Source organism: Schistocerca piceifrons, chromosome X, assembly GCF_021461385.2.
Source record: "Schistocerca piceifrons isolate TAMUIC-IGC-003096 chromosome X, iqSchPice1.1, whole genome shotgun sequence".
Classification (NCBI taxonomy): Eukaryota; Metazoa; Arthropoda; class Insecta; order Orthoptera; family Acrididae; genus Schistocerca; species Schistocerca piceifrons.
In genome coordinates, this window is record NC_060149.1 from 29581992 (window position 1) to 29654080 (window position 72089).

Genomic DNA, 72089 nt, shown 5'->3' on the forward strand with positions numbered 1-72089 from the left:
TTACGTGCTGACCGCCATCGGCCACTGTTTCTCGTACTACCGCACATTACAACAATGATAAAGCTTAAACTGCAAGGGTGTGCTGAAACGTGATGCCTGCGAATTTTTTGTGTGAAAACTCTTAAAGCTTTTTAAGGGGGGTAGGACGTCAAACGGGCCGACTTCAAGAAGGAGAGGCACCACAGGACATTTTAATTTGCACTGTCTATACTTTCACAAATAAATTCATAAAACTTTGTCAGCATGACCAGGAAGGATTAAGGAATCACACTCATAGCAGTGGAAGTTCAAAAATATGAAAAAATAATATTTTTTAAATGTGAAATTTCATAATTTTTTTCACTTACTGTTGGCTGCATTTGTTGCTATAGGTACACTTTTCTTCATGTGTAAGAGAGATTCTTCCACGAATTTCTCACAGCTTACAAAGCATACTTACAGGTGCATCAAACTCTAGAATTTATATAATCTATGGAAAAATGAATGGGTTGTCACGTTTTAAGCTTCGTGTTTAGAGAACACTCGAATTTTATAGTTAATTATCTCAATTTTAACCACAGTTTTTAACAGATTTGGGAAATTCTAGAGTTTCATACACCTGTAAGTATGGTTTGTATGCTGTGCGAAATTCATCGAAGAATCTCTCTTACTTATGAAGAAAAGTGTACCTACAGCAACAAATGCAGCCAATACCAAGTGAAAAGATGATGAAATTTCACATGTAAAAAAAATTTGTTTTGCTATGTTTTTGAACTTCCTCTGCTATAAGGGTGAATCCTGAATCCTTCCTGGTCATGCTAACAATGTTTTATGAATTTATTTGTAAAAGTCTAGACAGTGTAAATTAAAATGTCCTGTGGTGCCTCTCCTGCTCCAAGTCGGCTCGTTTCACGTCCTACCCCCCTTAAATAAAGCAAACTTTACTCTGCATGTCTACATATTTGTATCTCAACATAGTAACCCAGGCAACTTCGTCATCACTACAGTGAAGTTTTCAAAGGAGATATTCTTTAAGTTCTGGAAACGTATGAAAATCGGATGGTGCCAAGTCGGGACTGTATGGAGAATGGTCGATGACAGTGACCTCGAGGCCTTGGATTGTTGTAGATGCCTGTAACGCTCGTGTGTGGTCTGTCAGTGTCATGCTGAAGGAAAGGATGCTCGATGTGTGGGCGAACTCGTCGAATTTGTGCTTTCAGTTTTCTGAGGGTCTCTCATACGTCAAACACCGCCAAGTTATACACTGCGATTTGGTGCCCTCTAGCGGCAGAGGGCTGTAACTTGCGCCTGCGGAGTGTGGAAGGCGACTGACTAATATGCATGACATGGAACACCTCAACCGAAACTGAGAGCAGGATAAAAAATTCGGAGGCATTACTTTTCAGCACGCCCTCTTATTAACACGTATTTCTGACTTTCGCAGTAGGCTACAAGAAACAGCTGTTTATTTGCGGGTAAGCCCAGCAGCTAAACTGCAAAATTAATAAAATAATTGGGCTCTGTCACATTGATTTCAATGTGACAGAGCCCAAGCATGCACACAAAATCTTGACGCATGGATTGCAGCCAACTTTCTGTACACACTGTATTTCGTTCCTAGGGCGTGCTTACTTTACACAAAGTGCATTAACACTAGATGGAATACGGATATGAGTTAACTAACGTGATAAATGCATGTTGGCCGATAGTACGTAAATCTTCACATACCGTTCTAAAGTGCTAGAAGGGAAATAGTTTCTTGTCATCCCACACGGCAGCTGCAGGGTTCTTCCCGCAAAGGCAACTTCTTCAGTCACGAGTGCGCTCGCTTCTTATTTTTGAGACAGACTATACCTTCCTAGCATTCCCTGTCCAGTTCTCTTATATGTGTGGGGAAAATAATTTTAAAAAATTGTTCAAATGGCTCTAAGCACTAGGACTTAACATCTGAGCTCATCAGTCCCCTAGACGTAGAACTACACTCCTGGAAATTGAAATAAGAACACCGTGACTTCATTGTCCCAGGAAGGGGAAACTTTATTGACACATTCCTGGGGTCAGATACATCACATGATCACACTGACAGAACCACAGGCACATAGACACAGGCAACAGAGCATGCACAATGTCGGCACTAGTACAGTGTATATCCACCATTCGCAGCAATGCAGGCTGCTATTCTCCCATGGAGACGATCGTAGAGATGCTGGATGTAGTCCTGTGGAACGGCTTGCCATGCCATTTCCACCTGGCGCCTCAGTTGGACCAGCGTTCGTGCTGGACGTGCAGACCGCGTGAGACGACGCTTCATCCAGTCCCAAACATGGGGGACAGATCCGGAGATCTTGCTGGCCAGGGTGGTTGACTTACACCTTCTAGAGCACGTTGGGTGGCACGGGATACATGCGGACGTGCATTGTCCTGTTGGAACCGCAAGTTCCCTTGCCGGTCTAGGAATGGTAGAACGATGGGTTCGATGACGGTTTGGATGTACCGTGCATTATTCAGTGTCCCCTCGACGATCACCAGTGGTGTACGGCCAGTGTAGGAGATCGCTCCCGACACCATGATGCCGGGTGTTGGCCCTGTGTGCCTCGGTCGTATGCAGTCCTGATTGTGGCGCTCACCTGCACGCCGCCAAACACGCATACGACCATCATTGGCACCAAGGCAGAAGCGACTCTCATCGCTGAAGACGACACGTCTCCATTCGTCCCTCCATTCACGCCTGTCGCGACACCACTGGAGGCGGGCTGCACGATGTTGGGGCGTGAGCGGAAGACGGCCTAACGGTGTGCGGGACCGTAGCCCAGCTTCATGGAGACGGTTGCGAATGGTCCTCGCCGATACCCCAGGAGCAACAGTGTCCCTAATTTGCTGGGAAGTGGCGGTGCGGTCCCCTACGGCACTGCGTAGGATCCTACGGTCTTGGCGTGCATCCGTGCGTCGCTGCGGTCCGGTCCCAGGTCGACGGGCACGTGGACCTTCCGCCGACCACTGGCGACAACATCGATGTACTGTGGAGACCTCACCCCCCACGTGTTGAGCAATTCGGCGGTACGTCCACCCGGCCTCCCGCATGCCCACTATACACCCTCGCTCCAAGTCCGTCAACTGCACATACGGTTCACGTCCACGCTGTCACGGCATGCTACCAGTGTTAAAGACTGCGATGGAGCTCCGTATGCCACGGCAAACTGGCTGACACTGACGGCGGCGGTGCACAAATGCTGCGCAGCTAGCGCCATTCGACGGCCAACACCGCGGTTCCTGGTGTGTCCGCTGTGCCGTGCGTGTGATCATTGCTTGTACAGCCCTCTCGCAGTGTCCGGAGCAAGTATGGTGCGTCTGACACACCGGTGTCAATGTGTTCTTTTTTCCATTTCCAGGAGTGTACTTAAACCTAACTAACCTAAGGACATCACACACAACCATGCCCGAGGCAGGATTCGAACCTGCGACCGTAGCAGCAGCGCGGTTGCGGACTGAAGCGCCTAGAACCGCTCGGCCAGGAAAATAATTTCACTGAGCTCGTGTTATACGGTGGAGGTCTCAAAAATGGGTCAAATGGTTCCGAGCACTATGGGACTTAACATCTGAGGTCATCAGTCCCCTACAATTTAGAATTACTTAAACCTAACTAACCTAAGGACATCACACACATCCATGCCGAGGTAGGATTCGAACCTGCGACCGTAGTGGTCGCGCGGTTCCAGACTGAAGCGCCTAGAACCACTAGGCCACATCGGCCGGCGGTGGAGGTCTTTTTAGTTTGTTAAATGAATACTTATTTGCAGTTGTTATGTGAACTTTTGTAAAAAATAAGTTCCTACAAACAAAGGCTGAGAAGCGTATAATTTTTGTAAGTGTGATGTTATCAGTGACTTGTGTAACGTGGGCGAGAAAAGGACTGGATTGGTAAATGTAGAACCTTGCAGCTGTCTATCGTTGACCGCCTATTGTAAAGTCATGTAACTGTGTTGCAGTCACTTGGTGGTGAATTAATGAATGACCAGAAAGTTACTGCACTACTCTCGGTACTGGTATACTTTATAAACCTCTTCCATTCATGAATTGCTGGTATTTGTAGAGTGGACTCCACTGTCATCGGCGGTGCTGAAATGGATACGCCGGTTCCCATTAGATCGCCGAAGTCAAACACTGTTGGACGTAGTCGGTACATGTATTGCTGACCTTCCGGGCACACCGTGTGGTGTTGACCAGTTTCCTTTGTCTCTGCAGCAGGAGGGGCAGGAGGAGCAGTGGCGGAAAGTCCCTGATCACCAGTCTTTGTGCCTGTGTCCTGGGTTCAGTTCCAAAACTTTATGCATTGTCTCATGAAGCGAGGGCGTGCAACACTGCTGGCTGACTGGTGGGAACGTTAAGCTCTGCGGCCCCTCTGGTGCACTTTAAGAGGAGTAGGCTATGTGTCAGCACTGGATTTCACCTTCTCCCTTCTCTCATCATCCCCATCATGAAAACGACATTATACTACACGCCAACCAATACAGTCATCTACACTTAACAGATACACTTGCACTCACAGCTCTCATACTTCGCCTAGGAAAGATGCCTGCACGCGCGGAGGACAGCGAAAACCGTTCCAATTAGGCAGCTGAACCTAAACTCCTAGGTGACCTAGGTCTGTTGCAGAGCAAGACGATTTAAGCCTCTAGGCCTCTTCACATGTGGGGAGAGCTGAGGCTAGGGTAATGCATTTGATACCCCTCGTGCTGTAAAAAGTATTCCAGCCAGACATGGTGGAGACAATAACATCACCATTGTGAAACATATGTTGGTGGCATGTTACACTTGGAACCGGCTCTTCAGTGTGATATATAGTTGACAGCCCCAGCTGTTGACTTTTTTATGTAACATCTCACATAACAACCGCAAAAAAGTACTCGTTTAATAAACTGAAAGCAACTGCACCCTATAAATACGAACTCAGTGAAGTAATTTTGTCTATTCGCATAAATGAACTATAAAGAAATTGGTGGGAAGGTATATTTTTTTGTAACCTGAAAAGCGAGCAGCGCTCGTGGTGATGAAGAACGCTACAGCTGCCAAACAGAATGGCTATGAGTCAATTTGCCAAGTGTAGAACAGTGTGCAGAGACTTACGAATATTCTGCCCACATCCATTTCTTGCCTTAGCGTTATTAGTAACTCGTACCTGTGTTCCATGTGGTGTTAATGCAGTTTGTGGAAAATACACACCCGGTGTAATATTACGAAACACCCTGTACTCGCTTCTTGTGACGTAATGGGGCACATGGAGTGGAGGATCACCTTCTGGCTCTTCAGTTTGCAGACTTATGAATGAGGGACGTGTATGACCACAATCCGTCGAGTTACCTTCCCTCACACATTTACTCTCCATCCTGTTGCACCCCAGAACACAATTTATCGCTTGATACTGCTCTTCTGCACTTAGACGTGGTACAAAAATTCAATATTTGTTCTTAACCCACTTCATCTAACAATAATCATTAATTTCGTACCATTAAGACACTATGTTTAACCATTTTCGATTATTCCGTCCGCTGCAACGCAGAAACTATTAGTCATAGGGAGAAAAGTGATTAGGAACTCTTCATTCAGTGTTGGAAATTGTTTCCGCTAGAAGCAGGAATTCTTGAGTTATTCAAGAAAGACCTAAAGAAGTAACATCCGAACGCCGCCCTCCACTTCCACAACTCTCACACTAGACAGATGGGGATTTTTAGGATGCATTTCATGACGCTCCCTTCTACCACAGCAGAAAAATTTGCGACTAGACGAATTTTTACCCTATTTACCCCTTTTGGTCTTTGTTAACTGGGATGTGGTCCATCTTCGACAACCAACGACGAAATGTAAACGGTGGTAAGCTCCTCTGGTAAGCTCCTCTGGTAAGCTCCTCTGGTAAGCTCCTCTGGTAAGCTCCTCCATGGACAAACCACTGACGACTGTGTATTTTCTTTTGCAAGGTAGAACGACATCGAGGAAACAGGCAGTTGTTGGTTATTGACATGAGCAGTTATAAAAGCACGCTTCACAAGAATATTCCATTTTCAGACTTCATACCGGTTGTAATATTCATTTCTCATCATGTGTTTCAAAATACGCAGCTTAGGGTCTTGTACTGTTCGTTTAATTTGATCCTACGAGTTTGGGACACACTGCATATCAATCGATCCTCAGTAGAATTGTGACCGTTTCGAATGCCTAATATCAGCCTTTATCGTATTAGGTGCGTGTTCATATTATTTTGCGCACTCACTGTGTGTGTGACATAAACGTAGAACTCCATTTCGGCCTCTATACGCGTTATGAAATGCTGTGGTCACTCGGCGAGCACTTGTAGTTAGCAGGCTTTTGCGGTATTTTCTTTTGCCAGCTTGCATCCAAGTTCTTGTCAGGGCGGGAGGTCCAGGGTTAACGAGATGCAGATACTGTTATCAGCATGGTATGCGCGGCCAACTCGTTAGCGTGTGTCATCGGGACAATGAAGCCTTGTGTTCATCCGCAGAAGCACTAGTCTTACTCATACCAGTGGAGCCAGTGGAGCCGACTGCAAAAAGTAGCACACTTCCTTCTTCAAACGTGTATCTACTTGACGAAAAGAGCTGCACTTTAAGCGTACAGTGGTCACGAATATTATGAACACTAACAGTTGTGAGGAACATAGTACATATGCAGGTACGCTCACCTGAAATCAAACACGATTCGTCAACGAAGGGAGGCAGCTTTTATGATGTCGGGTAACGTGTTGTGGTTCACGGCTGCCACAGTGGTGCCAGTGTTGCCAGGAAAATAAATAACTCTTTGTGCAGCCTCGACGCCAGGAATAAATTTGCGTTAGTCGGATGTCGTTGTTTGTTAGCAGCGCTGCCGACGCGACACAGCCGCCTCTCCTACCACACACACCACTGGGGGGTCGATAAACAGGGAGGATGGAGCACACGTGTGTTACTTCCTGGATGAGGGGAACCCACACTCCATTTCGGTTGTTTGTAACGTTATTGGTCTACAAACCGCTGGGTTGTTTTACGGTCTACATATTTGAAAATCGGTAGTTTTGTTGAAAATTTCTCGAATATTTGGTTGGATGGCAGAGTACGAAACCCTGGTGCCACCTGGCCGAATACTGGAGTAAAATTCAAATCGTCAAACACTGGGAAAGCCTAAAATCACGTAGCTGTTTTGTTGTTTAAACTGACCTTCCACCGAGTCACTAGAAAATTAATGCTTGTGTTCAAATTTCACTCAGTACATTTCAGAGATCGTATTTAAGCAACATTGATGATAATGCTGGGGTTGAAAAGACCATCAGAGTTCTTACTCCTAATGGGTTTTTATCTTATTGTTGAGCGGCAGATGAAACTCGTCGTTGTAATATAATACTGGCCTTTCTTATACAAAACGCAGAACTCAATTTGTCATGCAGATTTCCTATAGGATTTGGCAAGCACCGATCATTGTGATCTGGTGTTAATTAGGAATTTCAGACTTTCCTAAAAGGTCTTCCGCTGGATTCTGGTAGAGGGCTTCATTCTGAGGAAGAAATATTGTAAGATGGCTATAATTTTGCACCTTACAAGCACTCATATACATGCTTTGCCGTGATTTAAAACCGGAACTGGGTGTCATTTGATAGGTTGTACATTGTATATGTATCTAAAGGTGACTAACACTGTCGCGGCACCTTGTAAATGGTTGTTAACGCTTACTGCATGAAAGGTGATGGATTGTCCGTATTATCAAAATGGTGTAATGAATGACTGCCTATACTAGCAGAGGATGGAACACCAGTGAAAATGAAACGGCAGGCGTGACTCAGGCCCTGGATGGAAAAGCCCGGACAGGTGTGTTGGTCTGCTTAACACAGGAAGAAACCCAAGACGGACGGTCAGGGCACCTGAGTGCTGAAGCACAATACAGCGCAGCCGGCTGGTGTTGTAACGACGCCAGAAGGATAACCGGATAGTACTTCAGAAACTCAGAAAATCTTGGACACCACAGAGAGGAACGAGGAAGTGTTACCTCGGAAATCACGCAGGGTGGGTTATTTCCAAGGATTTTCACTCTGCCGGCCGGGGTGGCCGAGCGGTTCTAGGCGCTACAGCCTGGAACCGCGCGACCGCTACGGTCGCAGGTTCGAATCCTGCCTCGGGCATGGGTGTGTGTGATGTCCTTAGGTTAGTTAGGTTTAAGTAGTTCTAAGTTGTAGGGGACTGATGACCTCAGAAGTTAAGTCCCATAGTGCTCAGAGCCATTTGAGCCATTTGATTTTCACTCTGAGAAGCTTACCATTGTATGAATTCCTAATTAACGGGTATAGGTATTTCCTTGCAAACTTTACGCTCTGGACGACAAAAGACTAAAATATGGTTGGTCGGTGTTCGGAAGAATCTGTAGAGAGGGAGAATATTTCGTGGTTTCGAGATTATGATTCTCCTTCTGCAGTTACGAGGAAGGGGAGCCGAGCTTTGCTGGGAGGCCAGCAGTGGAGAGAAAGAGGTCTTCCGTTTTGAGCGTCCGTGTTTGACGGTCGCTCAGTAACAGCTTTTGTTGGTACAGACGGACTTGCTGTCTTTGCTCTCAGGAGATTTTATAGTTAGAACGGTTAGGCACTGTACTGTTGCGAACTTATACGATTCTGGACTCCGCATCTGGGTAGGGAGTCGTCGTTGAGATCGCAGCGTTCAGTGATTGAGAGCACTTCTTCTGTCTACACTCAGAGGGAGACGTTGTGTGAATTCCGTCCTTGTGGCTGGGAGTTCGCGTTTCTTGGTTGTAGAACACAGAGAGGAGGAGACAGTATTAGATTATACTAGTCAGAGGACCGGCTTCTGCCATCCTAGAGCTTTTATTTTGTGGCTGGAGTTATTCCATCGTCGCCGATGAGTACGAGAACCATAACTCTGACGCACCAGATGCAGTACATACGATGATATTGCTAATTACTTCGGCCTGTTAGGGCTACAAAACTAAAAAGCTGTGACCACGTAAGTTTTATTTCCACTGAGGTTGCCCACCATTGTAAATCATCTTCGAAAGTATTGTCTTCTAGTGTTTGGTACGTAGATGATGTCAGTCACCTCACGTTATTTATATTAGACCGCATAGCCATAAAAAGGGTAGATTTGGACAATTGAGCAATCATACTAGTTAGGAAATACATTTTCATCTCTTTATGTTCATTGGAACCAGGTTTTGAATTGTAAGACATTTCTAGGGGCAGATGTGGACTCTGACCACAATCAATTGGTTATGAACTGCAGATTAAAACTGAAGAAACTGCAAAAAGGTGGGAATTTAAGGAGATGGGACCTGGATAAACTGACTAAACCAGAGGTTGTACAGAGTTTCAGGGAGAGCATAAGGGAACAATTGACAGCAGTGGGGGAAAGAAGTACAGTAGAAGAAGAATGGGTAGCTCTGAGAGATGAAGTAGTGAAGGCAGCAGAGGATCAAGTAGGTAAAAAGATGAGGGCTAGTAGAAATCCTTGGGTAACAGAAGAAATACTGAATTTAAATGATGAAAGGAGAAAATACAAAAATGCAGTAACTGAAGCAGGCAAAAAGGAATACAAACGTCTCAAAAACAAGATCGACAGGAAGTGCAAAATGGCTAAGCAGGGATGGCTAGAGGACAAATGTAAGGATGTAGAGGGTTATCTCACCAGGGGTAAGATAGATACTGCCTACAGGAAAATTAAAGAGACCTTTGGAGAACAGAGAACCACTTGTATGAATATCAAGAGCTCAGATGGAAACCCAGTCCTAACCAAAGAAGGGAAAGCAGAAAGGTGAAAGGAGTATATAGAGGGTCTATACAAGGGCGATGTACTTGAGGACAATATTATAGAAATGGAAGAGAATGTAGATGAAGATGAAATGGGAGATACGATACTGCGTGAAGAGTTTGACAGAGCACTGAAAGACCTGAGCCGAAACAAGGCCCCGGGAGTAGACAACATTCCTTTAGAACTACTGACGGCCTTGGGAGAGCCAGTCCTGACAAAACTCTACCATCTGGTGAGCAAGATGTATGAGACAGGCGAAATTCCCTCAGACTTCAAGAAGAATATAATAATTCCAATCCCAAAGAAAGCAGGTGTTGACAGATGTGAAAATTACCAGTTTAATAAGTCACAGCTGCAAAATACTAACGCGAATTCTTTACAGACGAATGGAAAAGCTGGTAGATGCCGACCTCGGGGAAGATCAGTTTGGATTCCGTAGAAATATTGGAACACGTGAGGCAATACTGACCTTACGACTTATCTTAGAACAAAGATTAAGGAAAGGCAAACCTACGTTTTTAGCATTTTTAGACTTAGAGAAAGCTTTTGACAATGTTGACTGGAATACTCTCTTTCAAATTCTGAAGGTGGCAAGGGCAAAATACAGGGAGCGAAAGGCTATTTACAATTTATACAGAAACTAGATTCAGTTATAAGAGTCGACGGGCATGAAAGGGAAGCAGTGATTGGGAAGGAAGTGAGACAGGGTTGTAGCCTCTCCCCAATGTTATTCAATCTGTATATTGAGCAAGCAGTAAAGGAAACAAAAGAAAAATTCGGAGTAGGTATTAAAATCCATGGAGAAGAAATAAAAATTTTGAGGTTCGCCGATGACATTGTAATTCTGTCAGAGACAGCAAAGGACTTGGAAGAGCAGTTGAACGGAATGGACAGTGTCTTGAAAGGAGGATATAAGATGAACATCAACAAAAGCAAAACGAGGATAATGGAATGTAGTCGAATTAAGTCGGGTGATGCTGCGGGAATTAGATTAGGAAGTGAGACACTTAAAGTAGTAAAGGAGTTTTGCTATTTGGGGAGCAAAATAACTGATGATGGTCGAAGTAGAGAAGATATAAAATGTAGACTGGCAATGGCAAGGAAAGTGTTTCTGAAGAAGAGAAATTTGTTAACATCGAGTATAGATTTAAGTGTCAGGAAGTCGTTTCTGAAAGTAGCTTTCGAAATGTGGTGCTACAGAAGAATGCTGAAGATGAGATGGGTAGATCACATAACTAATGAGGAGGTATTGAATAGAATTGGGGAGAAGAGGAGTTTGTGGCACAACTTGACGAGAAGAAGGGACCAGTTGGTAGGACATGTTCTGAGGCATCAAGGGATCGCAAATTTAGCATTGGAGGGCAGCGTGGAGGGTAAAAATCGTAGAGGGAGACCAAGAGATGAATACACTAAGCAGATTCAGAAGGATGTAGATTGCAGTAGGGACTGGGAGATGAAGAAACTTGCACAGGATAGGGTAGCATGGAGAGCTGCATCAAACCAGTCTCAGGACTGAAGACCACAACAACAACAACATGTTCATTGGAAATTGATAAATAAACATTTGTAATATATAAAGGAGGTTTTAATCTACAATAAATGTATAAGCAGAAACAGCATTTATCATTTTGTAGTTACTAGTTCCCTTAACCATTCATTTATGTTTACGTTGTGATTTATATGTTAAAGAGCAAGAAGGAGGAGATAATAGCATTACTAGGAGATCCTAAGATCTGCTTCAGGGTGTAGTCAGACAGGGCCAAATTTTTGCGTTTAGTATTTTCCGTTGCACACATTCATTTTTACACCCGCCTGGAGTAGCAACTTGGAGTATTATCACGCTACAGTAAGCATCAAACTGACGTCAGTCGATGGCAGTATGAACTCAAACTGAACACCGTCACCGACACTACAAACTTAACACTTCGATATTTACATGTACATATAGTGAAAGAAGAGGCCATATTCGGTACGTTAGAAGGCTGAAATAATATTATGAAAGTTGCATATATGTTCTGCGTTTAGTTCGCTAACATACTCTTCGAGTAAATATCGTCAGGTAGCCAAAGTTAGTTAATAAGTTAGTTAATTACGTGTTCCATTGACCATACCCGGTTCCCGGATTCGATTCCCGGCGGGGTCAGGGATTTTCTCTGCCTCGTGAAGACTGGGCATTGTGTGATGTCCTTAGGTTAGTTAGGTTTAAGTAGTTCTAAGTTCTAGGGGACTGATGACCATAGATGTTAAGTCCCATAGTGCTCAGAGCCAGCCAGACCACACCCACGTTAAGTGTTGTGATGTGGAACGCGTTAACTGAACAAACATACAACATATACTAAAAGAGAATACGGGGACATATGTATCGTCAATGCAACTAAATGAAGGCAGTTTGTTTATTTCCATACGCGGTTCGCTTCATTTATTTGGGAAGCATCATCAGTGGCTTGAAATACATGTTTCTTTTTATACATACAATCAACGTATTATGTGATATATAATATGCTGAAATATTACATTTTGTCATGTTTTTCTCTTGCTTCTTAGGTTAGAAGCAACTTTTGTGGCACAAGTTTCGTATTGTGAATGTATAGTTCGGTGTTACTTAACATTCCAGCGTTGTTAACACATGTATGCGTTCCTGGAGAGTTCTGGCGTTGTTTATACACATTTGTCACATCGCATGTTTCATTTCCATTTGGTGATCAACATATGTGTGTTTTGCAGTGTGTAGTATTGCCAACTGTTGTTGTGTGTTTGTCTGCCTTTTTTTCTGTTGTGTTCGATGTTTTCTTTTGTGTGTGTGTGTGTGTGTGTGTGTGTGTGTGTGTGTGTGTGTGTGCAAGCGCGCGCGCGACTGTGTGTATTCTGCTGTTTTTTTTTTTTTTAATAAATATCAGTTTATGTGTGTATGTGTGTGTATTTTTTTTAAATTTTCAAATAAATTCGAGTTCATGTGTGTGTGTGTGTAAACTCCTGTGTGCAAATGTAGTTTTCTTTTTTTAATAATAAATATGAGTTTATGTGTATGTGTGTGAGTGTGTATGTATTTTGCTGTGTGCAAATGGTTTTTTATTAATAAATATAAATTCTTGGGTCTGTGTGTGTGTGTGGGGGGGGGGGGGGGGGAAGGGTGAAAGGGTGAGAGAGTGTAAGAATGTGAGAGAGAGACAGAGAGAGAGAGAGAGAGAGAAGACGGGAAGGAGATTCATTAAATATTTGCTGGTTACATTTCGGTTTGTATATGTTTTGGTGGCTAGCATGATCAGGGAGTTATTGTTTATATGGATTTATTCATTGAGTACCTTCGTTTCCGTTGCAGTGGCTCTTTGTATGTGAAAGTTTGCTTCCAATGTCGAGAGCGTTTTGTTGTGATTATTCACTCTAATAACTGACACGTCACATACTATGTTGGATGGTTCAAAAAATTGTTGAAGTGGCTCTGAGCACTATGGGACTTAACATCTGTGGTCGTCAGTTCCCTAGAACTTAGAACTACTTAAACCTAACTAACCTAAGGACATCACACACATCCATGCCCGAGGCAGTATTCGAACCTGCGACCGTAGCGGTCGCGCGGTTCCAGACTGTAGCGCCTAGAAACGCTCGGCCACTCCGGCCGGCCACACCGGCCGGATTTGGATGGTTCATGTCCATGTTTTATCAGGTGTTCGGCGAAGGTAGAGTGACTGTTTTCATATTTCCAACTTCTTGTATGTTCTTCATATGTAGTTTTAAAGTTCCTGCTTGTCATCCCCAGATATACTGATTTACATTCTTGGCACTCCTTGGTATTTATCAAATGCGATAGGAGTGTGTTTCTTGTTCTGTAAGCTATTTGTGATCGCTGTTTCTTTAGTATATTTGCTATCTTGTGTGTTGCTTTGTGTTTGTATGTAAGAGTGTACCATTTTGTCTGTTATTCATGTCATGAGTGTTATTGTTTTGTGTTTCCGTGTGTGCTGCAGCGTCTGTGAGGTTCTGTGTTCTCTTCTTGTTTTGATTTTTCTTTAGTTGTGTTTTAATTTTTTGGTTGAGTTTTTGTACTATATGGGTGCTGTAACCATTGTTAGTGGCTATGAGTTGTACTGTTTGTAACTCTTTTTCATAATTTTCTTTGCTGAGTGGGGTGTTATTTAGCCTGTATAACATGTGTCGTACGGCCGCTAATTTTTGAATTTTCAGGTGGTTGGATGAAGCATGCATGATTATGTCTGTGACTTTTGGCTTTCTGAGGGTGTCAAATGTCTGTTTATTGTTCTCTCACTTTATTGTTATATCCAAGAAATGTATTTGCTTTATTGTTCCTTTTTCCATGGTAAATTGAATACTGTTACATAGATGGAGCATACCTCAACGAATTTAGAACAGCTAAGGGAGGAACGCAAAACAGATAAAAATCACGATAAAGAAGAATTATTTATATGGCTGCATACGCTGAAGGAATTAGTTTAGGAAAAGAGACGCTAAAAACAGTAGATTAATTTGGCTATCTGGGCTGTAAAGTAACTGATGACGGCCGAAGTAGGGAACATGCAAAACGTAAACTGGGGATAGAAAGAGAAGTATTTCTGAAAAACCGCTATTTCTAGCATCTGACATAAAGTCAAGTCTATGAAATTTATTCGCAGTTGCAAATACGAATAACCGTCACTTGTAAACGGGATATGACACAGGAAGGACGACATATGAAAATCTGAGCCTGGCCTTGAGCCGTGCGCGGATAGCCAAAGCTCACGTAAAACGGGAACTCCGGGTTCGAGTCCCGGTTCGGTACAAAGTTTCATTGTTGTCATTCACTTCCACAGCCGATGGTTATCCGTATTCGCAACTATGAATACAGGGTTATTACAAATGATTGAAGCGATTTCACAGCTCTACAATAATTTTATTATTTGAGATATTTTCACAATGCTTTGCACACACATACAAAAACTCAAAAAGTTTTTTAGGCATTCACAAATGTTCGATATGTGCCCCTTTAGTAATTCGGCAGACATCAAGCCGATAATCAAGTTCCTCCCACACTCGGCGCAGCATGTCCCCATCAATGAGTTCGAAAGCATCGTTGATGCGAGCTCGCAGTTCTGGCACGTTTCTTGGTAGAGGAGGTTTAAACACTGAATCTTTCACATCACTATGCGTGAAACTTCCCCGGACGCGTTCAACCGTTTCTTCGCTCACTGCAGGCCGACCCGTTGATTTCCCCTTACAGAGGCATCCAGAAGCTTTAAACTGCGCATACCATCGCCGAATGGGGTTAGCTGTTGGTGGATCTTTGTTGAACTTCGTCCTGAAGTGTCGTTGCACTGTTACGACTGACTGATGTGAGTGCATTTCAAGCACGACATACGCTTTCTCGGCTCCTGTCGCCATTTTGTCTCACTGCGCTCTCGAGCGCTCTGGCGGTGGAAACCTGAAGTGCGGCTTCAGCCGAACAAAACTTTATGAGTTTTTCTACGTATCTGTAGTGTGTCGTGACCATATGTCAATGAATGGAGCTACAGTGAATTTATGAAATCGCTTCAATCATTTGTAATAGCCCTGTACATTTGATGTATTTGATACAGGCTGCAGTCGCCGCAGAGCCTGTTGCTTCGGACATCCATGCATGCCCGAAGGAGCACTGCAACAATACAGGCACAGCAATATTGCATAAATTTAAGTCTTAGCAAGTCTTTTATGAAGGTATTTGCCTTTGTATGGAAATGGAATGTGGGAAATAGTCACTTTTACAAAGACGAGAATCGAAGATTTTGAAACGTGGTGCTGTAGAAGAATGCCGAAAATTGGATGGGTAGGTCGAATAACAGAGGGTACTGAATCGAAAATTGTGAAAAAAATTTATAGCACAACTGATGAAAAGTAGTGTACAGGTTTTAGGATACATGCTAAGGCGTCAAGGGATTGTGAGCTCGGTAAAGAATGGAAGTGTAGGTGTGCGAAAATTGTAGGGAGAGACCGAGGCCTGAATACTAGAAGCGGATTGATGTGGATGTAGGTTGCGCAGGGATGAAGGCGGTTGCACAGGACAGACGAGCATGGAGAGGGGCATCAAACCACTGTTCGGACTGAAGATCAAAACCATAACAACTATGAGTCACAATGTTTTCTGCCACAGAGTGTTGCTTACTGAGTGAACGAATATCCACCTGATGACGCACAGAGATGTGAGTAACTTTAAAGTGCATGTCTTGTGCAACAGGATCTGTTTACAAACAAGAGTAACTGAATATAGAGTCGTGTGTGCATTATCAGTTTTTGTAGTTTCTTGAGTGCTGTTGGTGTGATTTATAGTTGCGATGCTACGTAAAAATTTTGTGGCAACAATCCTATTGCGCTACCGGGAAGGTGTACTAAGGGTGGAACACAGAACGCGAATGCATCTCTGCACCAAGTGGAATGGAGCAAACAGTAAACAGTTATTGTTTGAACTGGGTTTAGCGGTTACTAAAGCTGTAAATGAATTCAGCGTGGGAAATTTGAAATTACTTCCGGTACGTTAATGTTTGAAGGGAGAAACAATTGCAAAGAAGAATTTCAGTCTAACGGGATCACAGAGTCTTGTCAGGCAAAGCAAGAAACGTAGTTCTGCAGAAAAAAAGGGGAAGGTGGATAATATGAAAGAAAAGAGGGAAAAAAGAACATATGAAGGCCCAACATACGAACCAAGAGATTTTTAAGTCAGTCTGAACATGTAAATCTTCTGCTGTTATTTTCTCCCTCTTTCCCTTCGTCATTTTTCTTCCTGTCAAATATTGATTGGGTATTACTTTATATGATCGAGCACCGAAACTGATCACATACGCTCATAGACATATAACGAATGAAAGCTGCTCTATATTTCGATGTAAGTTGTTTGTCAATATGACTGTTCGTCAATATTATTAAATATTTAAAATCGAAATTCGTTGTTTTTGGATAAAAATGGTGTATCTGACTTCAAAAACTTAATGGGCCAACTTCCCACGGATACTCAAAAACGAAGGGAAAATTCATGAAGCACATGAGCTCAATGTAATTAATTTTGTAGCCCATGGGATACCTAATAAAAACTGCTAATTTGCCTCTAGCTCCAGAACTATAACAGTTACAACAATGAAATTTGAAATGGCAACTATTTCTGTTACCAAAATAACGAGGTGTAAATTCGGAAAAGTATGGAATTCCGAAGTTTCAGTCATGGGTACCCTTAAATTATGCGACGCGAGCCAGATGTTCGCAACTGATCTTCTAATCGTATGCTAATGTGTTCTTTTACTTTTTTATAGGCATAATGTTGCAGTTAAAGAGCACTGACATTAATTACACCAATAACAAATTTTGTCCAAGGCTTTCTGCATTTCCACACCAGCGTCCATCGAGGATACCTTCCTGTAGACAACAACAGGCCTTACAGTGCTTCTCGTTCTATCTAATAAATGTTTCATGTATGCTGGTAACAGTAAACAGCTTATTACGCTTCGCTGGAGCTCGCTTGATTTTGCTTTCGTTTATGTTGAACGTTTGCCGACCAGTATGGTGTACTGAGTTTTATTAGTCAAACATTCATCGATTAAATCGTATACCTGTGAAGTTAATCCGTGTTGGTTATCAGTCGACTATATCGTACATTGGTGAACGCCTTTTTGAAACCTACAAAGATGAGGAAACTAATTTTAATTACTGGTTAGAAACTTCAGTTGTTGGATGTTAGACAGAAATAAAGTGAGCGTAAATATTCAAAAATAAGGGATTGTCGGGCATATGTTTATATGGACACTCGGTCTTGTTTTGACATGCAGAATTCGCCACCCAATTTTGTAGAAAAATTTCTCGTACGGTCTATAGAAACGCCTTGCTCTCAGGGTAAGGCAGAGTCCGACACGGCCCGTTGTGTGCCGGGATCGATATTGTGTGAACACAGGACGCTACAAGCTGTTCGCATCTGCTATGGACAGCTGGTCCCGTGTTCGGGCGCTACCTGGGTCGACGCTTGAGGGAGCACGAATTATGTAGAGTACCAGCCACTATGTTCAAAGCCATATATGGATTTAAAACAACCAGAAAGTTCTTAGAGATCGATACATTATAATACCTGAATGTTGGTCAACGGGATTTTTGCTACAGTTCCTTTGCACTAAACTGTTCCGTAATTTTTCTGGTGAACACTACTGTAGCTCGATAATAGTCTAATCTAGCGGTTGTGGAGTCAAAGAAGCGTTCTTGGACGTTTCCAGCAGTGTGTGCGGAATAATTTTCATATTGGAATATGGGCTCCCCGGTTGGGAATGACGCATCAGTCGTTAAACTGTCACGTAATGTGATTTAATAACGCTCATCAGTTACTCAACTTTTGAAAATGAACACTGCTCATAATCAAAACCACTACACGGCCGCCGCCTAACCCATTACAAAACCTATTAAGAAAAAGATTTGTGTATCGTACTTCCCTTAACATGAGTATCCTGCTATAGGAAATAGTGTGAAAGTAAACACTCCGGGCAACATTATGTATTTGTATTGGTCGGTAGTACAGATATTGTGCTCCTCGCATCACTGAAGGTCACCTATTATATGGTGTTAGCGATAGGTATATTCAACTTTTCTCACCACACTTTTTTCGTTGCCACTGAGTTCTCTGGATGTGCATTATGCTTAGAAGCTATTTTCAAGGCGTGCTCTTCTTATTAGAAGTAGCTACCCTCTTGTCTCTATCAGTGTTGTATGCAACTGAATTAATTCACTAACATGAATTCGACGGAAATAAAGGAGATAAAATCAGTGAAGATGCAAATCCAACGTGTCAGTTGTGTCAGTGAAATAAATTTCAGAAATGCTGAACTTTCGTGACAAAGAAACTTTTTGCCACACTGGGACTGGAACCCGGACTTGCTGTTTTACGCGAGCAGTCGTTTGAACCATCTGGGTATCTGAGCACGTCTCTACTTTCTTTGCCGCTGGTATTACCTTCTATTACTGTATCCCATAACAGTGCGATTTATTCAGTTGATACACAGGGTGAGTCACCTAACATTACCGCCGGATATATTTCGTAAACCACATCAAATACTGACGAATCGATTCCACAGACCGAACGTGAGGAGAGGGGCCAATGTAATTGGTTAATACAAACCATAAAAAAATGCACGGAAGTATGTTTTTTAACACAAACCTACGTTTTTTAAAATGGAACCCCGTTAGTTTTGTTAGCACATCTGAACATATAAACGAATACGTAATCAGTGCCGTTTGGTGCATTGTAAAATGTTAATTACATCCGGAGATATTGTAACCTAAAGTTGACGCTTGAAACCTCCGACTTTCAGTTGCGTGTTGTAACAAACACGGGCCACGGTCGGCGAGCAGCATCTGCAGGGACATGTTTACGATGACGACCGTGTTTACGAGTGTGGCTGTAGTGCACTGTTGTGGTTTGGTCTAGCTGTCGCAGTGTCCGCATGTAGCGCTTGCTGCTATTGTTATTCTGCATTCGTCTCCGCACGCAGACCAACTGTAGTACACCGTGTTACCAGACGTCTGTGATAGTGTAGTGCTGTAGGAACTGCGACCATGGTGTATTCGAACTCTGAAAAGGCGGAGATGATACTCATCTATGGAAATACTCTCATTTTCCATTTTTCAATATTTTTTAATATTTTGGTATTTTTCCATATTTTCCACAACTTTACCATTTTATGTATCTTTTACATATTTACAATTTTTCGTACTTTTTATATTTTCCACAATGTAATCATTTTGCCACATTTTCCATATTTTCCGTAGTCTATATGTAAACGGCCAATAATTTATGTTCTCAAAAAATGGTTCAAATGGCTCTGAGCACTATGGGACTCAACTGCTGAGGTCATTAGTCCCCTAGAACTTAGAACTAGTTAAACCTAACTAACCTAAGGACATCACAAACATCCATGACCGAGGCAGGATTCGAACCTGCGACCGTAGCGGTCTTGCGGTTCCAGACTGCAGCGCCTTTAACCGCACGGCCACTTCGGCCGGCTTATGTTCTCATATTGCAAATTATCACAACAAATTGTTTAGCAACAACTTGAGTTTTAAATGCTAAACAAATAAAATTACTCAATGTATAATTTAATGAAAAATACAGGGGGCGTCCAGAAAATAAATAACGTTTTCGCATAACTAAATAAAAACTGAATGTAACAACACAAAACTTTATTTAAACAGTCGCAATACCTTAATATATTTTTCAATGTGTTCGCCATAACTGTCGAGGTTGTAATGTTGGATAAATTTTTTCCATTCCCATTTTGTATTCTTATGTTGCCAAACACTTGAGGCAGGATGTTATTGCTTGCTTAAGGTGGCTCTGAGCACTATGCGACTTAACTTCTGAGGTCATCAGTCGCCTAGAACTTAGAACTAATTAAACCTAACTAACCTAAGGACATCACACACATCCATGCCCGAGGCAGGATTCGAACCTGCGACCGTAGCGGTCGCTCGGTTCCAGACTGTAGCGCCCAGAACCGCACGGCCACTCCGGCCGGCTGCTTAAGGTCTTCATTGTTTGCAAACTGTATTCAACCCAAAAATTCCAACAGTTTCGGAAATAAGTGAAAATCACTTGGTGCCACGTAAGACGTTGAAATTCCTGCTGTGTTCGTACTGATGCCGTAATGATTGATAGCCCTACACTCCGATCTTCGTCGTGCACGCTAGCTCTTCTCTGATGAAAGAGAATACACCATAACCTCAGTGAAGACCCGTTAATTACACTATCACCACGAACATACTCTATTCGCCTAGAAATTTTGATAGGCCAAACATTCTGCGGACTCACAAAACGAATGATACTACGCATCTCGCATTTGGCGGGATTTTCGATGGGTGCCGCCATATCGAAAGATTACAGAGCAAAGTGGCGTGCTCGATCGGCAGCAGGGCTTGGCTCACACTGAGACGGGAGAGGACCTCACTGGTACGCTTGTGATTTCGGTGGTGAAGGATAGGCGCCGGCTGTGGGGCGCAATCATGCTATACTTTCTGGTCGACCCTCGTATGAACCTGCAGAGAATTAAGTGTAAACAAATACCGAAACAAACACAATAAATTCTTGCTTTCCAATTCCTACCTTGCTAGTGTGTATGTCTGTGTGTGATATTATAGCGTACGTGTTAAACGAGCTCGATCTCCTTTGGGAAAAAATAAAGACGTCACAGCAAAATCTCAGTAAATATATACCAAATTAATGACCTTATAGTAAAAATTCTGAGGTGCGCCGATTTTCAAGACTTGCGTAAATAAAGTAGGTATGAGAAATACTATACTGCTACAAATAAACACCAAGATTACGAGGAATGACTCCTGCATTCGCCGGATAAATGCGGGTCAGACGCGACGCCTGTAGCGCAGGCAACCCATCAAGCGGCTGCCGCCACCGTCACCGCTGACGCTATCGAACTAACCCGAGCAGACACTGACAAAGAAATACATTTCATTTAAGTAAACGTTGTATGTGCAATTCTCTTCGTACCAGGAGCGGTCCATCTGGTTGCTGGAAGAGAAGGCACGGGTATGGAAGCATGCACTTAGGAGTATACATCCTGACCAGGTTAATAGGGACGAACAGGTGACGACACTCCAGCAGATATATATGGAAGGATTTGCAGATGAGTGCCAGGTACTCACATCCCACACGCCTTTCTCTCTGGACCAATAAGAAACAAGATCCTCCAACCATTCTGCTTTTAATACAAGAGAAACTGCATGGGCGACATCAGTAGTGCTCAGTAGAGTTCCCAGTTGGAATAAAAATAGTCAGAATACAAATAAACTACCGCAACACAATATTTTTAACAAACAAACTATGCGTTGACTCGTAAATAACTACGGAAAAAACTGATGTATATACACGTCCACACCACCCAAATGAGACTGAGTAATGGGCATAACGCGGAAGAAATAAACTAATTGTACATACCAAGTCATCAATTCTTCGCGGTACCACTCCTCGTGATCGTAGAGATATGCAACATTCGCGTGCTGCCTGTCGATAAGCCGTCGCTGCCATCAATCTCACGATAGCACGGCTGTGCGCTTAGGGAGGGCTGCATGCTGCATGCCACCTGTCTGAGACGCATATACGAAACATTTAGCAAGTAAAGTACAGCCATATGGAAAACAAACGCACATTGACCGTCGGAAAAAAAGTTTTACACATACCTGATAAACGTAGAATCACCCATCTCTTTCTCTTCTCGATTCTCGCCGTCCTCAAGAGAAAAATTCTGTCACGGCCGTGACGCTGCGTTCTCCGCCACAGTCGACCCTATCTGAAAAGGCTAATGCCTCTACGTCACGCGGATATATTAACCTTCTAGCTGGGAGAAGTAACGTCACGCCGCTCAATGCAACCGACAATATTCAAATTGCGGACGTCCTGTGCTCATTGCCTGTCAGTAACGGCTGGGCAATGACCGAATGGTAACTCGTAGAAGTCCTCGCCTCCACATTCTGTCCAATCTCTGGGCACGCCAAACGTTCGGCGATGGTAGTACCGTCCATGATTATTATTGTCACTCGCCGGTGGTGGGTGAGGAAGCGATAAGGCGACACCGACCAAACCGTACATCAGCAGCACTGTACTAAACACAGTCTAATATTCTTTATTCAACTGGTTCAAATGGCTCTGAGCACTATGGGACTTAACTTCTGAGGTCATCAGTCCCCTAGAACTTAGAACTACTTAAACCTAATTAACCTAAGGACATCACACACATCCATGACCGAGGCAGGATTCGAACCTGCGACCGTAGAGATCGCGCGGTTCCAGACTGTAGCGCCTAGAACCGCTCGGCTACTCCGGCCGGCTATTCTTTATTACGTATTTCTCTAATGCTCGGAGAACCATGCAAAGGAGCATCTAAATACTTATTTCCTCGGTGTCTATTTCATTAAATTTTAATTTAATTTTACTTTTTGGTTTGTAAGGTTGATGGCTGCACTTTCGTAGCAATAAAAATCTGTTTTTGCCTGCATAAACATGAAAACACTGTAAGAGACTCATTAGGCACTAATGGTAAAGATTTTAGAAGGTTTTCTCTAAATCGCTCACGTAGTACCAGATTTCATATCGGTAGATTCGATGAACTCGTGAACTCAGATCCGAATCCTTGGAGAGAAGCGACGTTCACTTGGTGGAAACATTGTTGAGGAAATTTAGACAACTGGCATTGGTAACTGACTACAGAACAATACCACTACCACAACATACATATCGTGCGATGACCACAACGATAAGGCAACTAAGACAAAGTTAAAAATAAGATAAAAACTTAAAAAAGTTAAAAAATACCAAGTTAATAATAAAAGAAAATTAAAATCAACACCGAGGAAATAAGTATTTCCGGGGTCTTTTGCATGGTTCTCCGAGCATTGGAGAGATACGCAATAAAGAGTATTAGAGTGTGTTCAGTACCGTGCTGCTGCAGTACGCTTTGGTCGGTGTCGCCTTATCGCATTTTCTTTTTCCTCCGGCGAGTGATAACAAGCAAGCATGGGCGTTACCTCTCCCCGTTAGAGGTTCCTGTCCTCCCTCGGGCTTGGGTGTGGGTGTGTTGTCCTTAGCCTAAGTTAGTTTAAGTTAGATTAAGTAATGTGTAAGCCAAGGGACCGATGACCTCAGCCGTTTGATCCCATAGGAACTTACCACCAGTCACCGACAGGTCATTGCCCAGCAGTTACTGACAGACAATGAGCACAGGATGTCCGCAATGTGAAAACGGTCGATTGTACTTCTCCCAGCTAGACGGTTGACATATATGTATGAGATAGAGGCTTTGGCCTTCGCAGATAGGAGCGACTAGAGACTGCACCGTCATGGCCGTGTGAGAATTATTCTCATGGGGACGGCGGGAATCGACGAGAGAGAGAGAGGGAGAGAGAGAGAGGTGGTGGTGATTCAACAGTTATCAGCTACTTTTTTCCGGCAGTTAATATGCGTGTGTTTTCCACATGGCTGCACTTCGCTTGATAGATGTTTCGTACATGCATCAAAAGAGCTGTTGTTCTTCTTAGGCAGCTGGCATACAGCATGCTATACATGAGACAACCCTTCCTCCCTGAAGGCACAGATGACAAAATGGTAGATATCGAAATAGACGACAGAGGGATAGAGAAACAATTAAAATCGCTCAAAAGAGGAAAGGCCTCTGGACCTGATGGGATACCAATTCAATTTTACACAGAGTATGCGAAGGAACTTGCCCCCTTCTTGCAGCGGTGTACCGTAGGTCTCTAGAAGAGCGTAGCGTTCCAAAGGATTGGAAAAGGGCACAGGTCATCCCCGTTTTCAAGAAGGGACGTCGAGCAGATGTGCAGAACTATAGACCTATATCTCTAACGTCGATCAGTTGTAGAATTTTGGAACACGTATTGTGTCGAGTATAATGACTTTTCTGGAAACTAGAACTCTACTCTGTAGGAATCAGCATGGGTTTCGAAAAAGACGGTCATGTGAAACCCAGCTCGCGCTATTCGTCCACGAGACTCAGAGGGCCATAGATACGGGTTCACAGGTAGATGCCATGTTTCTTGACTTCCGCAAGGCGTTCGATACAGTTCCCCACAGTCGTTTAATGAACAAAGTAAGAGCATATGGACTATCAGACCAATTGTGTGATTGGATTGAGGAGTTCCTAGATAACAGGACGCAGCATGTCATTCTCAATGGAGAGAAGTCTTCCGAAGTAAGAGTGATTTCAGGTGTGCCGCAGGGGAGTGTCATAGGACCGTTGCTATTCACAATATACATAAATGACCTTGTGGATGACATCGGAAGTTCACTGAGGCTTTTTGCGGATGATGCTGTGGTGTATCGAGAGGTTGTAACAATGGAAAATTGTACTGAAATGCAGGAGGATCTGCAGCGAATTGACGCATGGTGCAGGGAATGGCAATTGAATCTCAATGTAGACAAGTGTAATGTGCTGCGAATACACAGAAAGATAGATCCTTTATCATTTAGCTACAAAATAGCAGGTCAGCAACTGGAAGCAGTTAATACCATAAATTATCTGGGAGTACGCATTAGGAGTGATTTAAAATGGAATGATCATATAATGTTGATCGTCGGTAAAGCAGATGCCAGACTGAGATTCATTGGAAGAATCCTAAGGAAATGCAATCCGAAAACAAAGGAAGTAGGTTACAGTACGCTTGTTCGCCCACTGCTTGAATACTGCTCAGCAGTGTGGGATCCGTACCAGATAGGGTTGATAGAAGATATAGAGAAGATCCAACGGAGAGCAGCGCGCTTCGTTACAGGATCATTTAGTAATCGCGAAAGCGTTACGGAGATGATAGATAAACTCCAGTGGAAGACTCTGCAGGGGAGACGCTCAGTAGGTCGGTACGGGCTTTTGTCAAAGTTTCGAGAACATACCTTCACCGAAGAGTCAAGCAGTATATTGCTCCCTCCTACGTATATCTCGCGAAGAGACCATGAGGATAAAATCAGAGAGATTAGAGCCCACACAGAGGCAAACCGACAATCCTTCTTTCCACGAACAATACGAGAATGGAATAGAAGGGAGAACCGATAGAGGTACTCAAGGTACCCTCCACCACACACCGTCAGGTGGCTTGCGGAGTATGGATGTAGATGTAGATGTAGATGAAGGCTACGGCATACCCATGTGCTAGAGTGAGATTTTGTGTGGACTGATGGCCGTGACGGCTTAGCGACAGACGGCACGCGAGTGCTGCATATGTCTGCGGTGCATTTCTCATACAGCAGCAGAGGTGCTGTCACTTCGGAGAGTCGATAATTTGGTTTGCATAATTAGTTTATTTTTTCCTGCACTATGACCCTTGCTCAGTTTCATTTGAATTGCGGGGACGTGTATATACTTCAGATTTATCCGTAGTTATTCACGAGTCTTATAGCGACATCACACACTAATAACGCAGGCTTCATTTGTTAAAATATTGTGTTGTGATAGGTTAGTTTGCTCTTGCTCCCTTGTATTTCATCTGGAAACTCTAGTTCAGCAAGACTGATGTCGCCCATGCAGTTTCTCTGCTATTAAAATATCATACTTGTGGAATCTTGTTTCTTATTGGTTCACAGAAAAAGAGGGGAGGGGATTAGAGTGCTTGGCACTCATCTGGAAATCCGCCCACATATTTCTGCAGCAGTGTCAAAAGCTGTATGCCCTTAATACTGTCGGTTGGATGTCTATCCACGAGTGCGTGCTTTTGTACGAGTGTCTTCTGTTCCGTCACTTAGATGGGCCTGGCCTGTTACGAAGAGGGTTACACATACGTTCTTGCAGAAATAATAAACGGCCAGTCCGCTGCAAAATGGGTTTATAAAAACTCTTCACCACGATTTCAACGCTTATAAAAAGTCGTCTTCAGAAGGAAATACTGAAAACCTAAACGATTTAACAGTGAAAATCGTTTGTGTGTTTCAAATACAAACTTTCACCTCCATAATATTTAAAACGTGCACAACATGACTGTTATCATTTGATGTTTTCTCACCAATGCACAGCTAGTGCACTAGCGCCAACAAGAGAAACTCCCCATCGTACCACTCCCCAGACTTAGTGGTAAGAGGGCCCAGTGAACAGCCCGTCAAAAAGTGAACACACATCAAGCATGAAAACAGAAAGAAGTGTGAAAAAAAGCAAAACAGAAACAGTGAAGCACAAGACATGCATTGGAAGAGTCGCGGTGCCGTGGTCCAGTGGTCAGGGTGTTGGACTGCAAAACGAGCGAGAGTCGTCTTCAAAGCTCCCTCCCTTTTTTTTTTCGTTATTCGCTGTATTCAAATTGGTTTCTGTGTCGTGTTGTAACGTCCGTTTGCAACAGCGAGGTGTAAGGAAGGGACCTATAATGAAACGTGATTCTGCACAATTGCTCTATCAGCAGCCGAAAGGAAGTGGCTTTCGAATAGGAACCGCAAGCGTTTGACGGCAAGTAAACCGAATCCTCCACTGGAAAACACGTCTGGTGTGTCTTACACAGCACGAGTGACAGTACATGTGTCACACGATAGGAAACTCTTATCGACGCACCTAATTTGTACGCCTGGTGAGTGAGATATGTCTCTTTGCCCGTTTTAGGTGTTCGTATGAATGTGAACGTGGTCACCCCCGAGGAAATGATTAAAACATAATAATTTGTCGCAAAAGCTGCAACAAACGAACGCAACAGTTTCATAATCACACAATTACTGTGTGATCTGTCAACACGTATGTTTTTAACGTTTTTGAAGTTGCGTTACATTTTGGAAGTTTTGACTTTCGGATTCCTGTGTTGTAACATACCTGTAGTTGGCGCTGGTTTATTTGTTGCTATATGTTCTGTGAGACGTCTGAATGGTATCTCACCTGCTCTCAGTATTCATCACATTTACATGCGCCGATTATTCTTACCACATGACTCATATTCTATAACCAATGTATAATATGTAAACTGCCGAGATTACAGAAAGAGAACAAATATTTCAATGACCAGACGGACAGTTCATAATGTTATGAAAAAAAAAAAAAATTGGCACGAGTGAGTCTAAACACAGCTCGTCGCTTTGCAGTCCAACATGGAGACCACTTAACCACGGCGCCGCAGCTCTTGCACTTGTCAAACTTGGACCGTTCACCGTTTCTATTTTGCTTTTTTTTTTTTTTTTATTACATTTCAGTACACCTTCCTCCTGCTTTCCTGTTTTAGACGGGCTATCCACTCGGCCATCTTACCACTAAATCTGAAGGGGGTGCGATGGGGAGTTTCCGTTGTAAGGAAAGCTTCTGGCCAGCACTAGCAGTGTGCGCAAAGAGGGTGCGCGATAGTGAATGAAACTGTATCGTGCTAAAATAGCTGAAAACCTTAAGACATTAGAAACTATATGATATTTAACTGTGTACATATATGAATTTAATACATGGCGACGAAGAATAGTTCCATCTAAGAAACGTCATTGTGGTAAAAACAAATTATGCAGTGCAAACAGAAACAATAGCAAAAAACGAGGAGGGGAAGGGCGGGAGAAAGGGGAGAGAGGGAACAAAAGAAAGGGAAGATGGAGAGAGATGGTGATGGTGCAGGGATGGGAGATGGTAAAACGTGTATGACTCACAAATATAACATAACTAATCTGAAAAATTGTGAACATCAGACCTCTAGAAATATATTTACATCACAACAAAGAAGAAATACAAGTACCAGTGGCGTTAACAGGCGAGGAAAATTGCATATCCTATAGTCACACGGAAGATAGAGACACTTCTCTGTTACTTTAATGAAGGTACGGGTCTTAAATTATCTAGATTGAGCTGCACCTATTCATTTGAGATCAACGCGTCTTTGTGAGTAAAATGTTTGAGAATCTTTGATTCCTCTAGCAAGTCAAGCTTGCAACATTTACTTACTTTATGCGGAAGTTCTAAGTAATCTACTCTTCGTGGTGTGTGTTGGATAAGAAGTAGATTTTAGTAAAAGTGGAATTGTGCACATTTCCCCACCTTTACTTAGCAGGTGCTCTTTATATATTTCTTTAAACGGTCTCTCTGTCTCTCCTATGTAATAGTTACGGCAGCCATTGCATGTAATCTTATAAACACCAGAGTTTGTGAAACGATCTTCTTGTGTTCTGATAGAATGGGTTAAATTTTATTTTAAGCTACTGTTTACAGAGAAAGCAACTTTTTACCAATATTTCTTGTTTAACGACTGGCCACGTAGTTTCTCTAGTATCAAAAGCAGGATGGTAGCGGGATCTTGTTTCTTACAGGACTAGAGAAAAACTGGAGGGGGGAGGGGGGGGAGGAGGGGCATGGGACTGCTTGGAGTTCATGCGCAAAGCTGCCCACATATTTCCGCCGGCGTGTCAGGATCTGTTTGGCTTTATTACCGTGGGAGGGATGTCTTAGCCTAGAGTGCATGCTTTCCTACCCGTGTCTTCTCTTCCAGCACAACGAGAGGCCGCGACTGGCAGGAAGAGGTTTACACAGGCATTGTTAATTTAAATAAAATATATTTCTTTACCATTGCCTACTCGGTTTCGTTTGGTCACGTCGGCAGCAGCGGTTTAATGTGTTGCCTGTGCTGCAGACGTTGCTTCTGACCCGCATTTATCCGGCGAAAGCAGATGCGGTTCCTCGTAATGTAGATGTTTATGTGTTCCAATGTGCTATTTGTTGTACATACCGTATTTACCTGCGTCTTGGAAATTTGTACAACTCACACATTTTACTATGGCATCATCAATTTGGTCTATATTTACTGATATCTTGCTGTGAAGCCTTAAATTTTTCCTATAGGAGAACGAGCTCTTTTAACACATACTGTGTGACATCACACACACACACACACACACACACACACACACACACACATACACACACATCAGGAATGTACGGATGGCGTAGGAAGAGTTTATTTGGTTTGTTTTGCTATTTGTTTACCTTTAAGGTCTTTACAGCATAATATTTGTCATTAAATAACGCACTGAATAATTTATTTATATCGTAATTTGTTTAGAAATCGCACTGAGGTATTTGTTTAACATTTGAAGCCCATGAAGCAGCGTATTTGTGGCTAAATAATTCGTTCTGATAATTTACAGTAGTCCGCCCTTCGTGGTGTCGCGGTAGCGTTCTCGCTTCCCGAGCACGGGGTCCCGGGTTCGATTCCCGGCGGAGTTAGTAATTTTTCCTGCCTCGAGATGACTGGGTGTTATTGTGTCGTCTTCATCATTATCATTCATCCCCATTACGGTCGGAGGAAGGCAACGCAAACCACCTTCACTAGGACCTTGCCTAGTAAGGCGGCGAGGTTCTCCCGCGTCGCTCCCCTACGCTCTGTAAAGAAGTATGGGACTCATCATCATCATCAATTTGCAGTAAGAACATATACGTTATTAAACAATTACATACACACCGTGGAAAAGGTGAATTTTAAGTATGTCATGATAAATTTTATGTGCTACAGGGTGTCCAGCGAAGGAGTCCCTGATTTCATTCAAAATTAAATATCTCGAAAACCAAGATCGGTAGACAAGTGCATCAAAATGTATGCTTTTTTGTGGAGGCTGTAAAAATTTTATGCAGATGTTATACTCAAGTTTCAAAAGCTGCTAACAGATGGAGCTGTACGTCGTTCAGCTCGTACAGTATCAGAGTGCACTATTAAACTTATCCCTTGCAAGCAGTCTTTGCTTGCAGTCACACCACAATCTTTTCGAAATGTCCACTTCTTGCAGTACGGAGATGGCGCAAAGGAACAGTGAAATTTGCCACCACATTTGCAGCGCCTTAACGGAAATGGATTCAGATGTCACTCAGATTCTCTATTTTTTGTTTATTTACAACATGTTCCGTTACTATACGTAATACCACATGTATGTATTGTGAGCGTGTGTGTATGGAGTGTAATGCTTCTATTTACGATGATGATGTGAGAAGAGAGAATGTGAAACCCAGTGCCGGCACGTAGCCTACCCCTCGTGGCCGCCAAGCTTAACGTCCCCATCCGACAGACGGAGCGGCATCAATCGTGTCACACGCCCTCACTGCAGAGAGGTTTGGTAGCAAACAAGAAGAGAATATTATGGTCTGGGGAATGATTTAGCACGGGGTCCCGGGTTCGATTCCCGGCGGGGTCAGGGATTTTCTCTGCCTCGTGATGACTGGGTGTTGTGTGCTGTCCTTAGGTTAGTTAGGTTTATGTAGTTCTAAGTTCTAGGGGACTGATGACCATAGATGTTGAGTCCCATAGTGCTCAGAGCCATTTGAACCATTTTTGAATGATTTAGTGGCATTCCCTGGGTGATCTAGTCATTGTGGAAGGCACAGTGGCTTAGAACAACTATGACCCTATCCCTGGGGACCACGTTTAGCCCTACATGCAGTTTGGTTTGCTGCGGCATGATGACATCTACCAGCAGGACAATGCAACGTGTCACAGAGTGCGTATTTCGAACGACACCAGGATGAGTTTACCGTCCTCCTCTGGCCACCAAACCGACCAGATATGAACGAAAGTGAACATTTGTGGGACCACCTCGATCGATCTGTTCGCGCCGTGGATCCTGAACCGAGAAACGTGGCTCAGCTGACCACGGCAGTGGAGACAGCATGGCTCCACATCGCTGTCTGTGCCTTGCAGAATCTCATTGGTTGTTTTCCTGTAAGTCTCGCAGTGCTCCGCGCTGCAAAAGGTGGTTATTAGGTTTTTGACAGGTAGGCACATTCGTGTCACTGGACAGTTTAGCTGTGGGGAAGCTGACAGAGTTATTGGAAGCAGACTGCGGCACCGTAGTTCGCATACGAAACATGTAACTTACGAATGCTTCTTTTAGCCAACTAATGAGTAGCTTTCATCGGTCTATCATCCTTATCATCTCGAATTAGAATCGATTCGAAGAAGAGTTGAGAGTACATGACGGGTTTATTTCGTCAGCGTGAGAGTGTCGCAGAAATTCTCAACGTACTGCTGCGGGAGACATTACATGAAATATGTTGGGAATCACGTAGAGCCTTTATTTCAAAATTAGATGAATCCACGATCCAAAAGAGTCAAGAAAGATATTACTTGAAACTTCCTGGCAGAATAAAACTGTGCGCCAGGCCGAGTCTCGAACTCGGGACCGTTGCCTTTCGCGGGCAGGTGCTCTACCAACTGAGCTACCCAAGCACGACTCACGCCCCGTCCTCACAGCTTTACTTGCCCGCGAAAGGCAAAGGTCCCGAGTTCGAGTCTCGGCCTGGCACACGGTTTTAATCTGCCAGGAAGTTTCATATCAGTGCTCACTCCGCTGCAGAGTGAAAATCTCATTCAAGATATTACTTCCTCCAAAATGTACCTCGAATAATGAACACGATGCCAAAATTAGAAGACCCCGCGAACAAGGGGGTCGCAGGTAAAGTGATACTGTTATCCTCCGCACCACACCGTACCGTGGCTTTTGGAATACAGTTCTAGGCTTTGTCACTCCCCTTTGTATCTGATCTGCTATAGAAGTCCACTGCAGGAGGTAGTGTGCATATCTTAGGTAAGGTCAGCACACAGTGGGAGTTCGTCTGTGATCGTCAGTGATGTAATGTTTGTTGCTGTCCTGTGCACCCCTACAACTCTACTTTACTGAAGAAACTCTAACTCTGAAAATAGACATTACTGTCAAAATGCTTTGCCATGATATTAACCAGACCTGAACCGACTGAACACCCTTAATAACAAAATTATTCATTTAAATCGAGGAGTCATATTTTGCGATTCTAGAATTGCTTAGAGTTCTAGACTGAACTCTGAGAACCGCGAGTCTACTTTATGGCCTGCCTGCGTGGGAAAGTCAGTACATCCGATCTAGAAGGGGGTGGGGGTAATTACAGAGGCCAGGATCGACGCAGATAACCAACAGCCAACATGGGCTGCTCTCCACAGGACTTAGTATCAGGTGATGGGGTCAAGTTGCTACAGTAGGCCAGTACACTCTAGGAGTGCGTCATAAAGGAATATGTGCAAATCTGGATTAGCCTTGAGCTTGTTCAGAGAAAAGACCAGTAAATTTTAAGTTCTGTTGGTGTTACGCCAACTGAAGGTTTGAAACAACAGCGCAGATCCGTGTTTCATCCAGTAGTGTCCTCAACACGGCAACAGCGGCTGAGGACCGCGGCTCTTGCCTCGAAGGACCACTTCCCACTCCGACCTCAGCAATGGACCCACGTCCGTCCACCGATAGGAGGAGAGCGCAAATGTTTAAGACGAAAATAATATAATACAGCAACCACAGCAAGAGTTTCAGCCATCAGCATTACATGACGAGCGCATTAGCGATTAATATGCTTCCTCGGTATCGAGTTGTCTGAACGCTAGCTAATTTCGTAAGTGCCTACAGACCATTCAGTAAATGTACGCAGCTGATGAACTAGTTCAAAAAATACAATGCACCCTTCACATACTACAACGTCAAGGGAAGGAAGTGTCATTTTTCTGGGTACCGGGCCATGTGAGAATCGTGGGAAAGGAAAAAGCTGAAATGGCAGTAAGGGACGCTAGCAATGAAAATAATGTACCACCTCGAGCTGCCCCCTTGGGTGCTGTTAGCTTCTTGTGAAGGAGGAGAGATATGTGGCTGTGGGAGTAAGACTGGCTACAGATGCAAAGTAAGAAATGAAAGCCGTTGAAGGCAACAGTTTTGCCGTGGCGAACATCACACAGATGGAAAGAAGTGGTCGAAAATAGCGCGCTGTTCTCCCCCCAGGCACATTTACTTGATTGCATCTTATATTGTGACGAGAAGGCAGCAGGTTTCCTTGATAATGTTTTGTCTGCTGCTTTAAGTAACAATTAGATGAATGTGGAAAAAGTTTTAAGGTTTTCTGTTCTATCCGGACACTGTACAAATTACAGGGTAAGTTATGTGCAAGTAGCTCAGGAGGGCTGGTTCATTCCCTTTGTAGCCAGTGATCAAATCAGCGACGATTATATGAATCATAGTATTGTAATTTGGACTGGGTGTCTGTTATTCTGCCTTTCACATATTTTTAATCGAGTCCGGCCCCGTAGCCGGGCGGTCAATTCGACTGGACTCATGGGGTGGGGGTGGGGGGGGGATCCGGGTTCGATTCCTCGCACTGACGGGGGTTTCTCATTGGTGGGAGGAGTGGACCGGCGTTTACTGAGCCTCGGTATGCCAAATAAGGACCTGATTACCTGACTGAGCAGCAGCAGCTCCGAGGTCGGAACGTTGACAACGGACGGGAGTGCTATGTGCTGACCCCATGCCCCTCCACAAAACGCCCTATAATGAACAACTGAGGATGACAGGACGCTCAGTCGAGTATCACGTGGTCTTCAGGGCTTCACGGCGTGAATCTCTTTTTTTTAAATATTTTCAACTGAGACCTGAGTGTTCATTTCAGAAATTTCTACACCTATGTACAGGACTGTTCACCAATTTTTACTTGTTCTCATTGTGAATGGACCCCTCCCTACTTTTTACTGGCGGTCATCCAACCAAATGTACCAGAGAAAAAGCTTTAGCACTTTCCCACAGCTCATTCCCCTTTTATTTAGCATTTTCTGTGATGTTTAGTATTTTATCCATCTCCAGCAACTGAAGTTCTATTTATTGAAATAATCAGCAACCATTTGCACAAAAGCAATTTTATTTCCTTAACCGCATCCTTATTTGCTGTCTTACGACAGCCACACATGGACCGGGCAGCTGTGTGATGGCAACCACATTGTATGTCGGTTGCCTGTTCTGTTCTTTGGTGTCGAGTATACACTAAATATTCACTCACTTATGTACCGATAACCTGTTTATCAGAATGTTCTGCTTATGACTTAATATTAAAAAAATGGTGTACAAAAATGTCAATCCAAAAACAGTCGATGTATCTTGAGTTCAATATACAAAGTTGTCTTTGTCTGGAGAAAAAAGATATTGTTTTTGTCTCAAGAAAATCCGTACTTGCAAAATGCAGACGTTGTGACCGTGTCCTATATTAAATAAGTCAAAAAAATTTATTTTGGTTTCAATAACAATTTCTAATATTCAGTTATCTGTATACAGGGTGTTCCAAAAACGTTGTGGCCGACTTCGAGGGACTGTAGAGGGTGTCTTGAGGAACAAATCGAGAATAGAAACGAGTGTCCAGAAACGTCATCCAACGAGAGTGTCGACGTTGTAGGCGCTGGGGCCTGCCGCTGAGCTACCCTTCGTCAGCAAACCTGGCTTTGTACGTTGACGGTCCGTAGGCGGAAGTCTCGCAATGTTAGTTGTCATTCAGTGATTGCGACTGATGCCACGATCGCCAGTGGAGAACTAGAACTAGCTACTGCATAGACAGGACTTGTCTCCTATGGATGCGATGGTCTGTTGTCTTGGTGGATGGCGATTTTGGACTCAGGTTTCTATCCGCAGTTTATTTTTCTCCTGGAGCGATATAAAATCTCCAGTGTTTCTCGGTATGCGGAAGAAAAATAAACTGCAGATGGACACCTACGTCCGAAACTGTCATCCACCAAGGCAACAGAGCATCACAGTCATAGGAGACAAGCACACTGGATCAGCATTCGGGAGGATGATGGTTAAAACCTGCGTCCGGCCATCCTGATTTAGGTTTTCCGTAATTTCCCTAAATAGCTTCAGGCAAATGTCGGAAGGTTCCTTTGGAAGGGCACTGCTGATTTCCTTCCCCATCCTTCCCTAATCCGAATTTGTGCTCCATCTCTAAAGACCTCATTGTCGATGGGACGTTAAACTATAATCTCCTCACATAGGAGACAAGACCTGTGTGCATAGTAGCTAGCTACACCTTCTCCACTGGTAATCATGGCAATCAGTGGCGATCAATGGATAACAAACAACATTGCGAAATGTTTCAACTATGGTCTGTCAGCTTACAAAGTCAACGTTTGCTGCCGAAGGAGTGGCCTAGCGGCAGGTTTTGGCGCCTGTTACTTCGATTCTCTGTAGCGTCATTGGCTGATGTTTTCGGACACTGTTTCCTATCCTCGATTTGTTCCTCAAGATACACTCTACAGCCCCTCGAATTCTGTCACAAAATTTCTGGGATACGCTGTATATTGAGCATTAATCGGTTGGCTTACGATGTCGTTTTGGGTACCCATAGTAGTTGGTTGCTACTTACGTAAAATCTGTGTACAACGGCGGTATCATTAATTGAAATAGTAGTTTATAGAATTTAATTACAGGAGCTGCGAACAAACAAGACATATTTCCACTTTAGTGTAACAATAAGTGGAATCAAAACTTTTCCGCCTCAATCAGCACCAAGACTAAAAATATTCTCTCTTCCTTTTTTTCTTTAATACAGCATGCTAAGTTGTACAATTCGGGCATAGAGGCCATCCCATTAAGGTGGAGTAGGACCGTCGCTCTGAACAGAGATTATGTTGAAAAATAGGTTTTTTCAGCCAAAAGTGTGGGCAAAAATATGGTGTATTGGAATCTGGTTTCAGAAAACTGGTTTCAGAAAAAAAATTGGTTGCATTACTTACTGATCACCGCTCGTACATTACTGAAGCTTATTGTCCAATATTTTTGAATTTCGCAAGTTGATGCTCCACATCCTTGTCCTCAGATGTGAATGCTTGATACTGATTGTTCAGATAAAATGGTTCAAATGGCTCTGAGCACTATGGGACGTAACAGCTGTGGTCATCAGTCCCCTAGAACTTAGAACTACTTAAACCTAACTAACCTAAGGACATCACACACATCCATGCCCGAGGCAGGATTCGATCCTGCGACCGTAGCAGTCGCGCGGTTCCGGACTGCGCGCCTAGAACCGCAAGACCACCGCGGCCGGCATTGTTCAGATAATTTGCAGTCTGCCTCCTGTTATCAGGTAATCAAAAGTATTTAGCTACGTTTCTTAACATTTATTTTAACGCATAAGTTATTGATGCTGCAATAGTCTGAAAGTCACTATTTCTTCTTCTATATTAATTTGTTTATTGAAACGAAACGTTCGGGCCTATTAGCTGTTGGGAGATCTAAGACGTCGCTGTGACGAGTTGTTCCTCTAACTGTTCGAAATAATTTTAGGAGAAAACGTTAAAAACACTCCCACTTTAATCCTAGTCTCTGACAGGTTTCTTAAGGTAAGTGTTCCACTCAATCCTCTAACTGTTCGAAATAATTTTCGGAGAAAACGTTAAAAACAGTCCCACTTTAATCCTAGTCTCTGACAGGTTTTTTAAGGTAAGTGTTCCACTCAATAGCTGATAAATTTAAAACTCCCTAAATTACAAAAACACAATGAAGAAATCTATTCGCGATATTACCCACATTTATTCCGAAATGTTCTGCGGCTACAGCTGCTGAGGCAAGCGGTCAGTGAAATATCCGACTACAGTTCGTAGCCACGCCGCCACTATTCCGTTTCACCTATTGTTCCTATTTACATTCCGGTCTGAATATAGGACTTCACTGCTATTCACGACTGATTTCAGCCATCTGTGGGCTACTAGTATTACGTGGGCAGTATAAGCTTCAATAATTGAGGCTAATTCTGAGAATTTACCTCGGAAGTTCCTAATTGCACATCAAAATTATCCCTTTCGCATTCTCAGTGAGGAATATTCTCCTAAAACAAAAACCATGTGCACGCCGCAACTACTCTAGTACCGAATAGCCGCTTTCTCTATATTGTGATCACCTGAACGATTTTGTGTGTGTGTGATACAGCCTCGAACAGTTCTACCACGTTGTTCTGAAAAGCGAATTACCGCGCCACATGTAATATACCTACACAACACATCAACTATCTTGATGCAAATCGCTGGCACCTTTCAGCCATTCGGAATATGCTTCTGGCCATACAGAGTATTAAAGGATGTTTAGTTAAGTCATTTCGCTCTGCTGCTGGGCTTCGAAGTCATGTTGTACGATTCGTATTAGAGTACATGCACTCCTGGTGGCTTTCCACTTCTTGTACCTCCTGGAGGACGAATTCAAATTGCCCTTCTGTTGTAGCCCCAGCTGATGGTTAAGCTGAAATTTGATTGTGTTCCTCTCCCCAAATAGAGCTGTGCAATCTGCACCACAGCTGTCTTTAAAGCAAGTACCTCGCGATGTTAGTGACTGCTTAACGAAAGCATGTCTCGTTGCATGTCTGCGCGATTACCATATTAATGACGTCACCGTTCGCACTTACTTATATACTGTTTAATTTTAAAGCGTTGTTTTCTTTTTTGAGACTAATAATGAAAACACTGATAATAAATATCCGAAGATATCACGTAAATCGTATGATGTAAACAGCATACTTGTTTGCTTTTCGGTTAGATCAGGACTGTATCATCTAACAGTTTTAGACAGGGTCGAGCCAGTCGTGTAGGAATTGGCTTGGCGAAGAAGCGAGAGCTGCGTACAGTATGCAGGTACGTCAACCAAATTGTAACTGCTGCTCCTGCCAACGCAAAAAGATTTAGAACATCAAGTCTAGCTGCGTTTCTGTGCATAGCTACAAAGCAACGTACAGTGGTTTACGAACTTACTTCCTTTAGTGGTTTTATTCCGTCCCTGAAGTATCGTCCTGAGCGTTACACACACACTGGGTATGTACGATTTTTCTTTATTTTCATTACACACCACTCCGCAGTGATTCATGATGGAAAAATGATCGTGTGGTACTAAGGGCCGGGAGGGTCCATCCGGAAAAGTTCGGCCGCTGAGTTGCAGTCTTATTTCAGGTGACGCCACATTGGGCGACTTGCGTGTGGGTGATGATGAGAGGCTAACACGACACCCAGTCCACGAGCGGAGAAAATCTCAAACTCAGCCGGGAATCGAACCTGGATCCGCTGCATGGTAGGCAGACACACTACCACTCAGCTAAGCAGGCGGACTCAAGAGAGCAGTAGATTTGCAAAAAGTTTCAGAGTATGAAAACGTCCTAATCGACCAAGACCACTGTAGCTGAATGAGTGACAAAATAAATGTATAAAGTAAATGAAAGAATGTAAAAAAGAATGAAGACGTTGTAGGGTCCTGAAGGACAATATTTGGGTATTTGATCCGCATCATCCAGATGTATAAAATCTCGATGAAACGTTTTTTATTACTCCTCTCGAACTACATCAGTATTTAGCGTCCAAAGATCTCCAACAATTCGGACAAAGATATATCTCTTATCACACAATTTTAGGGAAAAAAGGTACAGACCTAACATAAGCAGGATGATTCTACTAAGCCCTTCACCTAAAATATTTCCGCAGCCATTTAAGATATCGCAATTCTTTTTCAGCCAGATTACTTGTGAGAAAGTTCTCATCAAACAACCTATAGTCTTCTTAATAGTTATATTAATTGCAGAGATACCGGTCTCCATATTTCGAACGGAACTACAGTAATTTCTGGTGCTTCTATCATCGCTGTAAAAGGGACAAATCTGACGACATTTCACTTTCCAACGTCGGATGACTACTTTGTGGATAATTACAGTATTTGGATCTGAGCATTTATCCGTTTCGAATATTAAATGCTGCGGTATTCGAATGTTCGTGATTTCGCACCGAAATAAAGAAATACGTCACGTCGGATAGTGGGGAAACAGAGTGTTGCATCGCCGCAAAACGGATATTAAACTGGCACAGGTGAAATGTATCCTCCATCATTGGAGTTAGTCACGCGGAAGCGTACAGAGGATAGCGTCAGCCCGGAGTGGGCCAGTAGCCGGGGACCTCATCAGCCGCTCCAACTACGACGAACAGGCTTTTACTATGGGCACTACAATGGCTTACGACTTGGGCGGGACCGCCTTCGCAGTACGGCTCTCGGATTCGGAAAATGAACAATCAATTAGGACTCTGCCAACTGTAACTGCCGTAAGAAACAAAAGAATATACAAGCTCGCGAAGGGGCGAAAAGCGTGGAAGACACCGGTATCCGAAACCGACAGCTTTGCGCAATCCAGTATAACTGCTCGACGAGTACCGTTATCAATCAGTCGCCGAGTAGAACCTGCTAATGCTTTTGCACTGCTCTCAAATCTCCAGGAAGGCTCAGAACGCGCTCCTGCAGCGCCAAAATCTGTTCCACTACTTCCACCGCTTGTACTTGAACTGCAGGCAGCTTCAGTAACACTGCTAAGCTGGTCAATGCGAAGATGTGTTCAACGCGAAGATGGCTGGTGGAAACCTTTACAAGGTATCACTATGTACTAATGAAGATTTCTGACGAGTGACACGGGAAACGGCGGTAGGAAATCTACATCCTAAGTTATGAAGGTGGTATTCCGCGATCTACCCTTTAATATGAACCCCGATCGCACAAAGGAAAAACTCGAAGATCTGGACTTCTCTGTAAACACGGTAGTAAAGTTCAAATCGCCAAAGACAGTACAGGATATGGCAATATTCAAGGTTATTATCTAGAAAACAGAAAGATTTTCCAACGCGTTCGCCTCGGTAATCTCACGGTGTGAGCGCAAAATTTAAGTAGCGTTGACGGCGCCAGTCAGTGCAGAAGTATCTGACCAATAACGGCCGAACACGTCACAGAAGGAAAAAACCGCCAGAACCACGCAGAGGGCTGTGCCGCAGACCCGAAAGATGCAGCCCCCGCTTCGCAGCAGCCACGCGAAACAAATTTCTTTCGACAGGCCACCGATTCAGCCGAGCGTTGTGTCTGGCTGTAACGGGGACCGAAGTTGGGATGAAACTCAGAAGCAGCGCACGACTGCATTTCGCCCGTCGACGAACACCGCTGCTGAAGCAGCCGAGGAGACTGTAAGCGGAACCAAGTTCGTAAGAGCTGCTCAAAATCCGTGATCTCCGCAGCTTAATTGAGCGAGTCACTGCTCTCGCGAACAGCGTAACGAAGTTGACAGAGCTCCTTCCACAGCAAATTAGTGCTACAGTGATGTCAGCCACGATGTCTAAACCAGAACGGTCGCACCGTGGACAGCGTGGAAAACCATTGGCGCCCGCACTCAATCTAGTGAAATCTAGTTTCTCCGATACGATGTTATTGACATTATCCTAGTGTCTGAATCACACACATATAAAGCCCGGAACACATGTTTCTGGGCCAAACTACGCTTGTTTCCTCACGGAGAGACGGACGGAAGGTGGATGGTGCAGTAGCATACGTGCGAAACAGCATCCACCAATCCAGCTCCCGAATCTGGCAAAGCTGGAAGCCACTGGCATCGTCGTCCATACGTCAGTGGGAATTATCTCATTTATCGCAGCATACTGACCGCTTTCTCATCCTCTGGATTCCAATGATTTCGAAGCCTTGCTGAACATACGTGTGAGAATTTTCATTTCAGGCGACGTAAACGACAAGCATGTCACATGACACTCATCTACATATACATTTACTTCATAGTCCGGAAACCACGTAGTGGTGTTCGGAGGCACGTACTTCTGGTATCACTAACTGATCACCCTACACTCTTACATTTGCGAATGACGTGTGGGAAGAAAGATTGTCGGTAAGCTTCTTTATTGGATCTAATTTCTCGAATCTTTTCTTCGTGGCCATCACGCGAGATGTATGTGGTAGGAAGTAATATGTTCTGCGACTCTTCTAGGGAAGTACTCTCTCGGCATTTCAATAGGAAACCTCTTCGTGATGCACAACGCCCCTCTTTTAACGATTGGCAGTGGAGTTCGTTGAGCGTATCGGTAACGCTCTTGTGCCGACTAAACATTCCCCTGACGAAACGCGCCGCTCTTCTTTCGACCTTTTGTATCTCTCCTATCAGTCCTACCTGCTAAATATCCCATATTGACGGACAATACTCAAGAACTGGTCGAACAGGCACCTTACGAGCCACTTCCTTCGTGAATGAGTCACGTTTCCTTAAGATTATTCGTATGAATCTCAGTCTGGCATCAGCTTTTCGTACTATTTCTTTTACGTGGTCTTTCCACTAAGGTCGCTCTGGCTACTTACTCCTAGGTATTTTACGGTAGATGCTCTTTCCAGCAGTTTCTCATCAGTAGTGTAGTTGTGTAGCAATGGATTTCTTTCACTAGATATGTACAATATGTTACATTTATTTACGTTCAAGGTCAACTGCCAGGGCCTGCACCATTCATCAATTCTCTGCATGTGAATTTGAAAATCGATACGGGCTTCGGCCGGCCGGGGTGGCCGAGCGGCACTAGGCGCTACAGTCTGGAACCGCGCGACCGCTACGGTCGCAGGTTCGAATCCTGCCTCGGGTATGGATGTGTGTGATGTCCTTAGGTTAGTTAGCTTTAAGTAGTTCTAAGTTCTAGGGACTGATGACCTCAGAATTTAAGTCCCACAGTGCTCATAGCCGTTTTTGATACTGGCTTCTGGCAGTGATACTTAGTTATAGACAACCACGTCATCTGTGAACGGTCTTAAACAGCATTTGGCGTTTTCCACTAGATAATTTGTATACATTGTTAACAATAGCGGACGTATCACGCTTCCTTGGGGTACTCCTGAAGTTACGTTTACATCTGTCGATTATGTTCCTTTAAGAACGACGTGTTGAGTTTTATCTGCAAGGGAGTCTTCAATCCAGTCGTAAATCTGGTCCGATACTCCATAAGCTCGTATGTTTTGCACTGAACAGCAGCGTGGGACGGTTTCGAATGCCTTCCTGACATCGAGGAACACAGCATCGAACTGAGCGCCATTATTTACAGCGCTATGGATCTCATGCCCCACTCATCTTTGACACTTATGTTGACGTCTGGCTGCTGTCTCGACGTGGAATATCACTGAAAGGTATCAACTGAGACAACTAGCATGCCAAAACAACCGAAAACCTTGCCACATTCTCTCCACCTGCGGAAACCGGAATCGATGCAGTGGTATTGCGATTCTATGAGGCTGCACTAGCCGCTGCTAAGAAAGCAACATCACTTACACCACGCACTTCTAGGTACTACTCACGACGTTTACCACCAGATATTCTTGCATCCATACGTAAGAATAGAATACAGCGAGAGTGGCAGATAACGAGGAATGATGCCACTAAACGGTTGCTCAATCGACTGCACCGGAACATCGAGGTGGCAACAGAAGCACATCGAACCCAAGGATGGGCAAGTGAGGTCGCTTCACTCCATCTTCATGATGGTTCTGCCTGGAGGACAACGCACTCAGCGAATACCTCCACTCCGGGACGGTAACAGAATCATCACTGAACCAAATGAGAAAGCAAATACTCTATTTGACGCCTTTGCCACGAATTTCACATCTTCGACCCAGTGGATGCAGGACATATCGCATTGGTGGGTGACTTCGCTCCGACTTCACATTCCAGCGAGATATGTAGAAAACGAAATAGAACAAACATCAGCTGAAGAGGTCACTTCGATACGTCACAGCCTCAATACCAGGAAGGCTGCAGATCCCAACTACGTTAATAATACTCTACTGAATGAGATGCCATCAGCTGCCGTCGCATACCTGGTGAGCACATTCAACGAGAGTTCCCGGACTAATTGCTGTCCCCTTACGTGGAACTCGCAGAGATAGTGGCCACACCGAAGATTTGCAAAGATCTGTGACTTGCACAAAATCATAGACCCATGAGATTATTACTAGCCCCACTCAAAGGCGTCAAGAAGATATACCTGAAGAGGCTACAGCGTCACGTCACTTCTGAGGCGATATGATCCGAGAGGCAGTTTGAATTTCGAATAATCATTCAACCAAGCATCCTCCTGCGATTAATGGAGGAGGCTTTCGACGCTCTGGAACGCAGCGAATACTTCGCGGTGGTGCTGCTCGACATTAGGTTCGAGGATTCGTGGCATGACGACCTCTTGTTCAGGTTACTTGAGGACGAGGTACCGGTGTCAGGTGTCCACCTTATCTGCTCCTATCTCAGCGACAGACCTTCCAATTGCGACCTGAGGCTAGACTGTTCACAGTTCGCCAAATCTGTGTCGGTGTGCTACAGGTCTTAGTAGGTCGTACGCCTCTAGAAGAGCGTAGCGTTCCAAAGGATTGGAAAAGGGCACAGGTCATCCCCGTTTTCAAGAAGGGACGTCGAACAGATGTGCAGAACTATATTATGTTCGAGTATAACGACTTTTCTGGAAACTAGAAATCTACTCTGTAGGAATCAGCATGGGTTTCGAAAAAGACGATCGTGTGAAACCCAGCTCGCGCTATTCGTCCACGAGACTCAGAGGGCCATAGACACGGGTTCCCAGGTAGATGCCGTGTTTCTTGACTTCCGCAAGGCGTTCGATACAGTTCCCCACAGTCGTTTAATGAACGAAGACTATCAGACCAATTGTGTGATTGGATTGAAGAGTTCCTAGATAACAGAATGCAGCATGTCATTCTCAATGGAGAGAAGTCTTCCGAAGTAAGAGTGATTTCAGGTATGCCGCATGGGAGTGTCGTAGGACCGTTGCTATTCACAATATACATAAATGACCTTGTGGATTACATCGGAAGTTCACTGAGGCTTTTTGCGGTTGATGCTATGGTATATCAAGAGGTTGTAACAATGGAAAATTGTACTGAAATGCAGGAGGATCTGCAGCGAATTGACGCATGGTGCAGGGAATGGCAATTGAATCTCAATGTAGACAAGTGTAATGTGCTGCGAATACATAGAAAGAAAGATCCCATATCATTTAGCTACAATATAGCAGGTCAGCAACTGGAAGCAGTTAATTCCATAAATTATCTGGGAGTACGCGTTAGGAGTGATTTAAAATGGAATGATCATATAAAGTTGGTCGTCGGTAAAGCAGATGCCAGACTGGGATTCATTGGAAGAATCCTAAGGCAATGCAATCCGAAAACAAAGGAAGTAGGTTACAGTACGCTGTAATGTCTCTTGCAGCGGTCTCTCCGCGATATTTTCAGAAATTTTATAAATTATATAACTCAGTATATATCTCGAAATATCTCTTCTTATCTTACCGATTATCAATGCAAAGTAGTTTCAAGCCCAATTATTCCTTGGAGCGTCCATTTACTCCATGGAATAGCTTTTCTGCTATCTATGTTTTCTCATATGAAAAGAATAGGGACATCTTGCCGATTAGTCGTGAAAGGAGGATGTATATGTATGTATTGTTGAGCTAGTCACCATCTTGATGAGATTCTGTATGAGAAGGAATTAATACATGAACTAAACTAAAGTAAGTGTGTTCGCGTATTATTTAACTGTTTATTATAGGTCAGTGTCTGCTTACTACGCTGTATTGCACGGGATCAGTGGGGAACGTCTGATTTACACTGGACGAACCTGCCGTTTTGTATGCTCAAGATATCCAGTTACTTCAAAATAAATAGGCTAACACGGTCTTACCAGCAGATCTCCAGTCTTCCCCATGTGATCACCGAAAGTTAATAACTATTACAAATGTTTCCAGGAGATCTACTGACAATTTTCGTCGCACCGAGACTTCGAAATTGCTTCACTGCCTTATGGAATTTAAGTTAAGCTCAATTTAATCAGGATAGAACAGTATTGAACTGTGTGAATGTGATAAGCCTGCTTTGTCAATGAAAATTCCGTTAATATACGCATGTTTTTACTATCCTGATCAGTGAAGCTAAATCAGGTCGGTGTGAGAGAGGTTTTTAAATTTTAGAAATATTACATTTGGCTTCACTGTGACAGGACACATTTTTGAGCATTACTTAAACATTGTGTGAATTTAATGTTGCATGTGCACGAGAGAAAAGAAGACGAGGCCTGTTCCAGAAGTCACAATTTCGCCACCACCTACGAGAACGTCGTTCAGGCCAGACAATATACAATTAAATTTTTGTAGATAGAAATTTAGAATAACTATTTAAATGTCTATCGGTTTGAATCAGATTCATTAAGTGAATGTTGAGTTGAACTTTAGACAGGAAGTGTTTATTATCAGCGAGTATTATGCGAAATTTATGTCAGTGACATTATTAACTCAGATGCGAGTGACTTTATATATTTGTTGTTCGGTGTATTAATGGTTCTTACTAGGGCGGCTTATAAAATGGCAATGCAACAGCAGAGCGAATCACAACAGCCCTCAGCTGTTTCTGAGGTTAGTGAAACATTAGACGCTAGCTTAACTGATGTAGTGCCTAGCGGCAGCATTAGTCAGGCCCCACAACAAAGCTTAAGTGTTTCGATGTCATCTGAGCAGGACGAAATAAACCCATTGACTGTAATCATGCAGCAGTTAACACTGTTAGCCAAAAATGTAGCAGACTTAACTAAAGCGCAAATAGAGACTAAAAGGGAATTGAATGAACAATTAGCAGCCAATCAAGTGAAAGTCCAGAGGCAATTAGAAGCTAATCAATCGGAATTAAATAATAAATTAGTAGAGAGTTTTCAGAAACTTGATGAGAAATTAAATAAAACTGCGGAAGAATTGAAAATTCAGAATGAAAAGACAGAATTAAAATTAGCTGCTCAAATTGAGCAAGTCACTCAGCAGTGTAATGAAAATGCGAAGAAGTTACGCCTAGAGCTAACTGAGTATGTTGCTACTAAGCTTGATACTATTAAAGAGCAGGTCGAGTCAATCCCACAGATAGTTCAAGCACAAGAACAGATGCAATGTTCTATGGCGGTAATTCCGGTATTAGTTGAAGTTCAAGATGAATTAAAGCAACAAGTAAATGAGATGTCAGCAGATATGCAGGATTTGAGACAATCACAAGACAAGATCCCGAAGGACATCCAAAATTTGGATAAATCCATAAATAACATAAAGGAGAGACAAGACGAGGTTGATCATAAGGTAAACATTCTCGCGGGAAAATTCTCGCAGTTAAGTTTAGAAAGGCAAAGGATTTCTTCAGACAATATTGAACATACGGTCAGAGCAGCTATACAATCTATGTCCGAAAGTTCTGAAGAAAATTTATTTAATAAAGGTTTTCGAGAAGCCAAAGAGCAACTAGGCGAAGAACTTAAACAATGGAAAGAAAACATTGAGAGATCTTTAAATCCATCTCGAGAAGATCTGTGTTCCACGCAAGGAAATGAACCCATAACAAGAACTATCAATGAAGCTACATTATTTACCCGACCAAGTACAGGCAGGGACATTAATGCTCACGTTCGTTTTTGCAATCAACATCAATCACAACACTATGAGGGTAGTCATAATGACTGTAATTGTAAAAGCAATACTGAGGAGAAAATGTTGAAACAACGTCAATTCCAGATCTACAACCCAGACAAGAAAAATGTTCATCCCGTAGTGTTTATAAGAAGTTTTAGGGGAGTATTGCCAAAAAATTGGAGTGAGTGGCAAAAGGTTAGTTTCGTGACCGGTTATATTCAGGGGTCAGGAGCTATACGGGCATCTGATATGATATCAACTTGAGACACATATGAAGATTTTGAACGAGCATTTTTATCCAAATACTGATCTGAAGGAGTACAAGAACGTTTAAGGCAGGAGGTATTATACCCGGAACCTTTTTCCTTTTCACGTGGGTCTTTAAAGAAATACTTTGAGAAATATATAAACAAATCGCGGTATTGGGATAAGCCTATGCCTCTACAAGACGTGATTGGCATATTAAAATCTCGACTTCCGGCCAGCATCAGAAATAGAATGCTGTATATTAATGAGCATGACCTTGACTCTTTCATGACTACGTTTGACACTATAGATATGATCGAGGAAGATGAACATCGGCCAAGACAACCGGTTATGCAGAGGAGAGCGATTGAGGCGCCAAACGCAAACCGGAACGGAAACGGATTTAATAATTATTATACTAGGAATAGTCAGAGATTCAACGGAAACAATTACAAAGGAAATGGAAATTTCAACAACAGTGCTGCGAGGGGCAGATTCAGAGACAATCGAACGGGTTGCAGATACAACCCAATGTTTGGAAATGCAAGAGATTACCAGAACCAGCAGTCTTCAAATAATAATAATGCGTACAGAAATTCTGACCCTAGATTTGAAGCAAATAACACAACCAGTCATCAACAACAACCAGTCATAACAGAAGTAGTAGATGATTCAAGAGGAAATACTAATCGACATTTAAACTGAAGAGGGCCGCTTTATGCTCCGTAAAGTCGGCCGGAGAATACAAAAGGGGAAAACCTGTTTTAAACGAAATTAATTCCGTGGCAATGTTGAGATATAATGAAGGCGAATTAATGACAGATGAATTGACGAGTCGAAGATAAAAGGGTTCCTGTGTCTGAGATCATCACAGAAGTGGGAGGAATTTTAACCAATGTTGTATTGGACACAGCTTCATCTACAGATGTAGTATCCGGAACTTTGTTTCGCAGAATCAGTAAAATTAAGAAAATCCCTGTCCTACCAGTACAAAATTGCCGAGTTATAGGTGCAGAGGGAGCAAAATCCCGGAACGTCAAGATACAAACGCTTATAGAGATAAAATTGGGAAATGTAGCTAAACAATGCACATTCCTTGTAGTGGAAAAGTTGTTAATAGATTGTATTCTTGGCATTGGAACTTTGCAAGCCTGCAATAGCAAGTTGGACTTGGTAGAAGGAAAGGTGCAATTTAAAATCGAAGATCAATTTGATACACTGATCTTACTGAGAAAGGAGGCAGTGTATGAGCGATATTTCCGTGGTGCTGCTATGCAGTTGATTTGTGCTGAAAATAATAATATGTACCGACTACCAAGCAAGTCAATTCAAGAAGAGGATTTCAGACAAACAGTCGAACAGAAGATTGCTGAGTCAGATTGCCTAACGAATAGTCAGAAGGAACAATTATTCAATATATTAACAGAATATGAGTCAGTTTTCGATGAAAAGCCCAGAATTATTAGAGGATACGTTTCTACATTACAGATTAAGCCCCATAAGACATTTTGCCGCACACACTATCCCATTCCCTGGCGATTAAAACGACCAGTTCAGGAAGAGATACAAAAAATTGTTAAACTGGAATCTTATTGAACCGTCGAACAGCCCATATTGTTCTCCGTTGCTTGTTGTACCAAAGCCAGGAGGAAAAGTTCGATTGGTATTAGATGCAAGGGAAATTAACAAAATTGTAGTACCTGTGCGCACACATCCGGAGAACATCGATGAGTTAATACAGAAATTTCAAGATGTATCCTATTTAACCAGTATTGATTTGAGAAGTTCGTTCTGGCAAGTCCAGTTAGACAAGGACTCAAGAAAATATACTGCTTTTATATATGGAGGGAGAAGCTATCAGTTCAAGGTCGTTCCGTTTGGTCTCAATATCAGCTCTGGAGTTTTTATTTCTGCGTTGGACTATGCCCTAGGACCAGATCTACGTAGTCGAATAACAATTTTTGTGGACGATCTATTAATTGCCTCTAAAACTTGGGAGGAACATGTACAACTTATTAGGAGGATTTTTGCTGTGTTCAAACAAACTGGTATAACGGAAAATCTAAAAAAATCCCAATTTTCTCAACAGAGAATTAAATTCTTAGGACATATGATTAATGCAAAAGGCATTCTTCCAACAGAAGCGAAGATTAGTGCGATAAAAAATTTTCCAACTCCAAGAAACAGAAGACAACTGAAAGGCTTTATAGGCTTGGCTTCATTTTTTCGTCGATTTATTAAAACCCAAGCAATGAACTCTGAAGCACTAAACCGGCTCCTGAGGAAAGATGTACCATGGCAATGGTCTAATGATTGTGAAAAGGCTTTTTGTGAAACTAAGGATCAACTGATAAATGCTCCGTTATTATACCACCCTTATATGAATGTCGGATTCTGTTTAGCCACTGATTCATCAGATGTGGGATTAGGACCTTGTTTATTTCAAATTAGGTACATCGATGGTGTAAAAACCTTTTGTCCAATTGCATTTGCTAGCAGAGTTTCATCCACCTGTGAAAGAGCATATACCACTACGGAATTGGAAGCTTTAGCAGTTATTTGGTCTTTGAAAAGGTTTAATTATTATGTATATGGGTCAAGGATAGCCGTTTATTTTGACCACCAATCATTAGCCTTTTTACAAAATTGTAAGTTGCTGCATTCTCGCTTGTCATGGCGGACGCTGGCGCTGCAAGAATATCAGTCTCAAATTATTCATGTAACCGGAAAAGAAAATATTATAGCTGACGCGTTGTCAAGATCTCCAGAAGGAATAACACCTGAACTGGATGTAAATAATAAGGCACAATTTCCAGTGCTTCTTCTTCAAGAAAATAATTACAAGTGATATTATATTCATTTATGTAAGACAATGGCTCAGCTTCAGAAGAAGGATCGACGATGGAATGCTATAATACGACAATTTAGTCAACAAAATCCTATGGTCAAGTTGGAATACTACCGGCTTGTGAATAATATTTTATTTTTTAAATCTGGGAAGGCTGAGAATCCAAAGTGGTGTGTCTGCATACCAGAAAAATATGAAGAACGATTAATTTGGTTTACACATTTGACCTAGGGTCATGTTGGTGTTGTAAAGTGTGCTAATAAGATTAGATATTATTGTTACTTCCCAAATATAAGGCGAAAAGTGCACAAAGTCATACAGAAATGTGTTCTCTGTCAAAAGGCAAAGCCGGACAACAAGGGAAATAAACTTGCGCTTCACTCAATAATACCTGAAGCACCAAGATCACTTATTTCATGTGATATTTGTGGACCACTTCCTAGAGCCAGAGGTGGTGTTAAGTGCATTATTGGATTCTGTGATGTGTTTACAAAATACACTCCTGGAAATTGAAATAAGAACACCGTGAATTCATTGTCCCAGGAAGGGGAAACTTTATTGACACATTCCCGGGGTCAGATACATCACATGATCACACTGACAGAACCACAGGCACATAGACACAGGCAACAGAGCATGCACGATGTCGGCACTAGTACAGTGTATATCCACCTTTCGCAGCAATGCAGGCTGCTATTCTCCCATGGAGACGATCGTAGAGATGCTGGATGTAGTCCTGTGGAACGGCTTGCCATGCCATTTCCACCTGACGCCTCAGTTGGACCAGCGTTCGTGCTGGACGTGCAGACCGCGTGAGACGACGCTTGATCCAGTCCCAAACATGCTCAATGGGGGACAGATCCGGAGATCTTGCTGGCCAGGGTAGTTGACTTACACCTTCTAGAGCACGTTGGGTGGCACGGGATACATGCGGACGTGCATTGTCCTGTTGGAACAGCAAGTTCCCTTGCCGGTCTAGGAATGGTAGAACGATGGGTTCGATGACGGTTTGGACGTACCGCGCACTATTCAGTGTCCCCTCGACGATCACCAGTGGTATACGGCCAGTGTAGGAGATCGCTCCCCACACCATGATGCCGGGTGTTGGCCCTGTGTGCCTCGGTCGTATGCAGTCCTGATTGTGGCGCTCACCTGCACGGCGCCAAACACGAATACGACCATCATTGGCACCAAGGCAGAAGCGACTCTCATCGCTGAAGACGACACGTCTCCATTCGTCCCTCCATTCACGCCTGTCGCGACACCACTGGAGGCGGGCTGCACGATGTTGGGGCGTGAGCGGAAGACGGCCTAACGGTGTGCGGGACCGTAGCCCAGCTTCATGGAGACGGTTGCGAATGGTCCTCGCCGATACCCCAGGAGCAACAGTGTCCCTAATTTGCTGGGAAATGGCGGTGCGGTCCCCTACGGCACTGCGTAGGATCCTACGGTCTTGGCGTGCATCCGTGCGTCGCTGCGGTCCGGTCCCAGGTCGACGCGCACGTGCACCTTCCGCCGACCACTGGCGACAACATCGATGTACTGTGGAGACCTCACGCCCCACGTGTTGAGCAATTCGGCGGTACGTCCACCCGGCCTCCCGCATGCCCACTATACGCCCTCGCTCAAAGTCCGTCAACTGCACATACGGTTCACGTCCACGCTGTCGCGGCATGCTACCAGTGTTAAAGACTGCGATGGAGCTCCGTATGCCACGGCAAACTGGCTGACACTGACGGCGGCGGTGCACAAATGCTGCGCAGCTAGCGCCATTCGACGGCCAACACCGCGGTTCCTGGTGTGTCCGCTGTGCCGTGCGTGTGATCATTGCTTGTACAGCCCTCTCGCAGTGTCCGGAGCAAGTATGGTGGGTCTGACACACCGGTGTCAATGTGTTCTTTTTTCCATTTCCAGGAGTGTATGTTAAACTACACTCCTGGAAATTGAAATAAGAACACCGTGAATTCATTGTCCCAGGAAGGGGAAACTTTATTGACACATTCCTGGGGTCAGATACATCACATGATCACACTGACAGAACCACAGGCACATAGACACAGGCAACAGAGCATGCACAATGTCGGCACTAGTACAGTGTATATCCACCTTTCGCAGCAATGCAGGCTGCTATTCTCCCATGGAGACGATCGTAGAGATGCTGGATGTAGTCCTGTGGAACGGCTTGCCATGCCATTTCCACCTGGCTCCTCAGTTGGACCAGCGTTCGTGCTGGACGTGCAGACCGCGTGAGATGACCCTTCATCCAGTCCCAAACATGCTCAATGGGGGACAGATCCGGAGATCTTGCTGGCCAGGGTGGTTGACTTACACCTTCTAGAGCACGTTGGGTGGCACGGGATACATGCGGACGTGCATTGTCCTGTTGGAACAGCAAGTTCCCTTGCCGGTCTAGGAATGGTAGAACGATGGGTTCGATGACGGTTTGGATGTACCGTGCACTATTCAGTGTCCCCTCGACGATCACCAGTGGTGTACGGCCAGTGTAGGAGATCGCTCCCCACACCGTGATGCCGGGTGTTGGCCCTGTGTGCCTCGGTCGTATGCAGTCCTGATTGTGGCGCTCACCTGCACGGCGACAAACACGCATACGACCATCATTGGCACCAAGGCAGAAGCGACTCTCATCGCTGAAGACGACACGTCTCCATTCGTCCCTCCATTCACGCCTGTCGCGACACCACTGGAGGCGGGCTGCACGATGTTGGGGCGTGAGCGGAAGACGGCCTAACGGTGTGCGGGACCGTAGCCCAGCTTCATGGAGACGGTTGCGAATGGTCCTCGCCGATACCCCAGGAGCAACAGTGTCCCTAATTTGCTGGGAAGTGGCGGTGCGGTCCCCTACGGCACTGCGTAGGATCCTACGGTCTTGGCGTGCATCCGTGCGTCGCTGCGGTCCGGTCCCAGGTCGACGGGCACGTGCACCTTCCGCCGACCACTGGCGACAACATCGATGTACTGTGGAGACCTCACGCCACACGTGTTGAGCAATTCGGCGGTACGTCCACCCGGTCTCCTGCATGCCCACTATACGCCCTCGCTCAAAGTCCGTCAACTGCACATACGGTTCACGTCCACGCTGTCGCGGCATGCTACCAGTGTTAAAGACTGCGATGGAGCTCCGTATGCCACGGCAAACTGGCTGACACTGACGGCGGCGGTGCACAAATGCTGCGCAGCTAGCGCCATTCGACGGCCAACACCGCGGTTCCTGGTGTGTCCGCTGTGCCGTGCGTGTGATCATTGCTTGTACAGCCCTCTCGCAGTGTCCGGAGCAAGTATAGTGGGTCTGACACACCGGTGTCAATGTGTTCTTTTTTCCATTTCCAGGAGTGTATATCCTATAAAATCAGCAACTGTAAGAGCTGCCGCAGTAAAGTTTGTAAATGACTACATTCCTCATGCAGGGATTCCTTAAATCTATAATCTCCGACAATGCGAAGATATTTACCGGATATTTATGGAGAAAATTAGTATCACAACTAGGAATAAAACAGATATTTACATCTTGCTATCATCCACAAGGGAATTTAATTGAACGGGTTTTTCGAGAACTAAACAGATTCATGAGAACGTACTGTCATGATAAACAAACTACCTGGATAAACTATTTGACTGAGTTTGAGCAGATTTATAATAATTTACCTCATAGTTCTACAAACTTCACCCCGAATGAACTGATGTTCAGAGATAACGAAAGAAACTTTTGGGTAGATAACTTGCCTAAACTCGAGGACACCAAAATGTTATGGGAAGAAAAAATTCGCGATGCTCTCATTAATATGACGGAGAAAGCAAGACAGCGAAAGGAAATCCATGACAGAAACATCAAACAGATTCAGACTTTCAATATCGGACAAAAAATTCTTTTAATAAGACACATCAAGTCATCAAGGTTGAAGAAGACCATCAGAAAATGGAATCTAATTTATACAGGTCCATATATAATAGTTGATATACCGAATCCTGGTGCGTATTTATTAGCATATCCGTATTCTGGAAGAATAAAAGGATTATTTCCCAATGTAGACCTAAAGAGGTACTTTTAAGGAAAGTGTTTCAAATTAAATGAAACGTCTGTATGAAGTGCGAGGGACAGTATGCCTCAGCTACTGTGATGGGTTAAATGACAGCATGCCAAGCATCTGTGATAGTGTAATGAAAAGTAAGCGATTGCTTCTGTGATAGTATAGGAATATTTAGAAAAGTAAGTGGAACTGTAGCTATTGCTGCTGTGAAGACTTACGGATTATCTGTCTACACGATGATCACCAAAGAAGCTTGTGCGTGTGAAATAATATACATTCAGGGAGTGTTAATCTCCAGTGAGAATAAGTTTACTGAAACTATATGATCGAATACGGCGCTTGCGTGTGAAGTTAGTGTTTGTAAACTGACAGTTCACAGGAGAACAAATGAACCGCGTTAGGAAATTAGAATCGATTGCTACTATCCACAGATATAAAGACTCGCTGTTTTTTTTTTTTTTTGCGCGAGCTAAATTCTATTCAAGAGAATTTAATTAACCAGCTTAGTGTGTGTTTATAAAATTAGAGTTAATAAGAAAGTTCTTCATTGAATTTGTAATAATGTGTCATTTTCCAGTTGGATTTGTTTATTGTTATATTGCATTCATATATGTTCATGAGAAAATGCGGCATTTGGAGTATAAAAGAGAAAAATTTGATCGTCAATAACAAAGATTAATTTCAGCTGGAGAGATCATGCAGCAAGACTTAATTAAACGTTCTCTTTCAGCAAAATTTCATTTTAATCTTGTATGAGTAAGATATAATTTTTTTTTGGAAATTGTCTCAAATAATAAAGTTTTATATTCTGACATGCTATCCACATTCGTACTTGAAACCAAATTAGGAAAGATTCAGATCTACTTCCACCTGGAAAAGCCAACGAAAAAACAAATTAAATAAATAAATAATTAAAACCAGGATTAGAACCTTTCGGCTTACTCAAGAAGATGGATGAAATTATCCATGTTTTCAAAAAATTGTTTTCCGATCTGGAGTTGTGATATTGTGCAACTACAGTATCGATTAAGACACCTAGGTGTGGAAAGTATAAGACGAATGGATTTTCCCATTCCTCAGATGGAAGATTGGATGGATCAGGTCCATATTTGAGTGCAAAATGAATCTGGAGAAATTCGACTAACCCTTCTCTTCCAGGAATCTTTAATAGTTGACCATTCCTTAGACGAATTTCGATTGTTTCATGCCACAATCCTGAGTACCTGTTCCTGAGGTTCCTTCTGATCTCTCAAATCCGTTACGTCTCCTGTCCGGTACGCCAGTGCGACGCCTGTCCTCCGTGCCGTGTCCCATGTTCCTGTTCGATCAGTTTCACCGCAGTTCAGCAACACATCGATGAAGAAAATTTTTCAGAAGATTGTAAAAATTTTGCATGTGTAAAGATTTTTTTTGGCTATGAGGCAGATTTTATCTTTCCTATGAATTCTAGAATATCTCTCAAATTTCTAAATTATTCTGTCTTTCCTATCATCTGTGATACCTAGTTGGGGTCTAAGCCTCCAGGTTTTCCGGGGTTTCCCTGTGAAGGCCAGTTCCTGAATAGGTAGACCTGATTAACAACTATATAAGTCCATCTTCCCTGGTTGTGTACGTGGGATGCGGGTATGCCCCAGTACACGTGAAAGCAACAACTAGGTTCAAAAATGGTTCAAATGGCTCTGAGAACTATGGGACTCAACTTCTGAGGTCATTAGTCCCCTAGAACTTAGAACTAGATAAACCTAACTAACCTAAGGACATCACAAACATCCATGCCCGAGGCAGGATTCGAACCTGCGACCGTAGCGGTCTTGCGGTTCCAGACTGCAGCGCCTTTAACCGCACGGCCACTTCGGCCGGCCAACAACTAGGTATCTAGGTAACGAAGATAGCAAATCTCTTTCAATTCTTGTAATAAAAAAAAAATCTTACTAACTTCTTAAAATTTATAGGAACGTATGCTCCACAAATTCTAACGAGTTAGCTAAGCCAATAGTTAGCTCGCAAAGTGGATACATATCAACTTTGCTCGCTGCGAGGGGCGATGTAATGTCTCTTGCAGCGGTCTCTCCGCGATATTTTCAGAAATTTTATAAATTATATAACTCAGTACATATCTCGAAAAATCTCTTCTTATCTTACCGATTATCAATTCAAAGTAGTTTCAAGCCCAATTATTCCTTGGAGCGTCCATTTACTCAATGGAATAGCTTCTCTGCTATCTATTTTTTCTCTTATGAAAAGAATAGGGACTTCTTGCCGATTAGTCGTGAAAGGTGGATGTATATGTATGTATTGTTGAGCTAGCCGCCATCTTGATGAGATTCTGTATGAGAAGGAATTTAATACATGAACTAAACTAAAGTAAGTGTGTTCGCGTATTATTTAACTGTTTATTATAGGTCAGTGTCTGCTTACTACGCTGTGTTGCACGGGATCAGTGGGGAACGTCTGATTTACACTGGACGAACCTGCCGTTTTGTATGCTCAAGATATCCAGTTACTTCAAATAAATAGGCTAACACGGTCTTACCAGCAGATCTCCGGTCTTCCCCATGTGATCACCGAAAGTTAATAATTATTACAAATGTTTCCAGGAGATCGACTGACAATTTTCGTCGCACCGAGACTTCGAAATTGCTTCACTGCCTTATGGAATTTAAGTTAAGCTCAGTTTAATCAGGATAGAACAGTATTGAACTGTGTGAATGTGATAAGCCTGCTTTGTCAATGAAAATTCCCTTAATATACGTATGTTTTTACTATCCTGATCAGTGAAGCTAAATCAGGCCGGTGTGAGAGAGTTTTTTAAATTGTAGAAATATTAAAACGCTTGTTCGCCCACTGCTTGGATACAGCTCAGCAGTGTGGGATTCGTACCAGATGGGGTTGACAGAAGAGATAGAGAAGATCCAACGGAGATCAGCGCGCTTCGTTACAGGATTATTTAGTAATCGCGAAAGCGTTACGGAGATGATAGATAAACTCCAGTGGAAGACTCTGCAGGAGAGACGCTCAGTAGCGCGGTACGAGCTTTTGTTGAAGTTTCGCGAACATACCTTCACCGAGCAGTCAAGCAGTATATTGCTCCCTCCTACGTATATCTCGCGAAGAGACCATGTGGATAGTATCAGAGAGATTAGATCCCACACAGAGGCATTTCGACAATCCTTCTTTCCACGAACAATACGAGACTGGAATAGAAGGGAGAACCGATGGATGTACTCAAGGTACCCTCCGCCACACACCGTCATGTGGCTTGCGGAGTATGGATGTAGATGTAGATGTAGATGTTAGTCCTTGGAGCGGCGTTGTACACGCTCTATACCTCTGACGCATGTGAGACCGATCCCGTACAGATCACTATGTACGCTGATGATACAGCGATCTTCAACCGCATTACGAATGCCAGTACCACCCAACGTCGACCGCTGCTCGCCTCTGACAACCTGCACACCTGACCATCAAGTGACACTTTAAATTCAGTGCTGCCAAGACGCAGTTCTTGGTAGTCGCTAGCCGCATCAGGAGCGCTCCTTACAACACACCGAGGAGGGTAAGTATTTTTCACTAAATCAACTACATCAATTTCCAAGTTCGGTGGTGGTCCGTTGTGATCTCTTCAGTAACATCTCTAATTATCATCATTCAAATGGTGAGAAATAAGGTCTCAATATCGACATTGAACAATTTTAGCTCGAAACCTAATAGATTATCATAGCTAGTGATTTGAGACAAGTGTGTCGTAGTGATTTCATCGCTTCACATTGGCTGTTGCAGGAGCTAAACGCACCAACGCGGTTGAAAGAAGCGTTATCTGAGGGAAATACATACTACAGCAATTCAGAGACTGCAGTACTGCGCTGAATGTCTATTAACGGAACTGTACTTTGGGTTTAAAAACACTTGGTCCACTTTGTTTCTTCGAATAGAGCTTTTCACGGTGACAAGTGGTTATTGATGAACGACCTTCCTCATGATGAAACACAATCTACTCAAATTCACCTGTGCTAACAATTCTCTGTCGAGAGCCTTGTCCAGCTGTTTGTGGCCTGAACGGCCATGTTCCTCGTAAATTTATCTGCGCGATGATGAATTTCTTTCTATTAGGCTAACTCATCTTGAGAAATATTTTCGGGAATTTAGTCATGATATCAAAAACACGTCTAAACTTTCCTGTCACGAGAGATACTTCTACAGCTGGTGTAGAATTGTAATCAGAATTAAATTCTACCGCGGACGCATTACAGTTGATCGTGTGCTCGTTCTCAAGATAGCGCCAGCAACGTCGCAGCTGTTTGTTACGAGGCATGAGTAGTTTACAAACACGTGCTTCACACTAGAAGCCTAGCACGGTCTGAAACGCTCTTTACAGATTATTATTGCCTGATTTCTAAATATTCACTTTAGGGCCCTCTACCATTTGTATTATATTAGCCCTAAAGGTTATGGTAGATTGATTGATGCAATGGCACTGTCGGACAAAGCAGCATGCGCTGGTTGCCTACTGGTTTCTAAATCTACATCCATCTACATCTGCATGATTACTCTGCAGTTCACAATTAAGTGCCTAGCAGAGGGTTCGTCGAACCAACTTCAAGCTATTCCTATATCGTTCCGCTCTCGACAGCGCGCGGGAAAAACGAACATTTAAATCTTCGCGTGCGAGCTCTGATTACTCTTATTTTTTTATGATGATCATTCCTCCCTATGCAAGTGGGTGTCAACAAAACATTTTCACACTCTGAGGAGATAGCTGGAGACTGAAATTTAATGACAAGCTCTGCCGCAACGACGACACCTTTGCTTTAATGATTGCCACCCTAATTCACGTGTCACATCCGTGACATGTTGTCCCCTATTTGGTGATAACACAAACGAGCTGCGCTTCTTTGAACTTTTTCAATGTCCTCTGTCAATCGTATCTGATGCGGGTCCCCCAGTGCACACCAATAAAGTCTCCAGAAGAGGGCGGACAGGCCTAAAATAAGCAGTCTCTTTAGTGGACCTGTTGCATTTTGTAAATGTTCTGCCAATAAATCTCAGTCATCGATTTGCGTTCCCCAAAACTTTATCTATGTCATCGTTCCAATTTAAGTTATTCGTAATTGTAATCTCTAAGTATTTATTTAAATTTACAGCCTTTTGGTTTATTTGTTTCGTCCTGTAACCAAAATTTTGCGGATTTCTTTTAGTACTCATGTGGATGACTTCACACTTTTCAGTATTTAGAGTCGATTGCCACATTTCGCACCATACAGACATCTCGTCTAAATCATTTTGCAATTTGTTTTGAGCACCTGATGACTTTATAAGACTTAATTACAGCATCATCTGCAAACAGTCTAAGAACTGTGACCTGTCCGACAGGAAATCCAAATCTTGTCACACAGCTGAGACGATACTCCATAGGCACGCAAATCGATCAGAAGTCGCTTGTCAGGAATCTAAAAATATGGAATCAATTTGACATATCCTGTCGATAGCACTCATTACTTCGTGAGAATAAAGAGCTAGCTGATCTTTTCTGAATCCATGTCAGCTGTTTGTCAGTATTATCGTTCTTTTCTTTCTGAAAAATTGTACGCGCGCTCTTAGCATTCAGTGGGCATATTCGCCACGCTGCACCACGTCGATAATTGCGACAATTTGCGCCGTTGTCTGTCGCACTCCTGTAGTTCAGCCAGCAGACATAAAGTACAGCCTGAAGGCTCGGCTGCGCCCCAATCTACGTGCAAAGCGAGCCACGCTGCACTTCGCACCCGCTCCTGCGTGTCTGGCCGGATATTAAGCCACCTGCATATCTAATGCCACTCACTAGATGAGAAACCGCACCCTACATTTAAACCTCTGTCTATATATTTGAAATTATAATCAGCCAGCAGTGACATCAACGTACTCACTGTGAAACGCGACGCAGTGCCGGTGAAGTCTCTATGATAGGGGGTAAATTGTTTGAACAACAGGTGGAAGGTGACTGAGCCTGCATTGATCACCTGTTGCTCATATGGTCTTTAGTCCGAAGAATCGTTTGATGCAGCTCTCTAGGCTAAACGAATCCCTTCTATAAGTAAATTTGTGTCCTAATTTGCTTTTCTCCTCCATTACATTTAGTACCTCTTCAGTAGCCATCTACTCTACCCGTATAACATACAGCATCGTTCTGTAGAACTGAAAGGCGGCTGTATCCTGCACAGTCTTTCATCGTCGGGAAGTGTGTATTAACTAATCTATCAACTGAATTGTAATAATATTCCATCAGAGCTGCTTTATCATATATATATATATATATATATATATATATATATATATATATATATATATATATATATATATATATATATATATATTGTTTACTGCTAACTGTTTCGAGTATGGCTCATTGTTGATCAGTACCTAAATATAATGAAGTTATTATCAGTACATATGTTTATACATTTAAACGTCAGATGTAGTATTCAATTGTAATATAATTTTTTACTAACACAATAAGATCGTAAATGTTATTTTTCAAATATAATGTACTTTTCTTTTTGGTACAATTGTACATCGTCGTTTTATTATCGATTTATGTGGCAGAGATATGGTTTGTTTTTTTTAATTTTTATTTCTGATGGAAAGCGATTTATGTTGTACGAAAAGTTTAGGACTGTCTTTTGTTCTGAATTGTCTGTCACCAATAAGAAGTTTTCAATATTATATGTTTATTTCCGAATTCTGTTTGTCCATTTAGGATGTTGTTTGAATTTTTTGTCAGATGTGTGTAGATTTCTATTTTCTTCAAAATGAAGTTATATGAACATTTTGTAGGAAACAGAAATCTACACACATCTGGCAAAAAGTTCAAATAGCATCCTAAATGAACAAACAGAACTCAGAAATAAAAAATATATTTAAAATTTCGACAAGTTTTTATCTGTGACAGATATTTCAGGACAAAAGACATGCTAAATTTTATGTACGGTGTAAATCGATTTTAATCAAGAATAAAAATTTAAAAACAAAGCACATCACTGTCATATAGCTCGATAATATAACGACTATGTGCAAAAGTAACAAAAGAAAAGTACATCCTACTTATAAAATAGCATTTCTGTGTAAGTAAACGATATATTACGACTAAATATTACACACACACACACACACACACACACACACAAGCGCGCGCGCGCGCACACACACATTACATTTAGGTATCACTTGAAAATGAGCCTTGCTCGAAATCGCTAGCAACAAAAAAGATACGTACAAAAGCAGCTCTGATGGAATATGATTACAATGCATTTTATACAATTTATTGCAGCAGAACAGCATACATAAAATACAACCAGGCAGAAAAACTACGCTTATTACTGTGCAGAAGACGATGATTCACCGTACATATTGCAATATATTTTCAGTCTGCCTTCATGAAGTAAACTATCGCCTTGTCAAAATCGACTACTGCTGCTATCATATGACATGACGTCACCGAACTTTTGCCTGTTTAGAGAACACATTGCCTTTGGTTTGTGGTGAGCGTTCGAGCAACCTGATAGCAACGGGGTGATAAACGGGCAGCTCAGCGTGGGAGCAAAACCGCCAATCGAAATGCATCTACTGAGATCATACAGTACCTTCTTAAAGAATCAGCTCATTTTTACTTGAGTCTTAGCGAATTCATTTGCGAAATTTTATTATGACTTACATGCTTCAAGTTCACGCTACCTAACGTTGTGAATAATTCCTTAGTGTTAATTTCTCTAACGTTATGTTTCAGGCGATGAATTCCGTCAAGGCAGTAAAGTTTGAACTATAGTTACCCACATACTAGCGTGCGAATCTTACAACTGATCCCATTCATGGTATCTGTTGTGATTATATTGTTACGGACGTCGTAAAGATGTTGAGATTTTCCCGGAGTTTGACCTAAAGAATGTCAGCTACAAGTCCATGAACAGGAAGGACATTTTGTTAATGTAGCTACCACTGCATATATATTCTCCTAGGGATATCGCTTGTTTTACACAGCGTGTTACAAACAAAGTATTCCATGTTTTGAGATGTGGTAGTATGGACCAAAAGCAGACAAAAATATCCAGTAAACACGGGCTCTAAAATTCATATCTTAAGAGCAAGAAGCACTTGTTCATCTTGGCTTTTGTGATACACAGCTCTTCTACTGCAAAAATTTTGCTGTCACCAACGACCTACAGAATGCAGTAAACAAATGAGAGTACATTCCTCTGTTATTGTCCATGGATACATCATGCAGTAAAAGTCTGTTAGTGTTGTTCTGTAAATCGGTAAGGGCATCTCTTACGTTAGAACTAATGAATCTCTATCACATGAAGTTTGTGAAATGCTCTCAAATTGTAGTTTTATTTTGAACTTTCCAGCAAAATGAAAGCTTCTCATTCCACAGGGTTAAGTGGCAGACATGTTCTTCTGTGGTGGTCTGGAAAATGGAGAAAACCATCGAACTAGTGTCCTGTTTGCTGATTGACATCCAGAACACAGGGTACCATCTGCACAATTTTCACCCGTCTTTCCCAGCGACTGGCAGACTCCGGCTCCATGGCTCCAACAAAAATGGATCGTTGCAGACCTCGCAACATTCGTACTCTTGTTGTGGAGGAGCGAGTATTGCAAAGAGTGGATAAAGATCCAAGAACTAGAGTACGTACAATATTTTAGCACCAGTCGGTGTTAGTTATCCTCTAGTTCGGGTGATCCTTCTCGGGCAGTTGCTATGCTCATATCATGTACAGCGTGTCCAAGCCCTACGGTCACAAAATCAGCCTGATAGAATGCAGTTTTGACAACGGCTGTTGCAAAGATATGATGAAGATTCACCTTTCATAACTAAGATACTGTTCACACACGAGGCTGGTTTCATGCTAGACGGGATTGGCAATTTTTATAATCAACATGTGTGGGTTGATTCAAATCCATATTCAGCTGAAGAAGCAAGGCATCAACGCCGATTTTCAGGTAATGTATGGACAGGAATTGTTGGCAATAGACTAACAGGATCTTACACATTGCCAAACAGGTTGACAGGTGCATGGTATCGTCATTCCCTATCAATACCTGTCCTAGTGGTGAAGGTACCATTCCAACAGCGGCTGGTAGTGAAATCCATGCATGATGGAGTACCAGCCAGTTTTCTCCGATATGCCCAAGTACATTTCATACAGATATTTAATGGGCAATGGATTGATCAGGAAGGACCTAGTCAGATGTTTCCCCCAGTTTTAATCCATTGGGTCTTTCGTTGTGTGGTTACTTGAAATCTTTGGTGTATGCAATAGAGTGCTGCAACGCTCAATGTTTGACCGGTCACTGCTCGCCTGTTGACAGGGGGACCGAGCCGCTCGTGTCCGGCCCCACACGACTCGGCTCGGTCACGTACTCGCCCCATGTCTGATGTCCGGATTCCGGACACGCGGATAACCGAGCATGACCGGTCACCGCTGACGTCTCACCTCGCCTCGCCCCGGCTCGCTGCACCGTACTGTGCAAATCCAACGCCTCTCCCCCCCCCCCCCCTCTCTCTCTCTCTCTCTCTCTCTCTCTCTCACACACACACACACACACACACACACACACACACACAATGTATTTATCTCTGTCTCTCTCTCTCTCTCTTTTAATACAAAAGTAACGTTTCCAAGAACGGGTACGAGACACACCTAAATTCATAAAGCAATTGGGAAGTGAAATGATATTTCAATACAATCGTGGATAGAAGACGAGTCTCATTTCCAAACAGAAGATATATTTTTCCTTTCATTAATAGGAAACATTAAATAACTGTTGTCCCTGTAATCTAGAAGACAACCATCTTCATAAAGAAAGCATACAAAGAACATTAAACATTTACAGACGTGACTTGTCGTACTTTTCACATGTTTGCAACAGAAACAAAATTATAGTTATTGTTTATCAGCAGTAAATCACTTACGCGTTCCGCATTTAATTGGCCGCGGCGATTTGTTAGTACCATGCCGGCTTTACTAAAGCATCTTTCACTAGGTGCGCTTGTTGCTGGGATACATAAAATACGTCGTGCAACTGCAGCCAAGCCTGGTAGATCTGTTTCATGTCTGCTCCCCCACTTTAAGATATCATCATCATCTCCGGGGTACATTAAAATGTAGAGATCTACTTCATCTGCTGCGGATGATCTGTTGTTCCTCTATTCCTTGAAACGAACTCTCTTTCTGGGTCAATGATAATAGAGTGTGTAAGGATTCCAGCATAGTGTACAAGCTGTTCCAGCGTGTGTAGGCCTCTAGCTTCAACGAAAGACGAGCAGAGGCTACTTCTCTTAATGTACCTTATAATGCATTTTGCAGTATTTATTGTTAATGTGATGTTCGGGGCATTATTTAGCAAGAAGTTATCTTCATCGAAACTATGGCTAAGTGTGTGTTTATACAATGAGCAGCACAAGGAATCCTTTCGTGATTTTCCAAAGCCTTTATTACATTGGCACCCTGGTCGGAGACAAAAACAAAACTGTGCAACATGTCCGGCGAAATGTTCCAATCACCCATCCTCTCTTCAATTTCTATCATAATATTTACTCCCGTCTTCTTAACTCCCGGCAATTTTGTTGTAAATAAAACGTTGTTCATAACAGACCAATCTGTGTTATTGTAATGAGTTGTAAGCGTTAAATAGTGCACCAGATTTTGCGAACCAGTCCACATATCATCTGTCGCAGCACATATTTTATTAATAACTTCTGCGATAACAGAAGGCATTATGCTGTTTCGTATTGCATCAGCTCGTTCTTTGACATGTCTGCTTATAGTAGAGGGATGTGGCATGACATCTGCCACGTTAACTTCTCCATAATGCGCACCTAGATGTGCTAATTCTTGGCCTAGTTCTCTGAAACCATCACCGGAAACAGCATTAAAAGGTCTCATATCTTTAGCACACATGGCAACACACTTTGCTGTAATACTATTTTTTATTACTGCCGATATCCGTGAAGGAGCTGTATGTTTGTGAGGTTTCTTGCAACTGTGTTTCTTTAAATGAGTGGTTCCCGACTGGAAACACGATAATGTGGAGCAGTTTATGTACGATACGTACCCAGTAGACGCACTGTTTTCGTCTACAACCAACAGAAATTTACTCCATACTAGGCTTTTTAGACCTTCCAGTTTCTTCAATGTGTAAACATTGGTTTCAATCTTAAATCTTACTGCACTGGCATGATTACAGAGAGAGAGACACACCACACGGATAATGACACGTGTAATGTGTTTGACGTTACGTGCTACGTATTCGGTCACGGCATCTATGCTCGGTCACTAGAACTAGTGCGGGCAGCCTATCCAGTTAGGGTGTGCTCGCCCCATTTCGTGTTTTGTGCTCGCTTACTCGGTCATGCAAGACTCTAGTATGCAAGTCCCATTGATGTGTACAAATATTACAGGAATGCGTCGTAAATGCTTGCCAGCGAATTCGTCACCAGCCTCAAGCTTTTCAGAGAGTGCATGAGTTCCAAAAGTGTCGGACAGAAGTATTCCTTTACTACGAATGGGCGCCATATTGAGCACATCCTTAAGAGATGACTCACAGGTGCAGGCCGTATGTAACGACAAGCATATTACGTTAGAAGCTGCACTGTTTCGCAGTGACAGAATAAATTAGTTTTCATTTGTTTACTCAACTGTTTACTGCATTCTGTAACCCGATAGTAACAGCAAAGAACTTGATGTAGAAGAGATGTGTTTCACAGTACCGAAGATGCAGGTGTGCTCGTAGCCCCTAAGGTATACATTTTACAGCCCTGTTTGCTAGACATATGTTTCATGTTTTCATTCATGCAACCACCTCTCAAAATATGTAATATTTTTTTTATACTTTGCAAATTGCAGAACTATTTGTGCGAACTTGCATCTCACATAGTTATCAACATAGATTGGTGAAAACGTGAGTGTCTGATTAATATGTCCGGCTAGTTTTTGAACCCAGACTTTTATATCCTTTTTGTGTCCGTTTTGTTGGGCACCACAATATATCTACAGGGTGACAATTATTGATCTATATGAAAAAAAAACCATGAACCATGGACCTTGCCGTTGGTGGGGAGGCTTGCGTGCCTCAGCGATACAGATGGCCGTACAGTAGGTACAACCACAGTGGAGGGGTATCTGTTGAGAGGCCAGTCAAACGTGTGGTTCCTGAAGAGGGGCAGCAGCATTTTCAATAGTTGCAGGGGCAACAGTCTGGATGATTGACTGATCTGGCATTGTAACACTAACCAAAACGGCCTTGCTGTGCTGGTACTGCGAACAGCTGAAAGAAAGGAGAAACTACAGCCGTAATTTTTCCCGAGGCAATGCAGCTTTACTGTATGGTTAAATGATGATGGCGTCCTCTTGGGTAAAATATTCAAAATAGTCACCCATTCGGATCTCCGGGCGGGGACTACTCAGGAGAAAGAAAACTGGCGTTCTACAGATCGGGGCGTGGAATGTCAGATCCCTTAATCGGGCAGGTAGGTTAGAAAATTTAAAAAGGGAAATGGATAGGTTAAAGTTAGATATAGAGGGAATTAGTGAAGTTCGGTGGCAGGAGGAACAAAACTTCTGGCCAGGTGAATACAGGGTTATAAATACAAAATAAAATAGGGGTAATGCAGGAGTAGGCTTAATAATGAATTAAAAAAAAGGAATGCGGGGAAGCTACTACAAACAGCATGGTGAACGCACTATTGTAGCCAAGATAGATACGAAGCCCACGCCTACCACAGTAGTACAAGTTTATATGCCAAGTAGCTCCGCAGATGACGAAGAGATTGATGAAATGCATGATGAGATAAAAGAAATTATTCAGATAGTGAAGCGAGACGAAAATTTAATAGTCATGGGTGACTGGAACTCGATAGTAGGAAAAGGAAGAGAAGAGATTGTAGTAGGTGAATATGGAATGGGGCTAAGGAATGAAAGAGGAAGCCGCCTGGTAGAATTTTGCACAGAGCACAACTTAATCATAGCTAACACTTGGTTCAAGAATCATAAAAGAAAGTTGTATACACGGAAGAAGCTTGGAGATACTGGAAGGTCTCATATAGATTATATAATGGTAAGACAGAGATTCAGGAACCAGGTTTTAAATTCTAAGACATTTTCAGGGGCAGATGTGGACTCCGAACAAAATCTATTGGTTACGAACTGTAGATTAAAACTGAAGACACTGCAAAAAGGTGGGAATTTGAGGAGATGGGACCTGGATAAACTGAAAGATCCAGAGGTTGTAGAGAGCTTCACTGAGAGCATTAGGGAACGATTGACAAGAATGGGGGAAATAAATACAGTAGTAGAAGAATGGGTAGCTTTGAGAGATGAAATATTGAAGGTAGCAGAGGATCAAGTAGGTAAAAAGACGAGGGCTGATAGAAATCCTTGGGTAACAGAAGAGATACTGAATTTAATTGATGATAGGAGAAAATATAAAAATGCAGTAAATGTAGCAGGCAAAAAGGAATACAAACGTCTCAAACATGAGTTCGACAGGAAGTGGAAAATGGCTAAGCAGGGATGGCTAGAGGACAAATGTAAGGATGTAGAGACGCATATCACTAGGTGTACAATAGATACTGCCTACAGAAAAATTAAAGAGATCTTTGGAGAAAAGAGAACCACTTGCATGAATATCAACAGCTCAGATGGAAACCCAGTTCTAAGCAAAGAAGGGAAAGCAGAAAGGTGGAAGGAGTATATAGAGGGTCTATACAAGGGTGATGTTCCTGAGAACAAAATTATGGAAATGGAAGAGAATATAGACGAAGATGAAATAGGAGATATGATACTGCGTGTAGAGTTTGACAGAGCACTGAAAGACCTAAGTCGGAACAAGGCCCCGGGAGTAGACAACATTCCATTAGAACTACTGACAGCCTTGCGAGAGTCAAGTCTAACAAAACTCTGCCATCTAGTGAGCAATATGTGTCAGACAGGCGAAATACCCTCAGACTTCAAGAAGAATATAATAATCCCAATTCCAAAGAAAGCACGTGTTGACAGATGTGAAAATTAGCGAACTATCCGTTCAATAAGCCACGGCTGCAAAATACTAACACGAATTCTTTACAGACGAATGGAAAAACTGGTAGAAGCCGACCTCGGGGAAGATCAGTTTGGATTCCGTAGAAATGTTGGAACACGTGAGGCGGTACTGACTCTCTGACTTATCTTAGAAAATAGATTAAGGAAAGGCAAACGTACGTTTCTAGCATTTGTAGACTTAGAGAAAGCTTTTGACAATGTTGACTGGAATACTCTCTTTCAAATTCTGAAGGTGGCAGGGGTAAAATACAGGGAGCGAAAGGCTATTTACAATTTGTACAGAAACCAGATGGCAGTTAGAAGAGTCGAGGGGCATGAAAGGGAAGCAGTGATAGGGAAGGGTGTAAGACAGGGTTGTAGCCTATCCCCGATGTTATTTATTCTGTATATTGAGCAAGCAGTAAAGGAAACAAAAGAAAAATTCGTGGTAAGAATTTAAATCCATGGAGAAGAAATAAAAACTTTGAGGTTCGCCGATGACATTGTGATTCTGTCAGAGACGGCAAAGGACCTGGAAGAGCAGTTGAACGGAATGAACAGTGTCTTGAAAGGAGGATATAAGATGAACATCAACAAAAGCAAAACGAGGATAATGGAATGTAGTCGAATTAAATCGGATGATGCTGCGGGAATTAGATTAGGAAACGAGACGCTTAAAGCGGTAAATGAGTTTTGCTATTTGGGGAGCAAAATAACTGATGATGGTCGAAGTAGAGAAGATATAAAATGTAGACTGGCAATGGCAAGGAAAGCGTTTGTGAAGGAGAGAAATTTGTTAACATCGAGTATTGATTTAAGTGTCAGAAAGTCGTTTCTGAAAGTATTTGTATGGAGTGTAGCCATCTATGGAAGTGAAACGTGGACTATAAGTAGTTTAGACAAGAAGAGAATATAAGCTTTTGAAATGTGGTGCTACAGAAGAATAACGAAGATTGGATGGGTTGATCACATAACTAATGAGGAGGGTTAGAATAGAATTGGAGAGAAGAGAAATTTTTGGCACACCTTGACTAGAAGAAGGGATAGGTTGGTAGGATATGTTCTGAGGCATCAAGGGATCACCAATTTAGTATTGGAGGGCAGCGTGGAGGGTAAAAATCGTAGAGGGGGACCAAGAGATGACTACACTAAACAGATTCAGAACGATGTAGGTTGCAGTAGGTACTGGAAGATGAAGAAGCTTGCACAGGATAGAGTAGCATGGAGAGCTGCATCAAATCAGTCTCTGGACTGAAGACCACAACAACAACATGAAAAAAACGTAAATTAGTTACAAACTATGGAGTGCACGCACTTTATTCAAGATGTAAACGTCACTATAGATATTCGGATTTAGATTGTTACATGTTCGATATGCCTGCCATCATTGGCTATGATGTGCCGCAGACGAATAGCGAAATTGTGCGTCAACCGCTGAAGTGTCCGAACATCGATGCTGCCGGTGACCACCTGAAGAGCTGTTTTCAGTTCAGCAATGGTTTTGGAGTATTGCTCTAACCTTGTCTTTAATATAGCCCCACAAAAAGGAGCGGCATGTGCTCCGATCCAGAAAATATGGCGGCCAATCGAGGCCCACGCCAGAATGCGGTCCTCAAAGTGCTCCTCCAGGAAACAGAGAAACGGAAATATCACAAAAAATGCTAGGAGAAAATAAACACAAATTTCAGACGGAACAACACTACGGAACTCTACAAAGTCCTCAAACAAGAAATAAGAGGGGTACAAGATGGTGAGGCTACACTTCAAAGATTCAACAGGCAAACCAAATCCCACCACTCCGTAACTGCTCCAAATTGAAAATACATTGGCCAACCGAAAAACAACAGAGTTCCAGGTGAAGCTATGATATTAGCTGAAATGTGGAAACCGTGAAGGACGCGGGCACTTGTAACCATTTATAAGAATACTAAAGATTGCTGGGAGAAAGGAAATATACCAGACGACTGTAAGCAAGCCACAATCCATTCGCTACATAAGAAGAGTGAAAGGACAGACACCAACAATTACCGAGGGTTGTCACTACTTCCAGTCACCTACAAAATTATATCCGAAGCTCTACTGAATAAGATAGAAGACCAAGCAGAACACACAACTGGCGAATACCAAGCGGGATTTAGGAAAAAAAAGACTCGTACCCATAGCAAATTTTTAACTTGGAAACAATCCCCAGGATCGGAACAACGTGGAACATTAACAGAATTGTTACATTTATCGATTTAAAGAAGGCCTACAATTTTCTTGACATGCAGACAGTATTTCTAACTTTGGAAGAAACAGGTATCGACAAAACCAGCAGACATGTAATCGAACACTCTCAGACACAATTTTAATGGTTAAAATCCTAGGAGAAGTTACTGAACCCCTTCAGAATTAACACAGATGTTTGGCAGGGCGATGGGCTCTCACCGATTCTTTTCAATCTGCTCTTAGACGAGGTCGTGAGAAAGTGACATAAACAACTACAAGAGAAAAATCTAAAAGTAATCCACCGAGGACAAGGAAAAGGGAGACTGAGGTGAAATATCTCACTTTTGCTGACGTTAATACAATAATTTCTAAAGATAAAAAAGATGCAAAGATAATGAGAGAAACACTTCACGAAATTGAGCTGAACCGTATTACAAATATCGTATGACAAAACAGAATACGTTGAACATAAACAGAACAGATGGTTCAAATGGCTCTGAGCACTATGGGACTTAACATCTATGGTCATCAGTCCCCTAGAACTTAGAACTACTTAAACCTAACTAACCTAAGGACATCACACAACACCCAGTAAACAGAACAGAAAAAGATATATACGAACATCAGAAGAGTTGGTAAGTTTAAGTATCTGGGAGAATGAATATAATCAAATGGATTAGATGAAACCACAAGTAAAGAAAGATCGAAGGAAATGGGTTTAGCATCCAAATTAACACTAAAACCGATGCAATAAAAGTCAGTATCATTCCAGGCAAAAATTAAATGCTACGCAACAGTAATTAAAGCAGGAGCACTTTACGGATCTGAATGCCTAACACAGGATAAAAAGAGGTGAACAATAAGAACTGGAAAACAAAGAAAGGAAAATACTCAAAGTAAATTAGGACCACAGAAGAACAAAAATAACAACTGGGTGAAGAGGGAAAATGAATATCTATACAGAAATGTAGAAACAATCACACAATAAGGAAGAGTAGATTAAAGTTTTATGGTCACATTTACAGAATGAATAACAACAGGCTAACGAAGAAAATATTTAATTATATTTCCAAATTAAAAAAAACACCATGGGATGGCTGGAAGAGACAAGAAGGGATCTAAGAAAACTGAACTTGATAGAAGACACCATACAGGCCAGGGAAAATGTCAGGCTACTGACCAATACTGCAAAAATTTCCTGTTCGGCAACCTAAACGGGTCACGTTAAATGAACAGGCCATGTCGTCAGCCACCGCATGAAGAACTTCTGGGAAGATAAGAAGAAAAAGATTGTACCTTAGTCTTATGTTCTAAACGGTCTATAAATGGCCAAATTCTGTAACAAAAAAATATGGGGACCAGAAATATAGACCAGCCTTCAACATCAATTCAGTTCGCTGTCGTAGTAATATTGTTTATCCTTGTTATTATCGCTAACAGCGACCAATTTTAACTTCCATGTTTTACTATGCCGCATTCGTGACAAAACTTAATACCTTTTCGTATCTTGAGTTAATATCAAATTATCTCTATATGTGACTGAACAAATAGCACACTCCCTCTTTCAGTTTGTAGGTACTAACTTGAGTTTTGATCCTGAGATCTCTATGTAATATTTTAATCTGGGCTTGCGAGAAAATTCACATAACAAGAATTCACTATAGTCGATCGGCTAGTGAGTGTAGTTACATCTCTGAATCGTCATGTTGTACCATACACAGTATATTAAAACCTGCTCCAAAACTTAATTATTCACCTCAAGACATTTAAATACGTGCAGAATTCAAGCTTAGATCACCAGACTATTTATAGGTTAGGCACTTCAAACTAGTCCAAGTTATTTTACACAAAATCATTCTTCCTTATCGTAGTTTTCTAAAACCGTAGAGGGCTTTCATTGCCAGCTTGCATGAAATTTAACTTGAGAGTACTTTTGATACCACCTGTTTGAAATTAAGCTAGAATTTCCATTCAAGTAACCAAGTCTGAAGTTAATTATACACTTTCAGAAAATTCAGGTAGGTATTCAATCCCCACACTTATGAAAAAACCACAACTCGGAAGAATTAGGGTAAAGCCAGTTCTGACGCATTTTATTTGTGCAGGCTGCATACATTCAGAGGCAAACTTGATTGATTTATGACCCACATCACCTCCACTTAACCTATTGTTTTGCTAATTGATTTATGACCTTGGTGTTGACATATAACCCACTGGGGATAATCCATCCCTCTGAGAAAACCTTCCACTCTTACCCCTCCCCCTCCTGCTCCTGCACTCCTCAGCAAAGTCCCCAACCCACCTAGCCCTCACTGATGCTAGCATACATTTGATCTGATCGATTAATTAACCCCCTATGTAAAATTCTTCAGTCCTTCCCTCCCCTCCC